The 69,844-nt window shown below is 49.3% G+C and overlaps 3 protein-coding genes and 1 long non-coding RNA gene across 6 annotated transcripts in view; 2 read left to right on the plus strand and 2 right to left on the minus strand.

Annotated features, from left to right (window-relative positions):
• Positions 1-1,447: 1,447 nt before the first annotated feature.
• Scara3 (scavenger receptor class A member 3) lies at positions 1,448-34,864 on the minus strand. Its single transcript, XM_085698661.2, has 6 exons — positions 34,601-34,864; positions 19,632-19,730; positions 18,269-18,388; positions 14,390-14,488; positions 12,153-13,196; positions 1,448-3,268 (listed from the first exon to the last, which is right to left on the minus strand). Exons 1-6 carry the CDS (start codon positions 34,605-34,607, stop codon positions 2,817-2,819), a joined length of 1,821 nt encoding a protein of 606 aa, XP_085554787.2. The 5' UTR covers positions 34,608-34,864; the 3' UTR covers positions 1,448-2,816.
• LOC148120241 (uncharacterized) lies at positions 23,140-29,234 on the plus strand. Its single transcript, XR_015739471.1, has 2 exons — positions 23,140-23,893; positions 25,982-29,234. It is a non-coding gene; the product is annotated as an uncharacterized LOC148120241 (long non-coding RNA).
• Positions 34,865-45,515: 10,651 nt separating the features above from the next.
• On the plus strand, positions 45,516-59,078 carry Clu (clusterin). Of its 3 annotated transcripts, none has more exons than XM_048421834.3 (9): positions 45,516-45,673; positions 48,497-48,627; positions 50,469-50,617; positions 52,010-52,180; positions 53,201-53,615; positions 54,434-54,538; positions 57,357-57,586; positions 58,388-58,563; positions 58,847-59,078. In XM_048421834.3, the coding sequence occupies exons 2-9, from the start codon at positions 48,534-48,536 to the stop codon at positions 58,854-58,856; spliced, it is 1,350 nt and encodes a 449-aa protein (XP_048277791.3). In that variant the 5' UTR covers positions 45,516-45,673; positions 48,497-48,533; the 3' UTR covers positions 58,857-59,078. The 3 variants fall into 3 exon arrangements, with proteins under 3 accessions (XP_048277791.3, XP_085554788.2, XP_048277792.3); XM_085698662.2 differs by having other exon boundaries at positions 45,655-45,673; positions 48,494-48,627; XM_048421835.3 differs by lacking the exon at positions 45,516-45,673 and adding an exon at positions 46,767-46,921.
• Positions 59,079-67,433: 8,355 nt separating this feature from the next.
• LOC125392153 (L-gulonolactone oxidase) overlaps positions 67,434-69,844 on the minus strand; it is a 19,484-nt gene continuing 17,073 nt past the window's right edge. Inside the window, exons 11-12 of the mRNA XM_048421928.3 lie at positions 68,666-68,756; positions 67,434-68,247 (exon numbers count right to left, since the gene is read on the minus strand). Of these exons, the coding sequence (XP_048277885.3) occupies positions 68,119-68,247; positions 68,666-68,756 (220 nt within the window). The 3' untranslated portion in view covers positions 67,434-68,118. The remainder of the gene's footprint in view (positions 68,248-68,665; positions 68,757-69,844) is intronic.

Raw genomic sequence — 69,844 nt, forward strand, 5'->3', positions numbered from 1 at the left:
GACTTCTAGCTTACCTATGCACCTATTCATAGGAGGACCCTGTTTGCATGTATGAGCTCAGTGACGTCTGCCTTCAGCCTGTGCCCTTGAATCAAGTGGCTTCTCAAATCACACTGCTAGGGGCTGGTTTATAATACCCTAGGCCTCAGATGGCTTTTTGCTTGGCTCTTGTGTTCTCAAATTGGTTGGGTTTTTTGTTTTTTTTTTTGTTTTTTTTTAATCCCTGTGTCTTTTCTGTCATTTTGACCTCCAAGTGCATCCTTTGGAATCGAACTCCGATCTAGCTTGGCTGGGATTTAGCTCCAAGACCAGCTGATACCCTCATTTCCACTTTTCTTCATCCCAGGGCCTGGCCTAATTCTTCCCCGACCAGGAGTGTGGCAACCAGCACTTAAAGACTTCTGGAGGTTGGCCTGTAGTCCAGCAGTGTGAGGCGACTCTAGCGGCTGTCTTTCCTGTTGTCCTTGTGCTACTAGCTGGGCGTCACCCTTCTGAACGTGCCCCGTCTTACCTCTGAGTCTTGCCTCCACTCTCCAGCTTCCTCCTCCTTTCCCCGCCTTGTTTCATGCAAGGCTATCGACGCATCCGCCTTCCTGAGGAAAAGTGACCAGGTTGGTTTAGGCCTTACTCACCCTCACGATCCTTAAGCAATGAACTTAGCAGCTCACACATGGCAGGTGCTGTGGGAAGGATGGGTCTCACGCCACACAGAGGAGCAAGGCTCCTATATGATGGTCTCATTCTGGTTCTTCCACGTTTTCACTTCTACTGGGTACCCGACTCCTACCTACCCCACAACAAACCAGTGCCCCGGCTTTGCACAGGATCACATTTGACTTAGCAAATGAACTTACTATCCCTTTAAAGCCCCCTGTGGAGCAAGGCCCAGTTTGATTTCCAGAGACCCCACCTGACCTCTGTTCTTGCAGGCCCCTTGGAGAAAGTCTGGCCTTGTCTTTTCCTCCTTTTTTGTTCTTCTTTGTTTTAGAGACAAGTGGGAGCAGGAGGCATTCCTCAGGATTCTGGGCCTGTTCTATTTTCTATTTTCCAGTCTCGCTGTAGCCAAATAACTACAGGGTCTAGCTGCAAGTTTTAGGGATTTTCTTCACTTAGAATCTAAGAATTACGGCTGAAGGGTAAGGCCCATGTGTGGCCAATCTCAGTCCTGTTCTGTCGGACCTTGTGTGACCAGAAGATGCTGGTCAGGGAAAGGAGACGGGTGCAGAGAGGGGACCCACTGTTTCCAGCTCAGCCTTGCCCTTGGTGGTAATTTCTTAGACTCTTGTTTGGGCTTCTCTGTCAACCACTAGAACACCCAGAGGATCTCAGTGCCCAGACTCTGCAACAGAACCTTGGCAGTGATTTCCCCCTCTGAAGGTCAGTATGAAATAGATCCCAGAAGGGATTACTTCCTTAACTTGAGTACAAATACTAGAAGACACATCCCTCCTGGAAACAGCTCTTTACTGGGTCAGTGATACTGTGTCGTGTGATATTATCATATGTAGACAGGACAATTATACAGCAGGGGGTAGGTGAGCCGTGCAAGCCAGTTGCACACTGATGTTGAGGATGAAGACGGCACAGAGGCTTTGGGCAGGAAGAAGACAGATCTCTGAGGCTGTGCAAGGGAGCAGACAGCTCTACCCTTTGCCCAGGACAGTCTAAGTCGGCTGGAGTCTGAAGGAGCAGGGCAGCTTTATGGAAAGTGACTGGAGACAATGCAGGCCTCTCCCAGCATCCCTTTCTGCCAGTGTATGCGAGAAGTTCATGAAAGACGAGAAGTAATGTCAAAGGCTCCTTGTGCGTGTTCACACTCTTCCCATGCCTGGTGCAGCTTGCTGCTCACGTGGGAAAGAGCTCCAGGCATCTTAGGTCATGGTAGGGTGAGGTCAATGTGCATCTCTGGATAGGACAGCCAAGAGTAGGAGGCAAGAGCCACCCTGTTATCAGGGGTGGACCCTGCGGCAGCTTCTTCCTCCCTGGCCACCACAGGGAAGCCCCGGGAGAACATGGCGTGGCAGCCTAGGTTGAGCAAGGGATGGCTTCACAGAGAGGCTTCATCCCTGCCTTGTCCTTCCACCTCCATCCCTGCAGTCTTCCTGGGAGCTGGACAGCAGGCAAGCAGAATGTTCTGGGACCTGCAGGCTCTCTCCCTGCCGATGAGACCCTGCTTGGGTTCTTTCCAGGTCACTCCTGAGGTGCAGAGGTAAGGCTGAAGAGAGGAATGTTCTGACCATGTGAATAAAAACCCTCTGAACTTGTCAGAGGCCCTAGCACGGGGCCTGAGAATGCCACTCAGCCAGAGTTTGCCTGCCCTGAGTGGAGCAGGGCAGCTCCCTGTGACTCTATTCCCATGGCTGTTGGGAGAGGCTCCCTGGAGTCTCATCTATAATGCTCCAAAGGTTTCCCTGGATATTTTCAAGACTAGAAAGAAGCTTCTGGCTAGTGTGGGTGTTAAGTCACTGCAGAGACTGAGTTACCATCGGAGAGGTCTAAGACATTCTTCCCCAGGTAGCCACTTCCCCAGGAGGCTGTTATGGGGGTGGGGTGTCTTCTTCCCTCTCCTTCTAACCAGCCATGGAAACCTAGTAGGTGCCCCCACCACTGGCCAGCAGAGAAATGGGGTTGGGCAGTGAACTGTTTCCCTATGGTACAGGCATTATCGGGAAGCTTAAGGCTATACAGTCAGTTCTAAGAGACACCCTCATATCAGGACCAAAGAACAATGATTGTCTGTAGATAGTAGGCCCTTCTGGCTGCTTTCTCTGACCCCTTCCCAACCTGCATTGCAGCATCAGGCCCAAAGACCTTCTTCAGTAGGGGCTCTGGTTCCCTGGAGGGCCTGGAGGCCCAGGTAATCCAGGGGGACCCTGGATGCCTGGTTCACCCTTAGGCCCTGTGGCCCCCCGTTGGCCTGGTGAGCCTGTCTTTCCTGAAATCCCTGGTTTTCCCTGAGGCCCTGAGGGTCCTGGAGACCCTGGAGGCCCATCTGGCCCTGGGGGCCCCACATCTCCTTTGGGGCCTGGCTGCCCCCTTGGCCCTCCAGTGCCGTAGCTACCCTTTGCGCCTTTGAATCCTTGAAAGCCTCGGGGGCCAGTTGGCCCTCTTTCTCCCACAGGTCCTGGCTCTCCAGGCTGCCCCTGAGGACCCTGTGGTCCTGGGGGCCCCAGGCTGCCAGAATCCCCTTTAGGTCCTCTGCTACCAAGAGGTCCTTTTGTCCCCGCATCTCCTTTGAGTCCTCTTGGTCCTGGAGGGCCGGGGACACCTAGGGTTTGGATAGAAGAAGAGACATGTCACTCATGAGAGTGGGCACAGGGACAGCTGAGGTTCAGACAGAAGTTTGGCCCAGGGCTGCCACTGCTGGGCTCTTAGGTGATTGCTTTACTGTTGCCGGAGTCGGGATTGGACCAGCAGGTTCTATGCATCATGTGTCACTGGGCCTGGTGGACTGCAACACTCCTAGTTCTGGTATCTAGGCTCTCCTGCAGTTTCACACACAGCCAGCAGGACTGAGAGCAGGGATGTGTGTGTTACATACGTATGCATGCACACACGCACGAATGCACATGCATGCGCATAGGAGGGAGGTGGGGGGCATGGTAATCCAGGATGCTCCCATCCTGCCCCAGGGCAGCCTGACCTTCTATGCCTCCTATGGATTTTGACTGCTGTTTTCACTCCCTGCCCTACCTATCCTGTGACCTCTTGGGCCTCTGGGATCAGGGGTGTGAAATCGGGGACTCAGAGGAAAAAGTAAGGAAAGTAGTAAGACAGAAGCGTCCCAGAGAAAGGGCAACCTCTCCACTCTGGCCACTCCCACCTCTGCTAGGAGCCCCCAAGGCTGCTGCTTCAAGTCTTTAATCTACACAGAGAATTCAGGGCAGCCAAAGCCAGCACTGAAGGTGTATCTCCTGGACTCCAATAAACCAACTTCAGAAAAACAAAAAGTTATTTCTTACATCTTAGCGCTGGTCCCGTTGGTAAAATGCTTACTGTTTTGAGGTTCTGAGTTCAATTCCCAGAACTTGTGAAAAAAGCTGGGTATGGTGGCCTGTGCCTAGCTCTGAGGGCTGAGGGTGGGGAAACAGGTGGAGCCTTTGAGTTTGTTGACTAGCCTAATTGTCAAACTCCAGGCTAATGAGAGGCCCTCAAAAAACAAACAAACAAAACAAAACAAAAACAAGGAAAATGTCTCCTAAGAAATAAAACCTGAGGTCCACATCTATACACACAAATGGATTCACAAGGACGTGTGTCCCCCCGTCTCTCTCTCTCTCTCTCTCTCTCTCTCTCTCTCTCTCTCTCTGTGTGTGTGTGTGTGTGTGTGTGTGTATATACAGTTAGAAGTGCTTCTTGAATGAAGACTAGAACTCAGTGGGATCTTTGAGGGAAAGGATGCTGTGTGTTGAGAGCTGAGAGCTCTCTAAGTTGCCAGAATCTTACCCCCTGGTCCTGGATCACCTTCATCCTGGCCGATGTGACCCGCTGCCCCTTGCTCCCCGCCCTCGCCTGTTCCCTGCATCTCCTTCTCAAAGTGTTTCTATGGGGAGCCAGGTCAGTGAATATCTATTATGACCTGAACTGGAAACCAGAGCCTGGACAGTCAGCCCCACTAGAGCCAATAAAAACCTTCAGTCAGCTCTTGCCACCGCCTGCCATGGGAGGCTGTTCCACCTCCGCTCACGTGGCATGCCAGCAGGGTGGTTGGGGGCTGAGGACAGCTGGCGGGTGATGGTAGCAGCCCGGCATTAGACAAACTCGGAGACAGGATCTGCCCTTTTATTCCCAGAGAGTCCCTCCTTGCACAGTTACCAGTGCAGCACAGACCCAAGCCGATGCCTACCTCCCCCCGCCTGGCAGGTCTGCCTGGGAACTGGCAAAATCACAGTGCCTGCCCTTATTCTGCTCTTGGCATCTGGGCCAGCTGAGATTTGGAGGAGCAGAGGGCCATTCAGCAGCGGAGAGGCCCTGTGAGGCTGTATGGCGGATGGAGCAATGCTAGGTAATTCTTCCCCATCCCAAAATTCAGAGTTCAACAGAGAGCAGTACTAAATACCATCCATCCATACAACTGAGCTAATTCAACAATACAGCTTAAGCTGGTCTTAATGTAACCTTGCACAACTGAATGTCAAGCGCCCTGTGACTCTACAGGGTCGTGTCCTGACCTCAGCCCTAGTGGGTGGGCATTTGTGCCATACCTCTGTCCCTGCTTCTTCTTGGAAGTTCCTTTGGATTCATCCTTCTCCTGTCATGGGAACAGGATGCCCCAGAGACTTCTCCTAGTCCCCTAGTTCTCCACCCTTTTTGACTTCGGGTGAAAGTGTCTGCACCCCACATCCAGACTGAGGATCTCATAATTAGTGTGCTATATGCCCTGCCCCCAGGCCATCTGATATACCTCACCTTCTCAGTGGGGCCCATATTGTCCAGTGCCACTGTCTCCTGGAAAGGGCCTCTCCTCCTTGACCCAGAGGAGCCCAGCAGCCACTGTGAGGGTATCTAGGCTCTCCCTGTCAGTAGCAAAGGAGTAAGAGCAGAGACAAAAGTCTGCCCACCCCTTGAGCTGATGCTCACTCCCTGGGTGTCTTTCTAGGGCAGATCCAAGTCGTCTTTCGCCAAGGGAGGATTGTGTGCCCATCATGCTTTGGGTGGACAACTGAGCAGCAGCCCCAGCCTTAGTCACACCTTCCATTCCTCTGTACCAAGCATGAATGGAAGGATAATCCAGAAAAGAAAGTACACCTCTTTCTCTATGCATGCTCTCGTGGCCACCACCGCTGCTTTATCCCGGGAACCCGGAGGAGTCTGCAGCAGCAGGGGGCGGGGAGAGCAAGCAATGGGCCTCTTTTCCAGGCTTCCTCCCACAGCTACAACTGCTGCCCTTCAGCACCCCCTAAAAGGGATTTTTGGGTCTCTTTCATCCAGTCTGGAGACACCTGAAGAGGGGGGCTCTAGAATCCTTCTGTGAAGAGCTCCGAGGGCTCCGTAAAGAGTAAGGAGAGTCAGGCATGGTGGTGTATAGCTGCCATCTGAGCAAAGACAGGAGGAGTGGTAGTTCGGGGCCATCCTGGGCAACACAGAGTCTGGCTAGCTAGATAATAAGACCTTGTCTCAAGAAAGAGCACTTGCTTAGCATGTACAAGGTTCTGGATCCCATCCTTGGAACTTCCATGAAAACAAAACAAAACAAAACAAAACACATGGATGGGAGCTTGGAAAGCACAATGGGAAGGAAGATGACTCAAGGCTGAACCCAAGGCTCCAATGACCTGTCAGTAGTGATGGAACTCTGCTGCGGGCGGAGCACAGGGCAAAGGAGAGGAGAGAGCAGAACTGCTCTGAGCAGCCAAGAAGCAAACACCGGCCTGGTGGCTGAGGTAAGGAGTCCCAGGGAGGTCCGTCATTATTCAGGAAGCCACAGGCTATAATTAGGCTCTTGGGCCCATTAGGAGCCAGCCACAACTGACTGCATGTCTGAGGTAAGCAGAGTGGGTGGTGGTTCTGTGGTCCATACTCAGGATTAGGGAAGATGAAAGAAATGGGAGGGGCCAGAAGAATCTAGTATCTCAAGAAATCACCCTGCCCATCCATAGTGGAGCGAGCCACTGGTAGGAGGGGCCCACTGTGGCTTGTATGGTCAGCTCACTAAGATGGAAGGAACTGAAAATGGAAGAGATGGGAAGATGCCCTGTACTGAACCCTGAGATCCAGGTTGGAATACCAGCTTTGGCACGGGCATGTTAGGTGGCTGGGTTCTCTCTCTCTCTCTCTCTCTCTCTCTCTCTCTCTCTCTCTTCTGTGACTCCATTGACCTCAGTCACAGATTTTCAGTCCTAGCTGTGGTCATCAAAAGAGCACCTGGAAAACGCTGATGGACTCATATGTCTGCTGAGGGTGGGCAGGCATGTACCAGCCTACACTGCCAGCCTAGAGTAGGAGAACTGTTAGAGACGACACAGAGCATCTTCCCGGGTGTTCTGGAGTGGTGCCAAGGACCGAGATCTGGGAGAGGCTCTCTCTGGTGCCAGCCTGACAGTCTCTGCTGCTTCTCCTGTCAGATCACTGTGGGGAGTGACCATTCTGTATTACAGAGACGCTGACAACCCAACGGAAGAGTGCAGCTAGGGCACCAAAGAAAACTCTCAGCAGCTTTACAAGGATGGGCAGGCAAAAATGGGCCTCACAGCTTCTGGTCCCTCTTCACTGTCACTTGCATACACAGCCCCTGTGTCCAAACAGAATTGTTTTTCCCTTCTTTAAATAAAGTTATTTTCCAGGTGGTGTTGGCACACACCTTTATTCCCACTACCTGGGAGGCAGAGGCAGGCAGATCTCTGTGAGTTTAAAGCCAGCCTGGTCTACAAAGTGAGTTCTAGTACAGCCAGAGTTGTTACACAGAGAAAACCTGTCTTGAAAAACCAGTATGTGTATCTATCTATCTATCTATCTATCTATCTATCTATCTATCTATCTATCTATCATCTATCATCTCTATCTATCTGTTTATTCATTGTGTATGTGTAGTGTTTCCATGCATGTGTTTGGAGGTCAAAGGACAACTTGCTGGAGTCAGTTTCTCCTTCCACCTCTCAGTGCCAAGCCATTGAACTCAAGTTACCAGATTTGGCAGCAGGCACCTTAACCTGACAAGGCTATCCTATCATCTCTGCTATTCCCTTTTAAGCATGCCAACCCCTGAATCCTCGTGGGCTGCAGCAGGATATAGCAGGTGGTACTTCCGGAGCAGGTGTTCGAGATCAATTCCTTGCCCATTTGGCATCTACCCTCCATTCATACTCTCAGTTATTCATTTATTGAGCAAGCACTTCCAGAGTGCCTTCTGGGCCCATGGACTGTTCGACAGTTGTGCATAGGAAAGGGAGCTTACGTCATCAATAATTGCACTTTGCAGGGATGCCTTATATTAAGACACCCTTTTAGGTTCTTGTTATTGGTGTCACTGAACCTCACAACGACCTCATATGGTACTGGCAGGACAGGTATGAACAATGTTGTTTGTTAGCGAGTTTTAACTGTCAACTTGACACAACCTAGAACTGTCTGTGAAGATAGCTTCAATAAGGAATCATCAAGATCATCAAGGGGCGCGTCTGGGGGCGTTGTTTTGTTGTTAATTTATGTACGGAGGCACAGAGACTTGTGGGCAGCCCTTATAAGAACACTATAAGAGAGGAGAAACCTAGCTGAGAGTGGACACACAATTAAGCGAGTAGGCCTGTATGGATTCATTTCTCTCTGCTCCTGACTCCCGATGGGAGGTGACTAGCTGCTTGAGTCTCTGCCTTGACTGCCCCTCAGAGATGGGCTATAATCTGAAATTGAAAGCTGAATCGACCTCTTCTCCCCTAAATTGCTTTCGGTGAAAGCAACAGAAATTAAAGTAAGACCACAGTGGGCGAGGAGACGGAATTGAAAGTGATGAAGGGCTTTACCTTCACTCAGCTAAAGAGCAAATCCAAAAGGATAGGCCTGTGGTCCCAGCAGAGACACTGTCTAGCACAGGCGTTGTCTAACACAGACATAAAAATTATCCTAGAGACGAGGGAGAGATAGGGGGTCTAGGAGATTGGCGTAACCAGCATGGGGGCACCACGGAGTTTCTGTTCCATAAATGGAGGCTTGGAATCAGAACTGGAAGCTGGTCCTACCCCTTCATTTACAGATGACAGAGCACAGTTGGAGAGATGAAGCAAATTTGCCTAAAGTCCCAGAGCAAATTATAACCCAGCCTCCTTTCCTTCAGGCGGTGCTCGGCAGCTCCTTCACTGCCCGTGGCACCGCCAGCGCCCTACCTGTGTTCTATCCGCTCCACACTGGCCAAACAGTGGTTTACTGCCAGCTCCAGCACCACTGCCTCAGGGTCAGGCCAGTCTGAGGGTGAGGGGTTAATTTCCTATAGGGTGGGGTGTGCAATTTACCTGGAAAAGGTCTTCCAGATAGGAGAAGTTGTGCGTGCGGTGGTTTAAAGATCAGGAGGCATGTTGGCCAACAGATACACTTAAGATTGCACCGTGGGGGCCACACACATATGCACCCTCTCAGTGAAATGATGAGGGAAGCTTTCAGGTCCCATGGAAACAGCGCTGGGCTTTGTTGTAAACATAAAATGAAACAATAATTAAACATGTTCTCTCCTACCCTGCCTGGCCAATCTGTATACAATCTATATCAAAGAGACAATGAACTCAGGGGCAGGAGAAGCATGAAGATGTCAACCTGAGGGTCCCATGTACTAAAACAGATGTCCCACTGTGCTTCAGATGTGGTTTTGTAATGACAGCTCTGCTATGATCAAGGCAGAAGCAAATAAACTCCTCTGGGTACCACTGGCTCTGTCTCCTCCATTCGCCATCCCTTGCCCTAAAGCAGGGCCTGGGTAGAAATGTCTGAGGTATTTGCACTCAGCACCTCTTTTCCTGAGTGGACAGTGGACACATCTTTGAAGAACTGAAGTAGGGCACCAGAAGTGTATGTGTGTGCACGCACGTGTGTGTGTGTGTGTGTTTATGGTTTGTGCGTTCATGCATGTGTGGGCATATGTGATGTGTGCCCAAATATGTTTTATTAGCATTGACTAATAAAGAAGGGGCCAATGCCAGGTGTCTTTCTCAATTGGTCTCCGGCATATATTTTGGAACCAGGGTGTTTTGCTGGACCTGGAGCTCATTGTTTTGGGTAGACTGGCCGTTCAGTGAGTCAGGGGTCATCTCATTTCCATCTTCCCAGCGCTGGAATGAGATATGCAATGCTCCTGGCTTTTATGTAAATACTAGAAATTGAATTCAGGTCCTCGTATCTGTGCGGCAAGCACTTTACCGACTAAACCATTTCTCCAGTTTCTAGGATTTTCAAACCCTCGTGACCTGCACACATTGCTTAGCCACACTCTTTTGTTTTAGGCTACTATTTTGCAAGGTAGAGTCACACCAGTGTCTACTTTTTCCAGCCCCAAAGTACCCCTTTTCTGTAGAGTATATGTCCAAGGGCTCCAATGGATGTGTGAAATCACAAATAGTAGTAGACCCCAGATATACCACCTGTCTCCCTGTATACACACACCTATGAGAAAGGTAGGCACATCTCTCTCAAGCTATGCAGTTTTCCTCTTAGTATTTTCAGACCATGGTTGACCATGAGTAGTTGAAAGGCAAAATTGCAATGTGTGTGTAGGGGACTATGGTCCAAGACTTATTCTGAAGCTCCACAAATCAGTATGTATAAATGGGTCACCACCGGGAAACTTGGAATTTCCTCTGTTCTTAGAGTGAATTCAGCATCACACAACTGGCAGAATATGTACCGTAAGAAGCATCCTCTATTGCCCTTCACTTGAGCACAGCACCCTAGAAAACATTTTTGGTGGAATATGGCGGGAAGGTTTTGGTTTCCATAGAAATCTTCGGTGTCTAACTTCATTGCAAAAATGAAGATAGCAACAAACAAATAAAACCATTCTCTATGACCCGATCAGCCCAGAGTGAAGAAAAGTGGTCTCTAGTGACAGGACAGACACACTATGATGCCAATTGAAGTTGACACAGGTTTAGGGCTAGATGGCCAAAGAGGAGCAGAGCATCAGTGATGTAGGCTCCAAGACCAAAGGTGTCCCTGGTAAAGAAATTGCAAAGGGCCCTGCCTTGGATACTGTAGAGGATGCAAAGGCTGAAGGGGATAGAATAGAGTGGACTCCAGACTTCCTTCCCATGCTTTAAGGACCTGGAAGGCATGCCTTTCATCAGGATTTGGGAACCATTAGAAGATCATGAGAAGTCACAGTTCACGATTTTGTTCAGTGACCCGACAGCAAGATGTTTGCACATTGTTGTTGCTTTGTGTTCTCCAGGGTTAGAAGATTCAAAAAGACAAATGCCTTCTGCAAAGACACAGAGGTGACTCAGCTGAACAAGAAGTTAGGCCACCTAAGGGCTCCTGTGACTCTGGGCCAAGCGGGAGGGAAGGAAGGAGGGAAATGCAGTGCTTGCTCACAAGACTGAGGTCAGTGTGACTGGCAGACCGAACAAAGCAGATTATCCTTCCCAGTGTGGGGTTAGCCGCATCCAAAAAGGCTAAGGCCAGAGTAAAGCATAAAGCTCACCTTCCTCTAAGTAAGAGATTTCTTCCTGCCTGGTTATCTTAAATTTGCCAGTCTTCATAATCACTCAAACCAATTCCTCATGATCTCTCTGTCTGTCCGTCTATCACTTAACTACCATCTATCTACCTACATTCTTCTACTGCTTTTTCTGGAGAATTCTGACGAATAAGGGAATTTAGGGACATGTAGGAGAAGAGGAATGCAGAGTGATGGGTCTCTGCAGGATGCATAGCAGGACAGGCAGACAAAAGCATCAGCAAGGGGGCAGGAAGGGGAAGAGTGAGCACAGGCGGTTTCAAAAAAACTAACTCTGCATACTTGCCTAAGCAGGCTAAAAGAAATCCATGAATTAATCAAATTTTCTTTGAAAGGCGAAGTTAGAAACTCTATCATCTTCACCAAGAGGTTTCAAAAAACCTCCCTCCCTCTCTCCCTCCTTCCCTCCCTCCCTCCTTCCCTCCCTCTCTCTTAACTATATCTCTGAGACTTAGTGTGTAGTCAGTCCAAGCTGGCCTTGAACCCATGATGATTCTCCCACCTCAGCCTCCCAAGTGTTGGGTTCTAGGTGTGCAGCAGCACCAAGCCTGGCTCTCAAAGCCAGAATTTTTAAACATTAAAAGCTGATTTGTTTTTACTTGTGTACATGTGTGTGCCACCATGTGTACACATGTGCCTGTGGAGTCCAGAAGAAGGCTTCAGATCCCCCGCACTTAGAGTGACAAGTATTTGTCACCTTCCTTAGGTGGGCCACTGGGAGCTGCACATCGTCCAGGTCCTCTGTAAGAGCAGCTTGTTTGCTTAACCACTGAGCCCCTCAAAGACATTTCTTAAAGTTGTCTGCGGCCTTGGGAATAGGGTCACAGCATGGCTTTGGTGATCTGTTTCCCTATCCAGTACCCTCTATCTACCATCTTCCATCTAGCATCTTCTATCTATGAACACACTATTGGAGATGCCCATAAAGCATTGTGCTCCTGTATATAGGAGAAACCTCGAGTCCCTGGGGAACCCGGACCGCCCCTCCCTTTACCTCGCAGGATGGTGATGTTCCGAAGGATTTCTCCATGCTGTGTGTCCACGGCCTTCATCTCCTCCATGATCATGGAGAGGTTTCGGACATTGAAGTCCAGCCGCGCACTGAGCAGACCGAAGCGCTCCCTGAGCAGATCTGTGGTGCCCAGCATGAGGGAGACGGACTTATTTAGGTAGTAGAGTTCCTCGGCATGGGTGTGGAAGCCCAGGGTGCAGGACAGCCGCACATCGTCCAGGTACTTGAGCATGCTGTGCACGTGGTTGTCGGTGGCATTGATGTTGGTGAAGATGGTGCCAATTTCGATCTCGTGAGAAGCCATGCGGGCTTCCAGAGACTCAAATCTCTCCACTGTGCGGTTCTGGGCATATCGGGTGTGGTACTGAAGATCATGCATGTTCTCCTCATGGTCATCCAAAAAGGAGGAGATGTTGTCCAGCTGCAGCTGAAGGCCCATGACCTGCAACACCAGGTCATGCATGCTCTCAGAATTCTGGCTGATGCGCTGCGAGGAGGCCCCCAGGGTGGCCTGAATGGTCTTAATCATTTCTCCAGTCTTGGCAGAGGTGCCGCGCAGACCTCCGAAGAGCCTGGTGTAGTTCTGCCAGTCCGTGACCATCTTCTGTAGGGTCAGGGTCTCTTCGTCTGTCTTCCGCTGGATCCCGTGGATCCACTCAGCGGTCTGGCCCACTGTGAAGTTGATCTGGTGGACAGCAGCCCTGACGTCATAGCACTCCTGGGTGAGGTCCTTCAGGGTGGTGTCCATGCCTGCTGTGGTGGCCTGCCAGCCCCTCACCTGTGCCAGGAAGAGTCCCAGGGACTGATTTACCTGGTGGATGGAGAAGGAACAACTGCCCATCTCCTGGGAGATTTGACTGCTTGTGGTGGAGAGCAGCTCATGGGCCTGGGAGGTCTGGTCCAGCTGGACCTCCTGAGCCAGCAGCATCTTCTGAAGCCCCTCCAGCTCCTCTTGGAGCTTCCTGATCTCCTGCCCCAGCTGCTCAGCCTCACGGCAAAAGGAGCAGTTGTTCAGGGCTTTTGGGTCTTGAGGAGAAAAGGGGACAACATTTTCAGTTAAATGGGACAAAAGTGCTTCATGTGTGTGCGTGTGTGCGCGTGTGCACGTGTGTGTGTACATGTTTATATGCATGCAGGCATACTTGCACATGTGTGAAAGTCAGAGGACCACCTTGGGTGTTGTTCCTCATGTGCCGTCTATCTTGATGTTTAAGACAGATCTTTGGGCTGGCCTGGAGCTTGTCTGTCAATCAGGCAAGGCTGACTGGCACGCAAATGCCAAGGGTCCACCTCTTTCTGTCACCGTAGCACTGGGATCACAAGTATGTGCTACCATAGCCACCTTTTCCACGTGGATTCTTGGGATTAAGCTCAGGTCGCAATGCTTGTGTGGGTGAATTGTCTCCCTACTCCCAAAAGTACTTCTTGAAACGCAGGCACAGGGAACTGGCAAGCGGTCTGCAAACCCTGTTTCCTTTCCTGCTATGAAAATCCCTCTCAGAAACCCCTAGGGAATTTAATCTTTCCTCTGCAATCTGAAAGGTGGGATTTTGGACAGTTTTTTGCCCTTAGGATCACTGCATTCTCAAGAACAGATGTTAGTGACTGTTCTGAGGTGACCAAGAACCTCCAAAATGCACTCCACTCAAAAATTCCTACACATATTTTAATATCTACTGTCTTGCTTGATATCTCATAATGTACTTGTAAGTAAGCTGGCCCTGGCGAGGTTTTTTTCCCTTGGGACTCCTGAGGAATAAGACAGAAAAGTAGCTTCCCAAATAGAACTCTATTACTAGGTGTCAGGGCAGCACTTTCTATTTGCAACATAGGTGACCTTTGAACCCACATCTGTTATGGCTCCTTTTGACTGGAGAACAGGATAGAGACCATTATGAACTGGGCTCTGGCTTAAGGCAGTAGACTGGGAAGGGGCTCATATATCAGGAGGCTTTGCAAGATCTTACAAATCATTTGAGATGCATGAGGGTGTTTTGAGAATGGACCATGCTTGCTTTCCTTGTCTGCCTATGGTCTGTGGCTAGATCAAGAGCCCATATAGACACTCTTCCCCAGTCCTTGTTCCATCCCAGCAGCCCAGACCTTCTTGGATGGACAGTGCTCATCCAGAAAGGGAAGCAGGGATCAGTGGCTGGTCTGAGAGATTAGGCAGCACCTGCCCATCTTTTGATAGCCCCGGGTAGACATTAGAATCTTACCCAGTCCTTGAAGATTTTCTTGCATCGACACAAGCTTCTTATTATAGATGGACTGGGCTAAGGAGATGTCTTCTGCGAGAGAGTCCACCTTCCTGAAAACTGAGGAAACAGAAGAGATGCCAGGCTAGGTCATGGTCCAGAAATAGCCATTGTTGGTGAGATCATTTTTATCAGTCTGCCACTGAAGCCTTGTATGCTTCTCCCAGGAAAAAAGCTTCCACATGACCAAACCAAAGTGCTTCTTACTGCCCGAGTTCAGCACACATTTGGTACAAGAGTGTTAATTCACCTACCAGCCCAGGTTTTAGAAGCAAGACCTCCTCCTCATAAGAAAGAAAAGAAAAGATTTACAAACATATAGTGATAAAATTATTCTTAGTTCCATCATCACTCAGAGAACAGTCACTGCCATCAGTAGCTTCAAGTGTCTACTTCTTCTAGTGATGTGTCCCTGGGTATACCCTCGACAGTCACACAGATACATGCTTTAGCAAATAAAATGTGAAACTGTGTGACTCTGACCATCTCGTCTACTTTCTCTTATCTGATTCTTACAGATACGGCATCACGGGCATTTTTCTTTTTCCTGCCATCTTTCCATTCGGAGGTTGTGTTTTTCTTTTCAAAAGCTTTAAAATGTCTTTTTTTCTTTTTAAAAATTTTGAGTGTGGGTGTTCATTATCAATAGCACCATAGCACCGTGTTACACACAGATATTTCCATACAAGAATACAGTGCACATCCAGCAGTGGCCTTCCATCCCAGCTTTCTTCTTCCTCCCCCTACACTTGGTCCCGTTTGTTCCCCTGGACACTTTTACCTCTCCTTTTGTGTCATACACACATGAGACTTTGTATCTGTCCATACAGTCTAGGAACCACAGTTAGAGGGAAAACATAGTATTTGTCTTCATACATGTCCCAGCAAATGTCATCTTTTCCTTCACGGTTGAAAAAAATTCCTCTGTAGCTGGGTGGTGATGGCATACACCTTTAATCCCAGCACTTGAGATTAAACTAAAGGCAGAGGCCTCTCAAGTTCCAGGCCAGCCTGGTCTCCAGAGCGTGTTCCAGGACAGCCAGGACTACACAGAGAAAGACTACCTTGGAAAATGGAGCCAAACAACCAAACAATCCCCAAAACAACAAAAGAGAAAAAATTCCATTGTGTACATAAACCGTTTTTTCTTTATCCATTCTCTGTGGTTGGACACATAGGTTGGTCTTTCGAGAACATTTCTCTACTGGGGTTCAAAAGTCACTTTAAAGTCATGACCTTTGGGGTCCTCACCATGCTCTATTCTGGAGCACATCAGGGCTAAAATATCCTCTCTGTCTGAGAACACTCCTCTTCTAAGCTTATAAACAAAGTCTGCTGTGTAGATATGACCAATGATCCATCTTATAAATAACCCTTGTCTATGATATCTGTGAGAACATGATTTTTCCCTTGGCATAAATGTGTACTATAACCCTTTTGTAACTTGAGGGGCATGCTTGTTGGGGTTTCTGTCCCGCCCAGTACCCCAACAAGCCAGCAAGTCCCAAGGAAAATCACACGCAAGACTCCATAAGGTTATAAACTGATTGGCCCATTAGGTCAGGCTTCTTGTTAACTCTTATAACTTATATTAACCCATTATTCTCATCTATGTTAGCCATAATGGCTCCGTACCTTTCTCAGCTGGGCAAGTTACATGCTGCCTCTTCGGTGGTCTGCACAGGAGTGGCTGAGGAACCTCCCTGCTTCCCAGAATTCTCCTGTTCTCATTGCTCCACCCCTACTTCCTGTCTGGCTTTCCTGCCTATACTGCCTGCCTGGCCAATCAGCGTTTTATTAAAATACATGATTGACAGAATACAGATAATTCTCCCGCACCACCCTTTGATTTGTACAGATTCTTAGTACAAAGTTTCCTCTAGAGCAGCCTATGTTACCTTATAGTTCAGCTCAGCCCAGGCCCTACAGAAGCTGCTGTGCCAAGAGGGATTGGAGCATGGCTCAGTAGACGTAGGGTACCTAGGCTAGTCCAGCAGAAGCCTGGATGGCCCCGGCAGTGGTGAGAGGGGACTGGTTGGACCGATAACTGACACAGCTTTTCTGATGGCCATGTCAGACCGAATGGAATTTATATCACCCAAAGTGACCTAGCTTCTAGACTCGGATTGACATAAAGTCTGTTGGGTGACTTTGGACAGATCAATGAACCTTTCCAGAATGAACAGAGTCCTCTACGAACTAAAAACATGGAGGTAGCGACTTCTAAAGTTCTTAGCGCTTCCAAATCTTTGTGCTTTCAAGTGATTTAGAATTTCTGGGCTTGCACTAGTGAACATTGTATACCTCAGAGCTGTCAAGAGATCACATTAATTAGTAACAATGCCATGTTTGAGCGATCCTAGGGACAATCTCACACACTGTTGGGCTGGGGTAGTGATTTACAATCGGTGATAGTTATTTCGTTTGAGCCTTCTCTCAATTAAGAGCCCATATGCAGATAAAGGGAAAGAAATAAAGAGACTCGATAATTGTTATTTTTGACTCTAACGCTTCCTAATGTCTACTGGGCCATCAGCCAGGGGTTCATTCCCTGTATTCTCCCGATTCCCCACACATTTCTCATTTTGTAATTGTATACTAATTTGTTGAGGCATTGCTCTTATTTTTTTCTGCCTTCTCATTTTGTTACGGTTTCAGTGTGAAATGTGCACTACAGGCTCAAGGTTTTGAACACTTGGACCCCGGCTGGGGATGCTGTCTCAGAGGGCACCTTTCAGAGGTGGAGCCTCACTGGAGGTAGTGGGTCATTGGGAGTGGGCCTTGGGATTTTTTTTAGCTGGACCCTACCTTCCTTCTGTTCTCTGCCTTCTGCCTGAAAAGGCAATGAGTTTGGCCATCTCCTCCTGCTGCAGTGCCTTACCCACCATGAGGAACTGCTCTCAAATGATAAGCCAGAATGAACCCTCGCTCCCTGAACCCGCTTTGTGTCATAGCAAAAAGAAATGCAACTAATGAAGCCAGGGCTGGTTCCTGACTACCCTCACCCAGGAACAGGACCAAGTGCCTTCCCAGGAGGACGGTCACTTTCAAGGTCAGTACCTTAGGTGAAGGTCACTCTGGCCTCCATTGCCTCTCACTACACCCCTCCATTGCTTCTCCCTATTCCCAGTCTTGTCACTAGTATCAAGCCGGTTGGAACAGATTTCAGTGTGATCAAACTGATTCTAGACAATTGGCCTTAAACTCTTAGAATCTCAAAAGCAGAATCTGCCTGGACCTGGCCTGCCATAACACCGCGGTCACACTGACCGCACTGTGTATGGGAAGCACCAGCACTCACGTCTCCTGGCCTCACCTGCAGGACTCTGATTTTGCAGGTCTTAGTGAGAGCCAGGAATTTATACTTTAATAAATACTGAGGGTAATCTTGATGCAAGTGGTACCCATACTATCTTATCTTGAACAACACACACAGAGACCATAAATGGTCATAGAAGTCACTTGATCCAGTGGTTACAACCCAGGGATGTACAACAGATTCACCCGGAGAGCTAAAGTTATGGATTCACTCTATCACCCTGGGAAGAGGAGGGGAAAGCAATATTCTGAAAACTCCGACATGATTCCAACACAGACCCGCCCAACTTGTCTGGTTATTTTCTTCTACTCAAAGTCCTACATCGAACCCTTACACAGAGATTAGAAGCAAGTCTAATCCCTCTTAGTGCATTAGCCACAATGAGGTCCAAGCCAGGAAGATGCTTGTCTGGGTTACAAGCGACAGAGGTGGAGCGCTTGTCTCCACAGGGGTAGTTTTTGTTGTAGAACCCTGATCAGCCACTCCTTGACACTTGCAGGGTCAAGGAACTCTGAACTCACCCAGAGAGGCCAGTACAGCCACAGCCACCAGAAGCAGAGCCAGGAAGAGGTACAGAATCCTCACCGACGTGTGCAAAGAGAGGTTCTTCTGACACCGGCTGCAGCGGGGTCCGGGCGAGCCTGCAGGGGACAAGCAGGTGACAGTGGCTTGGGTCAGTGCCGAAGCCTGGACTAAAATGCTCAGTGTCGTGTCCCTTTTCTGTCTGCCTTGTCACTTTTCAAGCCAGGCTCATAACGGGCATCTTCCACCTTTATCTCTGATTTGCTCCTATTTAGACTGAATTTCTAAAACTTTCTGGAATAGAGGAGACAGAGGCTACTCCATTCCCTCCTTACCAATCTTTCTTGTTTGTATCTTTATTCACCCTACGAAGTGGGAAGACGCCTTTCCCCCCTATGCTGGTCCTACCAATGATCCACAATCCCAGCAGCCTGCGCTCCCCCCACCACACACACACACAACCCCGCCACCCAGTGCAATGCTCTATTGTGTTCTCAACACAACCCAATCTGCCCATGACATTCCAGGTTACAGCACTGAAATTCTCCATGAGAATTCCTCAGTAAGGGCAAACCATGATGCTTTACAGAGAGCTTCAGTGTTAAGATTTAAAGTCCCACTTCTAGGAATTCCCTTGGACCCAGGCATGCCAGAAGTTGGTCACCAGTTTTCAAACTGGACAAAGGAGCTGTGGTTGTCTTGGAAACCAAACAGGGAGTTAAAGTCCACCAGTTGGGTTGCTGCACAGGAGGGAAGAGGAGGCAGGTGTTCCTAGGAACTCTGGGAGGTGACCAGTGCCCACGGAGAATGTGGGATGTCCCTAAGGTGAGTTCAGTTTTACTGCAAATGAGGACCGCTGTCCATGAGGAAAACCCTAGCATCTGGTCCACAGGGCACACAGGAAGAAATGAAGAATTCTGAGGGTAAGCCTGGGGCAACCCTGGGTAAGTACAATGTGCAGTCTAGGAAAAGACACAAGGTGTACTCTATACCAAATGCCACCGAGTGTGACGCAATCTATACAAAGTGCCACGGACGGTCCTAGTTCAACCAGCCGCTCAAATAGAGTGAGCAGCAAAGCAGAAGACAGACCTTGGGTACAGAGTGTATGGCTAGGGGAGATGGCAAGGGTTCCTGCAAGGGCTCAGGTCGAGCCCTGGAGATTATGACACTTAATCCAAATGCTGATTTCTTCACACAGTCTCAGGCCACACAGTTCTGCCCTCCACTCTCTAATGGGCAGTAGAAAAATGAGCACAAGAATTCTGAAGCCACGCATCTGGACACAGTGTTCACCAGTCTAGAGACAAAGGCAAGGAATTCTCAGCTCACAGAGCAGACAGTGGGTCCTTGAGTTCTTACCTTCTTGGGTGCATGGGAAAGATGGCATGTCCTCGTCCTCACCAGCCGGGTCCTCTTCAGTAACACACAGTACATCCCTGTCACTGCCAGCCGATCTCACTGCAATGGAACGAGTTGGGTCAGACTCTACCTTGACCCCAAGCCACTCCCTTCCCACTCCAGGTTGGGAATCTGGTACCAAGGCTCAATCCTGTGACCACCCAGTTCCTAGGTCCAATTCGCCTGAGCCCCAGGTGACCTGATGTAAGCTGAGAAACGGGGTGAAGGTAAGACGTAGACAGTCAAGTTACTGAGGTATCCCCCCATTTAGTATAGAGGCACCCATTTCCCACAGTTATAGGAGACACACAGCCCCCCCCCCCCCCCGGCTGAGTCTGTGCCTTGCTCAGACCCCTGCCAGTGGAACAAAGATTTATAAGAGTGTGTAGATTGGTTCAGCATATGGAACAGATGCAGAAATTCCCTGCTGCAGGCACAGTCTGAATCTGGCCCTGCATGGACTCCAAGACTGTGTCCAGCCGAGCTAGAAAGAAGGAGGCAGGAATCAAGAGGCAGGTAGTGCATTTTGCTTCCTGTATGTACTTCACTGGAGACACACCAAGGTGTCAAATGGAGCATGGAGGAGAAAGGGGAAAGGGTCAGGCGATTCCCAAATAAGACCTAAATGGTGTGTCTCACTAGTGAGAAAACTGTTCTCCTTCCCTTCCCTTTCCATCTCCTCCTCCCAGGAAAACAGGGATGAGGGAGGGGCCTTAATAAAGAGGTGGAGAGGGGCTGGAGAGATGGCTCAGAGGTTATGAGCACTGATTGCTCTTCCAGAGGTCCTGAGTTCAATTCCCGGCAACCACATGGTGGCTCACAACCATCTGTAATGGGGTCTGGTGCCCTCTTCATGTCCAGCAAGCATACAGACAGACAGAACACTGTATACATAATAAATAATAAATCTTTAAAAAAAAATAAAGAGGTGGAGAAAGTCGTGGGTCCCACGTGGTCTTTGCCCTGGGAAATAGGGATAAAAGCCAAGGATGAAACCTAAATTACTTAGAAGAGGCATCTTTGATCCTCCCCTTTAAATAGCTTTATTTATTTAAATATTTAAATGTAGATTATTTTATTCGTTTAGTCTGTAGGTGTTATTTATTTAATTTTTTTCTTTTTTTTGTGTGTGTTTTTGAGACAGGGTTTTGCTGTAGTTTTAGAGTCTGTCCTGGAACTAGCTCTTGTAGATCAGCCTAGCCTTGAACTCACAGAGATCCGCCTGCCTTGCCTCCTGAGTGCTGGGATTAAAGGCATGTGCCACCACCACCCATTATTTAAATATTTAAATGTAGATTATTTTATTCATTTAGTCTACAGGTTGTGTATGTATGTGCACAGTATGCCGTAACTAGCATGTCTATTGGTTTGTTTCAGTGAAGAGTTAGAGTTCCCTAAGATGAGATTTTAACATAGGATTAGATCTGGCCATCAATAGAGAGACGCTCTGGAAGAACAGAACGTACCCAAGTGTGACTGTGGGCTTCCCCTGAAAAAGTTCTGCTTACCTGTCTTAGCAATAGCCATATATGCCATGAAAAATATTTTATTTGTAATTGTGTGTATAGGTGTGTGCGTGTGTGGGTGGGGTATGCTCATTTAAGTGCCATGCCTGCTGAGGCCAGAAGGAGGCAGAGGAATTCCCCTGGAGCTCGAGTTGTAGCCAGTTGTGAGCCACCTGACAAGAGTGTTGAGAATTAACTCCATTCTTCCAGACCAGGAGCAAGTGCGCTTCACTGCTGAGCCATCTCTGCAGCCCCAAAGTCCTATGTACCTTTTCCATGGCATCTGAAGCTATAGCTCAAATGACTGAGAAAAAAGTTTCTCCCTTTTTTATACATAAAAGGGCTTTATACAATGCTTGTAAGTGAATTTACTGGATCGGACTATATAGATATTGTAATGATAAGGTAATTAACAAGTTTCTACCAATGAAAGATATAAAAATTGTATTTCTAACTACATGTCATGTACTAATCTGCTGGCACCCCCCAATGAGTCTCATGATAAAAACCAATGTATTTATAAGTATAACTCTAATCATCTCCATAGTTTGTAGTAGGTTGAGCAGCGGGCTGTGTCCCGCCGCCTGGCTAGCTTAACCCTGAAATAATCATACAAAAACTGTATTCATTTAAACACTGCCTGGCCCATTAGCTCTAGCCTCTTATTGGCTAACTCTAACATCTTGATCTAACCCATTTCTAATAATCTGTGTAACACCATGAGGTCGTGGCTTATCAGGAAAGATTCTAACCTATGTCCATCTCGGGCCAGAGCTTCATGGCATCTGCCATATTGCCCTTCTTCCCAGCATTCTGTTCTGTCTACTCCACCCACCTAAGGGCTGCCCTATCAAAAGGCCAAGGCAGTTTCTTTATTCAACCAATGAAAGCAATACAAATACAGAAGGACCTCCTACACCAATAGTTTATCTTGTACACTGAAAAATTGTGGATGAAAGGCTTGTGGTGGAGGGACATTGTACCTCAGGGGTAGAGCCAGTGCTTAACAATACATGAGACCCTGGTTCAACCCCTACTGCACACACACACACACACATACACATACATGCACACATGCGTGTGAAGGTACAGTTCTGGGGTCTAAGCTTTGCTGTGGGAGCAGTGATCCAGCTGCCCCTTGTAGGGCTCACAGTCACATGTTCCCATCAACTCTGTATTGTTTGCCCTCTGGCTGAAGCTCCTAGTTTAAATGCCACCCCCCCATTTCGCTTTCCCCCATCCTCCTCCTCTTGTTTCTCTTCCAAGAATTCATCTTCTTTGAGGCTTGTTTTGCTGAATCCTTGGAGGCTTCTGTTTCCTTTCAGCGTCCAGCTATGCATCTGCTAACACATTTGTCGATCACCTCTTACCTAAACACAAAAGCGCCAAAGTATGCCGGAAGCAACCACGCCCAGTTTGTTTTCCTCATGTTTCATTTTTGAAATGTGGCGAAGCGTTGGGTCTGGCCTCAAGGCAATCATCAGAACAATCCTATAAATTTTACAGCCTAAAGTATCAGTTTTATGGTCAAAGAGACTGAGAGCCAAAGACATTAGGAATGTTACTAACGGCACACACAATACAAGCGGAGAAGCCAAGAGCTGGATTCCGAAATCTTCCCTCTCTGGCTGACAGACTAAAGTTCTTCAGAGTTCTGAGTATTGCTCATCTACAAAATCGAAGGGTAGAAAGGAGAAGGGACAGGCATTTCACTGGGCAGGCAGACCTTGAGGGCTGTAACAAGGACTAATAACCCTCTTGGGTTTTGGCCCCCTGTGACCTCACATCCCAAATGCTGCCCTGTGACCTCTGTAATCAACTGGGAAACTGAGATGCAGAGTAGATTTGTCGCTTAAGGTTTGCTGTCAATTTATCAGAATCTGTAATCACCTGGCAATGGGCCTCAGGGGCATGTCTAGAGTATGATTATCATGATTATAATACTTGAAGACCTGTCTGTGGCAGCGGGCACCATTACCTAGCTGGGATCCTGGTATACTGTGGCAAAGGGGAGCTGAGCAGTGATCACTCATTACCCTCTGCTTCCTGACTGGGGATGGGAGTGACCAAGTGATTCAGGCTCACACCGACTTCCTCACCATCCTGGGCTGCACCTCTGACTGTGATCCAAAAGAAACACTTCCTCTCTTAAGTTGCTTTCATCAGACTAGCTTGTCATAGCATCAGGAAAAGAAACCGAGACAGTGGGCAAGAGCACGTGGGAAGTAGAGGCAACCTTGAATGGGCTCACCTGCAAAGGAACCAAGCAGGGTCCTATCACTGCCACAAGCCCCCTCTGCTGAGCTCCCAGGTCTGTCACAGCTCAGCTGATACTGGAGTAAGTCCCTTGCTGCATGTGCTCCAGGGTCATGAACTCCCCCTCTGTGGAACTCAGCGGCCAGCTCTCACGCCCAGGGATTGAGTTCTAAGGGCCAGCAGGCTGGTTCGGAGAAGCGTGCATCAACTTTGGTTTTGAAACCTCGCAACTATTTTTCATGATGCTTCTGGATAGTGGTTCCACAGCTCTATCTGGAGACTCACCCGAGGCTCTCCGGATCCAGGACTCAAGAGTCCCACCTCCAGAGGAATTCTGAGTTGAGGGAGGCTGAAGATGGAAAAAACACCCCTACTCCACTGCCCTATTTGATCCCTACAAGTACCCTGAGAAGGATATGATATAAGAAATTAGAGAAATTTGTCTCTGGATTTGATAGATGGGTGAGTAAGTAAGTGTGTGTGTGTGTGTGTGTGTGTGTGTGTGTGTGTGCCTGCTAGTAAGCACTTTAAAGAAGAATGGCGGGGGGGGGGAGGAAAATAGGAACAAGAAATACGGTGTATGGGGTGCAACACATCCTTTTACATGCACCCCGGGAAACCAACCTTTTCAGCCTTGCTTTGCAGCTTAGGTTGTGATCCCTGCATCAACCTGCCAACAGTTTACAAGGATTGCTTTGCTTAGGCTTACAGGGTATTGATCTCTTTCCCAAAAGCTTCCGGCTAGGTGGACTAGAATTCTTGGGGCCATTCTGTTCCCTGTCTAACTAAAGCCTCAGCAGCTAGCTAGGGCAGCTCAGTCCACAAGCGCTTTAGAACACTGCACTCTGGGGGCTGTCCAGATCTTCCCATTGAGTCCCTCGGACAGACTCCCCTTCCTTCCTGTCCATGCCCCTCATTTCTCCCCCACTCCTTAGTGGTGCTTCTTGGCCCATGCTCATAACAGGGCCTCCTCCCTGTTCTGGCTCCAGAGGCAATTTCATCACTCTGCTGTTTATAGCCTTTGCAAGGAATCTGGGATGATTTAAATGAAGCCTGGCTGACACCAGCCTTCAGCAAACACCCCTCCCAGAACAGCTCGGTCACACCCTTGCCTAGTGAGAGCCCCTTAATCTGCCTGCTGTTAGCCAATGGACATTCATAAGGACCACCGCTTTCCTGGTCCACAGAGGGAAGGTGACAGCTCTCCCTAGACCAGTGGTGGCTCTCTTCCTGGTGGTGACATCTCAGCTCTATAACTCATAGCCCTCCCCAGTCCCCAAAGAGGGTTTCTCCTCTTCCCATCCCCTGACTTCCTGCTGTCCAGCATAGAATCCTGCCCTTGGGGACTCTGATTGGCTTGTATCTGGAACCCTTCGGCAGCTTGCCACTTCGGCCTCTCTCACTTTAATGAGAACATAATCCAAAGCACTTGTGGGGCTCCCGCAAGCCAAGCCTTGTGTAAGAACAAACTCGGAGTGTTTATGTCTCATTGAGCTTTCTCTTGTTGGAGACCGGATGAACACAGACTTGAGAGCAAGGAAATCCCGGAGGAAGAGAAGATTGCTGGGGAGATGAATGGAAACGAGGTGGGAACCAGGGCACGCCCCTAGGGCCTGGCCAAATGAGGTCTCCTGAGGCAGGAGAACAGTTTTCCTTCATCTTCCCATTTTCCCATCTCAGCCTTCTGGGCCGAGCTGCTTTGGTGTTGGATACACTAGCTATCAGAAGGGACCGTACATGTCAGAATCCCTGGTGTCCCATTACAAAGACCCAAGGACAGTAACAGCTCCCCCAAGTCTGGGAAACTGGGGTCAGACTCCAACACACACACACAGCATCTACAGGATGGTACATGAGAGCTGGGGTAGGACCCCTCCACCCAGGCCTGCCATCTGGTTACCCATCAGTCCCCCCAGCACTGTGTCACCTCCTCCAGGTCAGCCCGGGGCTGGTGCTGCAAGAGGGCGTCAGTCAAGGTAGCGTGCTGACTCTTGCTGAAGGCCTGAATGTTCTCTGCTGGTGCAATCAAGAGTTTGTTTTAATTCAAAAACAAATGAAGATTAACCATTAGAAATATGGTTTCAATCTGTTTTATTCTTGGGATTCTCTACGGCCAAGGGAGTGTTGACGCGTGGGGTTTTGCAAGAGCTTAACAGGGCAGAGACAAAAATGATCACTCGGAGGCTTCAGGTTTGAACTGCTGGGAATGGACGGTGGGGAGGGGGTGCGGGGGAGGCAGCAGAGTTTAGGCGGGCCTTCCTCCCTTCCGCAGAGCTAGCCGGAGACTGAATAAAACATTCTTTTCCTGGAACTAGTAGGATTCCTGTTTAGGTGAGGAGTGGTCGGGAGGGGTGCGGGCGTGAACATATGTGACATTTAGGACTTTGGATTTGCCCAAAGTTATGGTGACCTCTCTGTAAAATGTGAAGGTTGCTGGGTGTCTGAAACAGCAAGGAGAGCCTTGTTCTGATATGACGGAGCAGGCTACCCTTCTAGGAAGGAGTCCCTCCATTACAAGTACGTGCGTGCTTTCTCTTTTCCTTTTTGCAGCTCTCGACGTCAGGAACAGGATAGGCTTGGAAGGGGACACTGGATCAGAGAAGCCATGCCTAGACCTAAAAACTTCCGTGAAGCCTCTCTGAGAGACACCTAGATCAGCATAGTGCCCTGGGAATCACGAAAGAGCAAATATCTAAGGCTCTGAGAACCAGTCACTGCCTCCTTGTCCCAAGGCCGCAAGGGTTCTGAGCTGTGACAATGACAGAGTGCTTTTCCCGAGAGAAGACATGGCCGGGTGCTGCTCTTCGTGTAGCCTACGTCGCGGGCAATGTGCTTGGAAAAAAAGGGCAAACATCAAAGCGTCTTTAAAGGCCCGTGCTGCAAGCCAGCTTCATAAGGTAGCAGCAAACACGGCAGGTTTGAAAGGGCTTCTGTTCCACCGGTACCTGGGGGCGTAATCTCCAACTGAAAAGCCAGAAGGACGGCCAGAGAGGAGGAATTCCTTGCTTTTAAGCTTTCGCTTGCCAGAGGCAGGTAGAACATTGGATTGATGCATGCACGTCTTGGCACCTGGTTGCTGCAGCTGCTGACTTTCTTGGGGTCAAACCCGGTTCGACCTTTCCTGCTATGGGTAGAAAGCAGCCTGGATGTACTTGCACTAACCACCTGCTAACTCTGCCACCGTCCCTGACACCAGCTTTCTTCTGGTTGACCAAGCAATGTGTGGTTGATTCATCCCTCCATTTTTTTTTTCTTCTTTTTCTTTTTCTGGGGCCGAATTCTCCTGCACAAGTCAGAAGGGGGAAATTTGAGGAATCGAATAAAAGGTCTTTCTTTGGGCACTCCAAGGGACATATTTTGATGATTATCTTCAGCCGAGTTCAGAGTGGATTTTCCAAACAGCCAACTGGGACAGGAAAAATAGAGATGTGGGAAACCTTCTCAGGAGCCAATGCTATATTTAAAGTTTCAGGACGGCTATAGTTTAAGGTTGGGGAACGCTATAATTAAGGTCCCGGGGTTGTTTTCATCAGAAACCGCCTGCTATTGCCCCTCTCCACGGCTTTGTGGGTTCTTCTGAAGCCTGGTGGGAATCTTCTGTCCCTCTCAGCTCCGGGGGAGCCAGGCCTCCCGTCCAGATCCGCATGCTCAGCTGGGCGAGTAGCACCCACAGCTTCCACGCCCCGCAGGCCCCGCAGTGTCTTCATACCCAACTCCTTTCCACTTCAGTCTCCGCCCTTATTTAGTTGCCAGCGTCTATGTCCCTTCTATTCCTGTCACCTCCTTCTAGGCCTTCCCTCTGTGGCCTCTCACTGTGTGCTTGGTGACTGCAGAAATCTGTGAGTTCATTCTTGATTTAGCCTAAGCCTTCCTTTCTCTAAACAATGTACTCCTCTTATCCATTGTTACCCCGCTGGGGGCATTTTGGGTCACAAGCTTTTCATTGAAATCTTAACCCTAACCTAGCCTAAGCCATCTCTAACCCTCTGATAACCCAAGGTCCACCCCACGTCTAAGCAGTTCTTTAATTGATGCTATCACAGGCCCCTCCTCCACTCCCTGGAGCCCCAAGAATTTAATGGGATGGGAGAGATGGGAGCTAGCAGCCTGCCTGATTCTTGTTGCCTGTCTGCTCTGGGAAATGCCACCGTTTCTCACTTCTCAAGTTCCCAGCTACTAGGGATGTTGTGAACACAGCAAGAAGGAGGGGATAGCGTGAGGTGTGCACACCGCCGATGTAGAGTAAGGGCAGCAGTCACTTTGGGTCCTGTTGTTTTCCCAGCACAACCCCAATCACAGCTGTCATCTATTACCACGTCCCCACCCCCCATCACCCTCAGGACCAACTTCCAACTTCCAAGAAGTCCGTTTTACAAAGTGTGTCTGCGGAGCATGGTTCCAAAACATCCTTTGTGTGTGTGGGGGGTGGGGGGGGGGGAGGGTGGAAAGAAAGTTCTCGGCAAATATTTCAAAAAGTCTTGAGGGAAAAAAGGACATGTTTAATTCTATGTTTCTCAGACGGACTTGACCTCAGAACTTTCTGTCAATCTGGAAAAACACTCATTGATTTTGATCCTGTGGAATGAGGATTCAGAGGTGCGCCATGTTGGAGAACGCTGTTCTGGAGAATACCATCCCCCTCCTGCCGTGCCTGTGAACTGTGAACGGAGCATACTGAGGTTGGAGCTCCTTAGCTGAAATCTGTGATTCTCAAGCTCCCTGCGCACGCTGCGGGTTACCCTGCTCGCTCTCTGGAACACGGTTGCCGCTCCTCCTGCACCAATGGGCTTCAGCTTCTGTCTTCACCCGCCCCCATGCCTTCCTGGTCTCTACTAGGCTAAGCCTCTCACCTACCTGAACCCTACCAAAAGGCTTTGGCAGGATCAGAGTGCTGGAAACTCTCTCCTGGGCAGGTAGGCAGTGCTCAGACTCTTTTCTCTGCCTTGTGGAAGACTTCCCTACTCCAGGCAGCAAGTTCTGAAAAGATCAGCTACGCTGAGTTCTAACTTCTTTGTCTTTCGCTGGCTCCCTCAATACACTGGCATCTCCCTCAAGCACAAGGAAACAGGTGTGGGAGGGGTCCCATGTGTATTTAGAAGAAATCAGTGTTTGGTTAACCCCATGAAGTGAGTTTTCTGCTCTGACTCAGTGTCCCTTCTAGGTACTTTCTTAAGAGGATAACTATGCAGCCAGCAAGAGTGCCTATAGAGTTCACCGCTGCATGCTATAATATGACTGAGTGGAAGTTTGGATAGCATCAATGCCTGTAAATAAGAGGTTGATTGAACTATTGTAGAATTATACTATGGAACATTACAAACTATAACAAATTTTAGATTTATGTTCATTACCTGGGGAAAACATATGCATCCTTTAAACAAATTCTTTAAAAAATATTTTAATGCTAGAGATTGAGCCCAGGACTTTGCATATACCAAGCACAAGTTCTGTCCGGAGCCTGCATCCCCTCTACCTTTTGTTAATTTAGAAAACTACCACACAGGGCTGGTGAGGTAGTTCAGTGGGTAAAAGTAGTCACAGCCAAACCTGATGACCTGCGTTCAATCTTTGGAACCCATGTGATGGAAAGAGAGAGCTGACTGCCAGAGGTTGTCCTCTGCCTTCTGCCTGTGAGTTATGGGGTACATACCACAGCACACATTACCAACCCCATCAAAAAAAATTTTAACATGTAAAAATAACTAAACTATGTAAGACAGAGTAATAGAGATAGTATCTTATTACCTTTGTGGAGGAAAAGGTGTGTGTATATAAAGCACATATAAAGTTTTATTGAACTATGTCCATCTGTGTCTTGCCATCTGCCAGCTCTGGGGTGTGGGATTTCCTAAGGGCTGTATTTCTCTCCCTTCCAGAAGTTTCTGAATTTATGAAACAACAATCTAGGAAAGCAAATGTCCAAGTCTCACGGACGCCTCTCCATACCTGTGACAGGGTCTCCTGCTCTTCCTCCATCACCTTGTTTCTGTTCTTTTCCCTTTTCTTCTGTCCCTTCGCCTTCCATTGAGTGCTGGCCACCCCTTCTGTCCCAGCTTTGTTTCTCACCCCAAGAGCCTCATTCCTTTCTGCTGAAGCTCTCACATGGAAGTCCCTACACCTTTGCCATATTCTTGCCCATGCAGCCCAGCTTCCTCCCAGCCTGCTAACTCTCCCTCAACTCTGTGGATCACTTCTTCCCTCCCTCCCTCTCTCCTTCCCTCCCTCCTTCCCTCCCTCCTTCCCTCCCTCCCTCCCACTTTCCATGCCTTGTTCTTCACCTGTGTCCGAAACCTCTGGGCTCCATGGCCAGTTTGCTACCTTCCTCTTGTTTTTCTAAAAGTAGAGGTTTCCCAGCACAGGATAAAGTTGTCAGAGAGCCTAGTTTAGGTGTCAAATATGCATTTTTCTGACAAGCCCTTTGGGTTTTCCGAGGACAATAGGCGACACCAGGGCACAAGGCTGCCCTGGTCCACAGCCTTCAGCTTCTCTTTGCAAGCCCTCAACCCTAGGCAAATCTGTCTACTCGCCAGCATGCTTCCTGAAGTACCCAAGACTCAACACACACTGGCACCACTTCTAGCCTCTCAAAGTTGCCCCACCCTTGACTCCTAACTGGAGCCCTTTCTGAACATTTATTCATTTGCCCTTTGGGACTCCTGTGGAGTCCGCTGTCCATGCTACCCTCTTTGTTTTTCTGCACCGCTTGTCCTGAGCATCCAGGGCTGCCCTTGGATGTGCATGCCTTGTCTGCCACAGTTGGCAAAGCTGCTTCCCTTTCAGATTCTGTGCCTCATCCCCTGACGCAGGTCTCCCATATACGTTAGCTGTCTGGAAGGGGTAGGGTGACACCCCAGAATAAGCAGCTGTCCCGCTTGGGTTCAGATGGGAGTGAAGTTACTTTCCTTTAACTCTGAAGAAAGGTGTGTGGCTTCTAATAAAGTTGTTGACATCCCTAGAAACCCAGGCCAGGATCTTGGGGAACTATGTATGGGACAATCATTCTATGTCCAATTGGGAAAATGCCCAGTGAGACCCCAGGAGTTCATATCCAAGGCTATGGAACATCCAAAAAGAAAAAAAAAAGCTAGAAAAATACACACTCTCTCCTTGACACCTCTTTTGTAACAATGGCCACTTTCAGCCTCTTTCATAATTACAGGGTACAAACCTTGTGTCCCAGCAAAGGGAAAGCTCCTTGGGAGAAAGGGTGGTATCTAAGCACTTTGTAGCTTTCTTGGCCTCCAGTCTCAAGACAAAGGATCCTGGCATCTAACATCTGGTTAATACATATTTACACGCATTTTTATCACCTGAGCTCAGTTCTGAGAATAGCATGGTGTGATTCTTGATTTAAAAGAGCTCAGCCCAGTGTGTATGTAGGGTTAACACATTATAAAATAAACAGGTATTGTGAGCTCTCTCGAGTGCCAGAGAATGGGCAGACAGACTGCTTATGAATCCTCATATTCTGATACCTCTCTGTGGCATCATCCATCCTTGGTGAGGGGACTGGGCCTAGGGTGCGCTGTGCTGTGATAAAGCTGGTCTGTGAAAGACTGGGCTGACCTCAGCACACAGCACACACACACACAACACACACACACACACACACACACAGAGAGAGAGAGAGAGAGAGAGAGAGAGAGAGAGAGAGAGAGAAGCATAGCATAATTGAATGCAGGTGGAGTGTATGCAAGAGTTCAATGCCCATCATACCACCCCGGATGCCAATTCTAACACCCAGACCAGCTGTGCATCCATAGAAACTGCCAAGCTGTCCACCAGCACCTGTCACAAAGCAGCATGCTTTTCTCTCTCACACACAAATTCGCTCTGAGATATGAGTCTTTTGGTTTTAAAGTTACCCCAGATGGAATAGCAGGGCAACAGCTTTTTCATGAGAACTTTTGATATCTTGGAATTGATCTCTACCATCCAAATCCCTGTGACCTATGTGGCTCCTGGACCAGTGGGCGGCTCTTTTCACCTTAGTGCCATTAGCTCCTTGGTTTAGATGCTAGTCTCCTTTCTGAGCATGGAGGGTATGGCCTGCTGCCTCCTAAGTAAGCAAGCTGAGGGGTGGCCTTGTCCACAGTGTGGATAATTTTTTAGCCTTTTGGCCAAAGTCAAATGTCAGTCACGGAGCTTTCTTTTTGTCTTATTAGTTTATTTTTATTTTACACATATAGACAAAGTAGCCCACATGGAGCTCTGTGAACCAATGTGTGTACACGACACATGTAGAGGCCAGAAGAGGGCATCTAATCTCCTGCATCAGGAGTGACAGGCAGCTGTGAGCCACCATGTGGGTGCTGGGAACCAGACCCGGGTACTCCGGAAGAGCAACTGGCATTCTTAACTGCTGAATCTTCTCTCTAGCCCCATGGGGCTGTGTTTTTACCACCTTCTTTCCTCCCTGCCTGCCTTTACTCTGTGTTTCAGGGTCCTCTCTAAGTTTTGGGGAATGGCTTGCTCCTCTAGCGCCGGGGAGTGGTGGAGCCCGGCTCCGTGCTTCCCACGCAGGCAGGCAGCTGGGTCACATATCTATCAGGGACAGAGACACACAGCAAACATGTTTCCCACCGCCCTCCACCACTTCACTTCTGTTCATCAAGAGGTCCTGGGACCCAGGGTTTCCCAGGCCTCAAGAACACTCAGGAGGAGAAAGGGGCCCAGAGACCACAGTGACAGAACCAGGACTGGAAAAACACAGCTGAGCTGCAAACTGCGCGTCTTTGATGTCTGAGCCTTTACAGCCAACCTGGCTGCTTCTGGAAGGCTCTGGGAGGGCTTTTTGTCAAGCCGCTGTCACAGGTGGCTGTGGGAAACTCTGAGGTGGGCTTGTCACCAAGAGGCTTGTGGCAGCTGTTTGCTCCTAGGCTTATGTGTGAGAGAGGCCAGGTGCCAGCCTTCGTAAAAAGACATGGCTACCTGGGAGGCCTGGCTGGCCACCATCAGGAGGGAGCCCCTCCCCCACTCACCATCAGCAGAAACATCCTGGCTGCCAGAGCAGGGCCCTGACCCTGGGGTGCTCAACGGGTCTGTTTTCTGGTTTAAATACTATCCTCACCAATGCTCCCTCCCTCCCTCCCTCCACAAAACATCACATCACTGTGTTTGCTTTGAGCAGAGGACATTATGGTCCTTTGCCAGCCGATGTAATTGGAAGATTGGTGGGGCCTTGGAGGAGCCAGAAAAGTCAGCCTCCCTTGGGGAAGGGCCTCTTTGCAAAGTCCCCCTCGCCCCCTCCGAAGGGCACCACGCTTTTCACTGCAGTGGAAAAGGCCAAACATTTGCTGTTTCCTTCAACCCTGCCCGGTCCATCATAGGTAGAGGTGACGGCTCTTCCTGACTACTGGGCAAGAGGCATGCTGGGAGTCAATCATTTCCTCTCCTGACAGCTCTGTACCCCTTGAGATCCTGGGGTATCACAGGAAATCACCGGAGGTTTCTAAAGAGCTACCCTGAAACTTGTGAAGGGGAGTATCTTGGAATCTGGGGAGACACCAGAACTGGAGCAGGAGGAGTGAGCAATCGTCTCTGGTCCTTCTTGGGGACCTCCTAAGAAATATTCATCCACACTTGCTCTTTTGTTCCCAGCACGAGTTTTGAGCCCTATTGTTGCCTTTTTATATTTTGTCTGCAGTTGTGTGTGTGTGTGGGGGGGCATGTCAAAAGCACACTGTGAAGTACAGCATCCGAGCACCATCGGCAAGGTCCAGGGCAGCCTGTGGTCTGCAGACTATAGCAAGATGTATTCTCAGAACTTTCAGAAAATGGCCTGCCCCAGGACGAGAATTGGGAGGAGAGAGCGCCAAGGAGGCAGCAGCTAGAAACAGGGACCCATGGCAAAGCTCTTCTTGGTCTGCCAAGGGGACTCCCCAGGGCTTGATTTACCCAGATTGGTCTAAGACTCCATGAGGCCATCAGAGAGCAAAGCATTGGCAGAAGGTGCTCCGGGTAAGGGGGAGGGGTATGAAAGCAGGAAGGACTGACCTCTGGGCTGGAGGTCAGAGTCCTGGGCTCTAGACCCTTTGGCTAACAGTGAGTTGTACGCTGCTCTTCCACACTAGCTATGAAATTCCTGGGGCACAGCACAAAATGAAAGTTGGGGACGGGGAGAAGCTTGGTTAAAAACATTATGAATTTCCAGATACCATCAGTGGCAACTTGAACAAAGTGTGGGCGTCATGGGGATGCTGAACATGCCGCACATCCAGGTTCAGCCCTACTCTCTGAGTCTCCGTTTCCTCTGCTCTACAATGCAGAGGTTGAATGAGTCATAGAGTTGTCTTCGCTTGAAGACCCAACCCTTGAATACCAAAGGAACCAACCACAGCGGCTCCAGTTGAAGCAGGCTTGGCAGATGGGGGCTGGACCTCTTGGTACCACGGGGCCTTTTCAGCCTCACCTGAGAGTGTAGTTTTAGAGCCCTGAACACCATCCCCAAGGTCCTCTCAGGAAAGGAAAAAGTGGTGAAGTTCTCACTGTCGGAACACAAGCATCCCCTGGACTGACAGAGGAAGGTTACCAGCAGGTGCAGGAAAGAGCACCCCAAACCTCAGGACTCCTCCAAAGTTTTCTTCTCCCCCACTCCCCAGGGCCAGGAAGGGAGCTCTCCAGGACCCAGGAGCAGCAGCTTGGAATCAAGAAAGGCTCCTTCTTCCATTCCAACTCTGCATGGCCCTCAGGGCTTGCTCATGGTCCCCAGGTCAGAGGTCATGGAGGGTCAGACAGAGTTCAGATGTCAGAAAGGGCAGGACTCAGTTGGGACTCTAACTGGCATGATTGTCTCGAGGGGAAGAGTGCAGCTTATGCCTTGGTGGGGCCTGCAGGAGCCCCTGGGATGGGACCTCAGCTGTGGTCTACACCGAGCATCTTTCTGTGCTCCCTGGGAACCAGATCAGACTCTTCTCTGTACTTTAAATTTGTTTCGAGGCAATGGCGGTGAGCCGGCACTGCAAGTGCCATGTGTGTTCATTTCTACCCTCTTCTCTTCCCCTGGACTTAGGACTGCCCTCCTCTCAAAAAGCAGCCCCCCCCCCCCTCATCGCATCTGGAATGTTTTCCCCAGCTCTGGGGACTCTCAACCCTCCTGTAGCTCAGGCGTCAGGGTGCCCCTTGCCCGCTCCTGGGGAGAAGGATGGTTAATCCAGGGAGTCTGCTTACCTTTCATGGTCCCTTCTGCACGGGCCTCTGCAGGGCCCAGTGGTGCTCAAAACGCCTTGGATGGAGCGGGAAGCCGGGGTCTTCCCCAGGCAATGACCGCCGGCCCTAGGCGCGGCCAGCGGGATTGGGAACCGCGTGGGGACACATGCGGCGCTGTGTAGCTTCACAGGCGGTGTGGCCGGAGAAGGATCCCCGGAGTCGCAGGCTGGGGCCGCCGCGCTGCCCGCCGGAGCCGGGCGAGCTGTGCCGCCCCGCGCCCGCCGTCTTGGCCTCGCGCGCATCCCTCCCTCCTCCTCCCGCCCTCCCTCGTCGTCACAGCTTGGGCCCCAGCCCAGATCAACTTCCTTGATATTTTCAAAACTGCCGCGGCCGGGTCCCTTTGTGCCCCTGGGCCCCTGGTACGCTGCGATGGGCGCGAAGGAGGGTTCGCCACCCCGGGGCATAGTACTGTTACTATTGTAGTGGGCGGGGCCCGGGACCCTGGATTTCAGCCTTGCAGAGTTCCCTCGCCCATCTGTAAAGAAAAGGGACCTGGAGGAGCAAGAATTCTTGGGGACCAGCCCTCTGCCAACTGTTGATTTTGCGCAGGTCTGTGTTCTTCACATCTACACTTCTTGCTTCAAGCCTCTACTTCCAGATAGCCTCTCAGTCCTGGTAAACTATATAGTTGACACCTCTTGGTTGCTATGGCTCTCTGCCACTGTCAAGCTGAGTAAAGCTGAACTCTGCATGGCCCTGAGCACTCCCCAGATCTGGCTACAGGTGGCGGGCCACTGATGTAAAGGATACTAGAGGAAAAGCTATTTCAGACACCGAGTGACTCTTGTCATAAAGCCCTCTGGGTGTGTCATTTTGCATTAAATGAGCATATGTTAACCACGCATTTACAAGTCACCTACCAACTTCTAGATCTTGCTCTAAGTTCTAGGGAAAGGTGGAGAACACATCACCTCTCAGTAAGGAATGAAGAGCCAGCAATTCAGCAACAGCGCAGAGATGTGGCGGATATGACCGAAAGAGCAGGGGGCTCCAGAGTGAGGACAACCTAACCTGATCTCTTCTCATGGCTGAAGAACAGAGACTAGAGAAGGCAACATTGAGATTAACATATAAAGGAAGCCAATTGGTGAATGAGAGCCTTTCACTCTGCCCCCCTCCCGCCACCCCCCCACCCCACCTAGGGGTCCCTGACACAGACTTCAGAGAAATGGTGTTATATAAATGACCTCCCGGCCCAGCAATTTGGAGGCATTTCCCATATGGGCTTACTAGTCCACTCTCATTCTTGGGGTGGAGGAAAGTTTTTCCTTCCTTCCTTCCTTCTTTCCTTCCTTCCTTCCTTCCTTCCTTCCTTCCTTCCTTCCCGCCTGCCTGTCTTCCTTCCTTCCTTTCTTCCTTCCTTTCTCTCCTTTTTAAAGCTCCGTTTCTATTTGTAACATGTATCCTGGTTCAGTTCTTTACTGCCCTGAGACTCACACCCACCCCTGTAACAGTCTGACAGCCGTAGCTCTGATGTCCCCTCCAGCCCCTACACATCTTCCTCATTTAAGGCTGGAGGAAAGCACCGAGGGTCAGGGGTAGAGAGAGACACTGCCGCTCACCCGGCAGCCTAGAGAAGGCACAGCTCAGTCACCTGCACTCTGCTTGGCCTTGCCCTGGGACGTCGACAGTTTGCAAAGGGTGTCCTCTGACTAGACCAGCAGAAACTCGGGCTCCCTGGAAGCGGGGAGGCCAGGACGCTAAGTCCGCCCTGCGAGTCTGGGTTTCTGAGAATCACTACCTCAGGGGACTTCTTCGGAAATGCCAAGTAGGCAGGCATCTCCATCAAAAGAAACTTCATCTCAGGGGTGGCCTCTGTCGTGAACTTGTTTGGCCCTCTGTATTATTTGCTTTCCTTGTGGCTGGGATGAAATCGTGACAGAATGGATGAAGGAAAAAAGGGTTTATTTGGGCTCCTGGGTTGAGCATGCGGTCTAACCCGGAAGGAGAAGCTGATGGCTTCTCCAGATGTGGTCACAGGAAGGTGAGGCAGCTGGTCACACTGGGTCCACAATCAAGAAGCAGGGAGAGCTGGATGCTGGTGTTTAGTTCACTTTCTCTCTCTTTTCTTCCCTTTTTATTCAGTTTTTTTCCCCCAGTAGGATCTCTCTGAGTAGCCCTGGCTGTCCTGGAACTCGCTCTGTAGGCCAGGCTGGCCTCGAACTCAGAGATTCCCCTGCCTCTGCTTGCTGAATGCTGGGGTTAAAGGCGTGCGCCACCACTGTCCTGCTTTCTTCCCTTCTTAGTCCCTCCAGGATTCCAGGCCCTGGGATGGTGCCACTCATACTCAGGGTGGGTCTTCTCACCTCAGTGAAACCCCTCTGGAGACACCTTCATTGACACCGACAGATGTTCGTTTCCTGGATGATTCTAGGTCCTGTCAAGTTGTCAAAATCAACCATCTCTGCGGTCCTGTGAATGAAACACCACCATTATTTCCGTTATTCAGATAAAGAGACTAGGCATGGAAGGTAGAGTGGTCTACTGAGCTTGGCGGTTAGTGGGAATGGTGGGATTTGAACCTGGGCAGGTTAAAAACTTGGTAAAGTATCATGAGCAGTGCTTAGAAATTTGTAGACAGAATGAGTTTTAAAAGAAGACCTCCATTTTGTGTAGCTGGTGGGGAAAGGGCCTCACCCTTGTGTGAAGGAATAGGACACCACTCCCAGGGCCTTTCTGGGTCTGAGGGTATGCTCATTCTGGTCATTATTCTGATCATGCAAGAACATCAACCATCGGGCCTGAGAACTGTCACTTCTGGTTGCAGATGGAGCCTGGGTGAGCCCAGAAGAGCAAGGGTCAGCCCTGAGGATACAGAAGGTCTTCAGAGGCCCCACAGGACTCTGGGGAGAAGAACTCAGGTTATGGAGTGATGAGGAGCTAGCACACAGCAGGGGTGAAGATCTGCCCGGTTTAGGGTGAGAGGAGACCTAGTAGAGCAGAACCTTGCCACAATGCAGGAGAAGAGCACACAGGGTCAAATAGAATCCACACCAGCCTTTGGGTGACCACTTTCCTCTGCAAGTTCAGGCACTTTCTACCCACAAACAGAGGGGTGGGCCTGGGTCAGTTGGAACATCTCTCACTGAAGGGCAAGGCTACAAGGCCTTGGGAGAGGACGAACGCTTGGAGGTCAGAGCAGAGGCCTAGGTGGCAGTATTTAGAGAAGGGTGGGGAGACCGTTCGTCACCATTTTCACCTTCAGTTGTGGCAGGCAGTGGATGACTGCACACACACAGGTCATACCTGGGCTGAAAGTCAAAGGAAAAGGCTAAAAGCAGAGGTCCTTTCCAGGAAGAAGTATGACCACTGATGACTGACGTGCCAGGGATTGGCAAAGACGGAGAGCCCAGTGTTCCTGAGAAGTGTTGCCAAAGCCCTGCTTTCAAGTCCTGCAGGGCATTCCATGGCCAGCACCAGTTCTCCTTGACTTGAGGCAAAAGTCCTTCCTCACTCTTCCTGCCAGCCTCAGTGTTCCTCCTCCGGCTCTGGTTCACCACCTCCCCACTGCCCGCTGCTCTCTCACACCCCTCCTACCAAGGGATGAGGCCTCTGGCAGCATCTCCACTTTTCCTGCTACCTGGCACAAAAGTCTCAGTGCTTAGAAGTCTCCCCCCTCCTCCTGATTACCAAACAGAGCAGTCTTTCTCCACCCACAGCCTCTTCAGCCTTGGGCAGTGAGCACTATCAATGGATGTTACTCGGAATTCTGCAGAGATTTGGAACCAATAGGACACATATTTAGCTCTCCCCCTTTTATGGGAATAGGTCCCCAGATGCTCAGTGGACACCTGAAACCATAGATAGCACAAACCATAAATACACTGCGTTTGTTCCTATACATAGACCTATGGTAAAGTTTAACTCATAAGTTAGACATAGTAAAAGGACTAATAATAAGTACGATAAAAAGGACCAATCATTAAAAACACTGTGTTTAAAGTTATGTGAGAGTTGTCAGTTTCTCTCAAGATACCTGATCGTGCTGTGTGTGAATTAACTGGTGTGTAAGAATCATACCACAGATATATGAGACAAAGGCCTAAGAGTGTAAAAATGTCATAATTATCACTAGTCTATCAACTAAAAGTAAATAATAACAATAGTAATCTAAGTTTCTTGCAAACATATTCTGAACCTAAACAGGAAAAGATAATATAAAAATGTGAATATCTCCAAAATAAAGTATAAATTGAAAGCAATTATCCCTTTTTAAACGAGGAAACATCATTTTTAAATTCATGCAAATGATTTCAAATATGCAAGAACTGAAAAAAGTTTTAAAGGAAAGCTCTACATAATTAAAGCAATGTATTCCACACACATAAAGAAACCAATTAGATGAACAGACTAGAAAGTTTGATATAGATCTAAGCTTGTTTGAGAAACTTCGCATATGGAGAAATGGCATATTAACTTGGCATGGATAGGGTCATGTGATGGTTCATTCCAGTTGTCAACATGATGAGATCTAGAATCACTAGGGAGACAGGCATCTGGGTATGCTTGCAGGGAATTTTCTTAATTAGGTCACTTGAAGTAGGAAGACCTCCCCACTGTGGGTGGCATCATCCCCTAGGCTGGACTGAGCATTGGCCTTCACAGCTCTCTGCTTCATGACTGTGGAGGCAATGTGACCAGTTGCTTTAAACTCCTGTGGCTGTGATCTCCCAGCCATAGTAGATCGCGCCCTCCAACTGTGAGCCAAAAAAAGCCTTTCCCCCTTAAGCTGCTTCCATCAGAGTATTTTACCATAGCATACGGAAAAGCGACAAAGACAATTTCTCTGATAATAATGCTACATATTAGGTTACTAATCTAGAATAAAATGGAGCTAGATCACCACTTTACCCTCCCCACACTCTGACATACAGAGTTATTTGCACACATTCCATTTTATTTAGATATAAAGATAACACAATAGAAGCTAAATGAAAACAAAGAGGATAGTGGTCTATCTTTGAGTTGAAGGAAGAACTCAAACAAGACAGGAAAACCAAAGACTAAAGAAAAAGATAAACAAATTTTATTTCACAATCAAAGGAAAAATACAAAGAAATGACAGCTTGATAGAAAGGGGGGTGGAGATACAGTTCTGGGGTTAAGAGCCCTTGCTGTTCTTCCAGAGGATCCACGTTTGGATCCTAGCATTCATGTCACTCCAACTCCAGGGCATCTGACACCCTCGTCCACCTCTTTGGGTCCACAACACATACACAAATACATACAGACATGTCAATAAACATAGAAATAAATTTAAAAGAAAGGGAAGCTGGAACACACAAGGGATTACTTTCCTTTTTTCTTTGTTTACTTAAAAACTATTATAATTGATTGAAAAACACAAATAATTTGTTAACACAAACACACAGTATGGATAGCCAAGACACAGAAAAAGGAAGAGAAAAGGAAGTTTTACTTCAAAACAAAGAGTTGAAATCCATAAATATGCAAAGAGATTGTGACAGATAATGCCTGCCTCTCTGTCTCTGTATCTCTCTCTCTCTCTCTCTTTTTTCCTGAGGCAGGGTCTCATTTAAAATCCCAAACTGGTCTGAACTTGCTATGTATCCCAGGCTGGTCTCCCTCAAATTCATGATATTCAAGAGCAGGTATCACTACTCTTGGTGGAAGACATTATCTTTCAACTTATCAAACAGGCACAACCAAAGGACAACATTTATCATGGTGATCATGTGAGAAGGGGCATTCTTAGAGAAGTTAAAATCCCAGAAATCCTTGAGGGGAAGTTAACAGACCATGTATCTGAGCATTAAGAATGAGCCCTCTCCAGTAGGTGAAGTGCTTGCTGTCCAAGCAAAAGGAACAGAATTTGCATGCCCAGAAACAACATCTGGACATGTCCATGCCCATCTGAGATCTCAGTGCTCCTACATGCTGTGGGACGATGGTCTGTGCCCCATCACTTGTATTTTAAATAAATACTGATTGGCCAATAGCCAGGCAGGAATTGTAGGCGGGGCAACCAGGCAGGAAGTAGAAGTGGGGCAAGGAGAACAGGAGAATCCTGGAAACAGGAAAGAGTCAGTTGGCAGTTGTCATCCAGTCACAGATGAAGCAAGATGTGACTGTCTTGCCAAAAAAGGTACCAAACCACATGGCTAACACAGACAGGAATTATGGGCTAATATAAGTTATGAGTTAATAAGAAGTCTGAGCTAAAAGGCCAATCAGTTTATAATTAATGTAGGCCTCTGTGTGTTTATTTGGGACTAAACAGATGTGGGACCTGGTTTGGACAGAAGCCTCTGTCAACACCTACAGAGAGATGGGAAGGTGGCTAGTCTGGTACACAGCAGGGAACAAGAGATTCTGTCTCAAACAGGTTGTTCTCTGACCTCCACTCATGTGCCATGCAACATATAGAGCAACCCATATACACATACATGAACATGCACACACTTCACACATAGAGATTTAAGAAAAAACAATACGTTGTCTGCTTCATCTGTCAATGTCTTAACCTTGTTGGGAGCAGCAAAGGCATCAATAAATTCAGAGGCATGTGGAAGGTCATGATTTATGACATGGCTTAGACAGGCAAGTCAGATTAAGAGAATGATGGAATAAAACATATTTAGTTTTACTATGGGATGCTGTAAAGCTGCCCAGAAATATGGGTTAGGTTGTCCTATGTATTGACTTAAAGTCCTGTCTATAATATTTCATTAGGTAGAAGAGAGCAAGTTGCATATGATTTAATTAGTGTTTTTAAAACTGTGTGTGTATGTGTACCACATGTGTGCAGTACCCGAGGAGGCCATAAGAGGGAGTCAGATCACCTGGACCTGGAGCTAGAGGCTGTTGTGAGGGCTGGAAACTGAACTTAGATCCTTGGCAAGCACAGCAAGAGTTTGCTGTTAACTGCTGAGCCATCGCCTCAGTGTCTTTAATATTAATTTTTTATAGGAAGAGAAAAAAAGACAGCAATCTATTTTTAGATATGTATTTGCAAACATACACTACGTGTAAATGTGTGCATAAAAAATAAACCTCTACTACTTTAGAAACATGAAGTTCAAAGAAGAGTTGATAATAAGACAGATAAAGAAAGGGAGACTGTTTACTGACTGTGTATTCATCTTTTCCTTTAAATCTTTGAGGGGATGTGGAGCCAGCAGTATCTGTATCTTTGTGTCCTCCAAGCTTGCCCCATAAGTCAGTTTACATCAGTGCAAGAAGCACAATATTATGCATTTTATATATTATACAAAAGTGAGCAGAGACAGGGCCGGGAAATCACGAAGAGAAAGTGTTTCCTGTGTTTAGTCTACAGCCACACATAAAGGCAATGGAGCGTGTTCGGGGCAGGGATGGAGAGGGTGAGGCATTGAAGGAAACCTCGGGCAGGTCAGATGCGTTTTGGGTTTTCAGGTGTTTGACGAGTTGGCTTGTGGAAGAAAGGACACGACCGCATATTGTCTCAGAAATAAGCTGTAAGAGGCCCCTGTGTGGAGGAAACTGCAGGGGCTTCAGCCAGAGCAAGCAGAGACCTGCTAGGGGTCCTCTGAGTCCGCTTCCCCATGCTGCTATAAAGGGAATATTACCACACACTATCAAATGCAGCAAAGCATAAGTCAACAGTTTACAAATTGTGTTTCTAAACTGTGGCTACTTTTACTTGGATGCCTGCATATATAACATGTATTAATATATTAATATAAAATTTTATATGTACTAATATGGTAACACAAATAGATTTCTGATTTTATTACCCATAATGTCACCTTCACCTGTTATTTATTGACTTAATGCACTGTAAAACTATTACTGCCCAGAGAGTGATTCTGGGTGTGGGTCACGGGACTCTGCTCTTGTCCATTTCTACCTTGTTTTGTTGATAACTGAAGTCGTCCCGATGCATGCCGAGTTCACTGAGCTGGCTAATGGCAGGGCTGTGGGTGTGTAGGAAGGGCACCGAGTAAAAAAAATCACACACAAGACATTTGGGTAGCCGGAGATGCTGAGCAAAGCTGAAAAAGAAAGATCACCACAATGCTCTTTACTCGGGCCAGCAATCTTCCGCCACAACCACAGAGAAAAGAAACAAATGCCTCGGTCATAGCCCACAATGCGAGAATAGTGGGGAACAGCAACCCCAGCTGACAGCCAGTGAACTCTGTGAATCAGCCCGTGACTCAGCATCTAGCTCAAGGCCAATGAGGAGTATTTAGAACAAGGAAGTGTGTGGTCCTCTTCTGCTCTGCATGGTCATGTCTGTTACTCCTGGCACTGGCAGGCCCAGAGCTGGGTTTCAAGAGTGACAAATTCAGAAGGTCAAAGCCTGGAAGGGTCTGCAAATGATGACAATCACAGGGCCTCCAGCTCCAGGCCTCTGAGGGAAGCAGACTGAGTTGCTTTCAACCATCAGATGGCCTTTGGGAAACATAAGTAGGATTTCTTTGTGTGGTCCTGAGGCCAGAACTGAGTTTAGAGTCAGCCCTACAGGGGTCAATAGGCTTCAGCCAAGACGCCCTAAGTATCAATGACTTTCCTAAAGAACAAATTGCTTGTAAGGGAGGAAGCCTGTTCTGAGATCAGAGGCATCCAAACAGAAGCATGGGGAGTGGGATGGGGGAGAGGCACCTGGTAGGGATGCTGAGTAGGAAGAGGAACTTGTGCGAGGGTCGAACCAGTTGTCTTCTGCAATTTTCCTAGGATTCTAAAAATCCAGGTCTGGGGAGATGAAGGCCCCTGGTCCTGTGTCAAAAGTAGCCCATACTCATAACCTCAGAGCTGGGGAGGTAGAGGCAGGAGGGTCCTAAGGCTCCCTGGGCAGCTGTTGGCCTAGCCTACCTGGCGAGTTCCACGCCAGCGACAGATCCTGTCTAAAGCACAAACAACAGCTGGATGGCACCTGAGAAGGGACACCCGGGGCTGTCCCAAGGTCTCACGTATGCACATGTCTGCATCTGCACACACGAGTATGTCCATAAACACACGGACACACCCACAAATCAAGTGGAGCATTCCAGATTTGTGCCAGTTTTCTCAAAGTTGAATGTCCAAACCATGTGTACTTGGGAACTGGAGAAAAACAACCACTTGCAATCTGGGCCGGGGAAACCTTATCATCGCCCTCTCCCTGGGTCCCCTACATCAGCTGACTAAGGCAGATCTCCTGTCTGTCCTCCAAAGAACACTCCTTACAGGCATAGCTATTGTAGTCTGTGCCCGCCACATCCAACAGAGAATGGGTTGCAGAGCAAAAAAGTTACAAGGTCACCAGTGTCCGTGGAAAATGTAGCTATTTCTGATAATTCTTAGTTTTTTTTTTCTTTATAAGGAACACAAAGGAAGTTTCTGGTGGAGAAAAATTCCCCCGAGTTTCTGTTGACTCTTAGTTATCTTTGCAGGCTTGGCATTGGATCAGGTTAGGCTAAAGGAAGCCTTAGAGAGGACCCATTTCAGGTTCATCCTTCCCAGACGGAAGAAAAGAGGGCCCGAGGGCAACGTGGTTCATCCAAAGACACCAGGTGCCTCCAGGCACAATTGGGACCGTAGCCAGCCCCAGCCCCCACTTCTGCTGAAGCCTAGACAGTTCCTGTAGGCTGCCTTCTGGGAAAGGTCCAGAGAAGCACAGCCTCTGGCCTTGGGCAAATGGAAATCTGGCCTCCTGGCTGTTCATTTATAGACATGAAAGGGACACGTAGGCCCTGACCCCACACCTCTCCTTTAAGACCTTTCTCTTTTACTCGGTTTAGAAGACCCTCCTCCTAAACTGCGTGCCTGCTCTGGTTCCTCACTGACTTGAGAGGAATACCAGACCCTTGCCCCATCTGTTGACACACACATGTTCCAGGGTCCAGAGTGGGAAGCTTGGCTCCTCTTCCAAGAAGTAGTAACATGGTAGAGGTTTCTAGACTGTTCCTCCTTCCCAGAGATCCCTATGACAGACGTTCTTGCTCTCAGCAGAAAACAGCTGGGGAACCTCTGGGCACCTCTGGATGCAAATCCAGCTACTGAGTCAGCAGGGCCCAGTAGAGAATGTCCATGGTAGCACTTATTTCTTATGAGTGCATATATTAATTATACAAAATAATGCGTTTACTAATGACATGTATAGTGTAATGAATGCAGTTTGACCTTCTCTCATTTACTCTTTCTTGTTCTCTTCCCCTTCTTATAGTCTCTTGTCTTTTCTTCCTCTGTCTTGTGAGTTTCATTAGGGCTGCTGATAAGAGCATGGAGAAGGAAGCTATTCATAGAAACACGGGCACCTTACCAGTGGCTGGACCACCGAAGAAAGAGGGATAGTGTCTTGAAAACAGGTATGGGGTTCCTAGGCCCAGGGCCAGAGAAGCCCACCCTGTTTGTCTGGGTCCCATGGACGTAGGAACAATGCTGAAGTTCTAGGGATCCCAGAGACGGGGAGGGCTTCTGGGTCCCTGGTGTATGATTTGCTCATTCTTAACCCGTTTCTGTTTCCTTCATCTGTCTGCCAAGGGACCGGCAGCCCATTGGGAGGGCTTCAGGAGCCAAGTACCCCAAGTGCGTACTCTTCTCTAGCACAATGCCTATGACATCTTCAGTGTTTCTGATATTCTCCCATTTAAATGGGAGAAAAGAAAGGAAGAGCGGTTAATGGGTTAATGTGGAAGATGGACGGACTGCAGTAGGGTGGGTGTCAGGTGGTGGAATCCTGCGCCTGTTTGGGGATGTGACTCCTCTTCCCCTAAAGCTCTTCTGTTAGGGCCTGGCTGTGAGGCCTTCTGCAGCACGCAGGGAAGAGGGCAGTCACCAATCTAGGGCCCTTCTGGCACTGTCAGGGTCATTTGTGATACCCATGCGCCCCCCGGTGCCCCCCGCAGAGTGCTGCACCTCCCACCCCCACCGCCAGATTTCCAGAAAGCTCCTGGTGCATTCCCCAGCATTCTCTGGGCGTGAGTCATGCAGGTTTGCAGCCAGCCCCGAAGGGGGTGTACTTGAGCCGAGCACTATAAATAGGACGCTTCCCTGGTTCTCACCACCAGCGTCACCAGGAGGAGCGCACTGGAGTGACGCCGCAGACCGGTGAGACGTCCCCACCTTTCTCTTCCCAGGGCTGAAGCCACATCGGGAGGGATGGGGGGATAGGGGCCAGGTGGAGAGATGGCGCAGCCGTGGGGAAGTGGGAGGAGGCCAGAGTCCCATCACCAGACTGCCGAGCCTGGTCGAACTGTACGGGGGCTGCTCACCGGCTCAGACTCGGGAGTCCCTGTGTTCATAAGCCCGGATCACAATTTCAAGGTTCATTAACCCGGATCACAATATCAAGGCTGTTCAACAGGCCGCATGCAAAGATCTTCCTTTTGCAAAAACGGGGAAACTGAGGGTTGAAGCCTGCGTTGCGTTGCGCTGCGCTACGGGCGGCGCAGGGACGCAAGTGGCTGCGCGCTGCGTGCAGGTGCGGATCTTGGTGGTAGCTGATGCCTTACATGCATGAGTCACCGTGTTAGCACCTCCCTTCCAGCTCCCGGGACAGCACATAATAAATAAGATGTGTATTTAAGGACACACTTCAGCCACCCAGGACTGCTTAATACAGGACTGAATGCATCCAGTACTTAAGAGAAACGCTCCACCAGGACCGGAGACGTCTGATCCCACCGGATCATTTTATAGATGGTAATCTGAGGCCTGGAGAGGATTAGAGGTTCAGCCTCCAACCTTATACTAATGATAACAGACGCCTGCTGGCTTTCCAGAATTTCTGGACCCAATTTTAAAAGCTGCTGCTGCTGCTGCTGCTACCGCCGTTTTAAAGGAAAGAGTTAGTAATTCGAGAGTCTATGCAGGTTCTGTAACAGGAAGCACATGAGAGTACAGTCTAGTTGCCCAACCTTGTAAGAATAATAGACGTTAGCCAGTGGAGTATTAGGCAGCCACAAATGTGTGACTTTAAAGAGCATTTGAAAGCAGGACCTATAGAGGGATGGTTTATAAAAATGCATTGACAAAAACAGAGAAAACACGCCTCGAGGGAAGAGGCGGTGCTGTCCTCTTAGATAAGGAGATCCTTGGCCCTGGTGGGGCTCATCCGCTCTGGGCAGCTGGCAGTCAGGCAGTAGGCCAGCCTCCAAATGATGAGAGGAAGTGAGTCAGTGTAGAGGGAGGGCGCCGGTCTGTGTGGCATTGTCCTTGGACCAACGGCACCGCAGTACCTGGAAGCTTGCGAGACAAGCAGATTCTGACCCAGAGTCAGCACTGCCGCCAGGCCTCAGGGGAGTCTGTTGTTAGGAGATTCACAGAGCAGAGGATCCATCAGTTGCCGTCTTTGAGGTCTGTATCAGTTCCATTTTATGGAGAAAGAAACCGAGGCAGGGAGATTTAAGACTTAGGATGACAAAGAAAGAATACTGAAAGGAGGTTCTAGAGGACTGGGCTCTTATCCTGGGGTGGCAGCTGGCTTACAGTGTGTCTTGGAACCTCACTAATCTCTAGGCCTTGGCCCTCTTGTAGAAGTCCTGAGGGTAAGTAGAAGAGTGACCCCCCCCTTTCTTATCTGGGAGCTTGGTGGCTCTCCAGGCCCTGGGTCTCCTTTGGCAGATCCTGCCTCACCTCCCATTCATTGGTCTTCCTTGGCTACCCTGCCCTGCTTCTGGGCACAGTACTATCCTCTGGTCAGAACCCATTTGAATGGCATTTCCAAAAGTCACACTTGAGGTTTCTCTCACCTACAGGCATTTCTGTGGTCTCATCTTTGATGTGACAAAGGGTCTGTCCCTGCCTGGGGCATTTCAGGCCTTGGGCGAGCATCTGGGAGGCCTATGGGATCAGGACCTTCCAAGTGGGTCTGAAACCAGGCTGGTCCAGCTGTCTATCCACCACCACCACTGGGAAAGTGCCCGTCTCTTCTCCCTTGCAGCTCCTCTGCCCATGTCCACAATTATGCCTCAGGAGAGGCCTTCCCTATTAATGATTTACCCAGTGTGCCTGCTGATGGGACTGCCCAGCTGAGAGCCTGTTTCAGAGTGAGCCATTTCAATAAGAAAGACGGCTCCCCCTTCTCTGTTCCTGTGGCAATGGGAAGTTGGTGAGCCCAGATAAGCCATTCGGGGCAGGGTTGGAGATGCAAAACATGTGTGTGCGTGCGTGTGTGTGTGCATGCGTGTGTGTGTGTGCACGCACATGCATGTGCGTTTGTGTTTGTGTCTTTTTGTGCAACCAATCCCGCTTCTGGGAAAGGATCCATTGTGTAATACTGGGGCTTCAGCCTGTGTCCCCTGGCTCAGGGCAGCCAGCCCAGTGGTGGCAGGGGCACCTTGGCAGAGCAGGCTGGTTCAGGCTTAGAGGGAACAAGCGTGTGAAAGGGATTTGCTGGAACCAATGTGCCTGTCCTCCTGAAGGGACTTTCGCAGCCGGGCGGGGGGGGGGAGGGGGGAGGAGGAAGGCTCATTGCTAATTCCTGGCTTTGTCTTCCCCTTCCCTAGCTCTGCTTTCTCAGCTTCCTAACCAGTTCTTCCCTCCTCAGTTTGCTTCTTGCCCCCCCCCCCCCCCCCGGAATCCATGTTCATCCTGGTAGGCACCTCATGCAGGGAAAGTCAAATGGATTGAATTTGCGGTGCTGACTGAAGGGGGTGAATGCTACCTCTGACTCTGGAAAAGCCCACTTAGACAGCCCTGGGGGCTCTGAGGGGAGAGCAGGGCTGGGCTGGGGATAAGGGTGCTGTCCCATTGAAGCGGGTAGGAAAAGGATGTGTTTTATCCCGGGTTGCTCAGAGATAAACTGCAGTAAAAGTAACAGGGCCCCAGGTCCAGCCCTACTCCACTTCCTTTCTCTGGGAGCTGAAGCGGGTTGCAGGAAACCCATGAGCTGCCTGCTTCCTACCATGTTGTTCTGTTCTTTCCAAGCAGACTTGCTAGGACTCCTGACCCAGAGGAGGCCCCCGCCATGAAGATTCTCCTGCTGTGCGTGGGGTTGCTGCTGACCTGGGATGATGGCGTGGTCCTGGGAGAGCAGGAGATCTCCGATAATGAACTCCAAGGCAAGTAGACTGGGGGGGGGGTGGCGGGGCCTGGGGCAGGGCCACCTCTCCAAGCTCAGTCCCCAAGTGCTGAGCGCTGCTGTCATCCTGCATCCTGGGTCTGTATCTTTAGCTGTGCTCTGATCTCTTGCAGCCTCTCAGCTCCTGCTTAGTGTTCCTGTGGTCAGGGGCCTTCCAGACAGTGGCCTCTGTGTCCCAAGCCACTCATTCCTTCCTTCCTGGCCCCCTCACCTGGCTTCCTTACTTTTCTCTCAAAGCTGTGCCCGGACTGTGTGAAACTCTGCCGGTCTCTACTTTGTGTGATATCCAGAGTTCCTTCCCATGCGTCCCTAAACGGTTCCTCTGGGAACCTGGTTCTATCAGTGTTCTTAACCGGGTGAGAACAGCACAATTCAACATGAAACAATCTTCTGAGATCGCCCCTTCTTCCCCACCTCCCACCCCCTCTTCTCTATTTCCCACCCCCTTCTCCCCATCTTCCAAGGTTCCCCCAGAAACCTGCCTTTCCTCCTTCCTTCTTTCACAACCTCTTGCTCATTAGCTAGCCAGTTCTATGGGGATTTTCATTAAAAAAACAAAACAAAACAAAACAAAACAAACAAACAAACAAACAAACAAAAACCAGATATTTAGATCAGACCTGGGTGTGAGCTTTCTCTATATCCTCTAATCCAGTGGTTCTCTAACTTCCTGGTGCTGGAACCCATTAGTACAATTCCTGTGTTATGTTGTGGTGACCCCCAACCATAAAATTATTTTCACTACTACTTCATAACTGTAATTTTGCTACTGTTACAAATCATACTGCAAATATCTGATATATGACCCTGTGAAACAGTCATTCGCCCCCCCACACACACACCAAAGGAGTTGTGGCTCAAGGTTGAGAACCACTGTTCTAATTGTAAACCTCAGGCTTGCGCGCATCGCTCTGCTCCTTCACTCCAGCTCTTCTGAGATATGATTGACACCTCAAAACGATGTTTTACAGAATACAGCCTGATGCTCTGATATTGATATGCATGGTGAAATGACTATTATTAGGTACCCATCATCTCTCCTCACTGTTGGGGTTCAGACACTCTTAGCGCACTACAAAGGGTGGAACACAGCATTATTAACCACGAGCACCGCTCAGACCGGTGATTTCTGGGCTCACTCATGCTGCATGATTGAGACTCCGTGCCCTTGGCTCAACACCGCCCCCGCCCCACTTCCCCTTCTCATTGCATGCGTTTGACAGTGGCATCAGGAGTAGTGGGTAGGACCCATCTGAGGTGTAGGAAATGGTGCTTGACACAGGATAAGTATCCAGTAGGTGGTGTCGCTGTGTCACGATGTGTCATTGCCTGCGTCACCCGGGGCTGTGCCTTGGTTACAGTCTCCATGGTGAATGCAGCCCTTCATTTATCTTCCTGTCTCCATCACCTGTCACTGTGCATTGGAAAAAGAAGGACAAAGGCTGGGTTAACCTGAACTCCAGAAAGAACTATATCCCAAAACAACAGACTTTTATTATATTTTAATGCTTAAGAGGTTAACTATCACATTTTTTCTGTTTTCCTTGAAATATCCTCTGTGATCGTTGGCTCCCCAGGGTGGCTGTGGTTTGTGTTTCTGAGTTGTGGGGTGACATCTACCATGAGTCCTTATGAGACATAGAGGCAGGACACAGACCATAGCAGCTGCCACTGACTTTGGGCTTGGGGTGGTGGTGATGGTATTTTAGCGACCCCTCCCACACCATCAGAGCAGGGCTTCCTCACAGTCCCACTGACTCCCGGGGTATTCCTCCAGTCATTTCTTCCTCTCAACTCCTACTACCTTCCTGCCTTTCGCAGAAATGTCCACTCAAGGGAGTAAGTACATTAATAAGGAAATTCAAAATGCCGTCCAGGGAGTAAAGGAGATAAAGACCCTCATAGAAAAAACCAATGCGGAGCGCAAGTCACTGCTGAGCAGTTTAGAGGAAGCCAAGAAGAAGAAGGAGGTAGGGACAAGCCTTGACCTGGCCCTGGCTCTCCCTGCTGGAGGGGAGGAAGGGGTGGTGGTGGGCAGATGTCTCGTGGGGTTGCCATGGTGTCCTAGCGCAGTCCTTGCAGGGTTTTGCTGAAGCTGGGCTAGACCGAGGAAACAGGGAAGGCACATTTGCTTCTGAAAGCTGAGGTCTTGGATCTGGTTTCCTTGCATGCCTGGCCCAGGGCCTGAAGCCCAGATTCATTTCAATAGATTTGTCTAATCCTTGTTGAGGGTAGGGAACAGGCGCAGGCCTGGGTTGGGGAGGGGGTGAATCACGGCAGCGTCTGGCTACTGCCCACTACTCTTTTCTTCTGTATTCAAAATTACTTTTAACGTGAGAGTGCTTATTGTAATATTTTAAAATTACTGCAAAGTCCTCTGAATTTATCCTTAGACATACGTCCATTCCCACTTAGCCACAGGGGGAAGCCTGAAGCCGTGGATAGAACCAGGCCCTCTAGATATGTCTTTGTGTACCTGTCCATCATAGTCCTAACTGATAAATTACAGCCAGTAAGATATGAAGAACAACCACGAAATAGAACAATTATAATCTTACACTGCAGAGAAAGTCATGCAAATGTATTGCTCTCACTCTCAAAATATCTTCATCCCTCGCGGTCCTTGATACTATTTTTAGAGTGTGGTTGACCACGGGTAGATAAGACCACGGATGATAACTGGGTACTGCAGTGTTACCATTAGTTTGACTTGTCTTCTCCACTTGAGCATCTTGGTTGGCTCTGGTGCACACACACGCATAAGGTAGAATTTGTGCACACCTCCATCATTCACACACACACTTATTTTTCATATCTGTATGTAGGTGTGCACATCTGCTGTGAACTAGCATCTCTTCAGGCACAGGATTTAAAACATTTATTTTGGCAATCCCTGGAGCCAGTAACTGGGCCAGGGGCATGGTAGTGAGTTTGATGGTTGATGCGACTTCTGTTGCCATGGCTTCGGTTTGCATGCCAGGGGCCGCCGCTATAACAGAGAGATGAGACAGGCGCCTTTGGGGAGCTGAGAGGAGGAAGTGAGGTGTAAGGAAGAGGTGGGGCCTGGGGAAGAGTCTGTCAGAGCAGTGAATCAGAGAGGTCGGGGAAAGCCTTGGGAGCAACTGGGTCTTGAAGGATAAGAGGCTGCTGAGAGCCTGGTGGGGGCAGCAACAGGTGTACCAGAGAGAAGATGGGGGCAGCAACAGGTGGGCCAGAGAGAAGAGGAGGGCTGCAGGACCAGAGTGAAGATGGGGGCTACAGGACCAGAGTGAAGATGGGGGCTGCAGTAGCACATTGAACATAGCCCAGGGAGACCTGCCGGGTCTCTGTGTGCCTCACCTGGCCTTGTTCTCTTCCTGAAGGATGCTCTAGATGAGACCAGGGATTCTGAAATGAAGCTGAAGGCCTTCCCGGAAGTGTGCAACGAGACCATGATGGCCCTCTGGGAAGAGTGTAAGCCCTGCCTGAAGCAGACCTGCATGAAGTTCTATGCCCGTGTCTGCAGAAGCGGCTCTGGTCTCGTCGGCCGCCAGGTGAGAAGAAGATGTGGGCATGGCCTGGGTTCTGAGTGGGGTATGTGGGTGATTCCTGAAACAGACCTCATTCCGTGTGCTGGATACAGGTGATTAGCATTGCTTGACGACTTGCCTCGCTAGTGTCGTGGTTGATTGGTGATGTCTGACATGAGTGTAGATGTAAAAAAAAAAAAAAAAAAAAACCATCACAGGTGTGCTTGCCAGGTACCGTCTCCCAGGAGACCTTTAATGAACTGGGTAAAATGGCCTTATAGTATGGCAGAATGTAACGTGAAAAGGCCAGCTTGTTTGTGTTTTCTGTCCCCACCTGGTACCCCACAGCCAGCAGGCCCCAGAGAAAATCAACCACACAGATCTCTATAAGTTATAAAGCTGATTGGCCCATTAGGTCAGGCTTCTTACTGGCTAACTCTCACATCTAGATTAACCCATTTTTCTGATCTATGTTAGCCATGTGGCTCAGTACCTTTTTCAGTAGGGCAGCTTACATCCTGCTGCTTCAGTGGTTTGGGCAGGAGTGGGAGGAATCAACTTCCTCCTCCCCAGAATTCTCCTGCTCTCCTTGCATCATTTCCACTTCCTGTCTGGTTTTCCCACCTATACCTCCTGCCTGGCCAATCAGCGTTTATTTAAAACATGATTGACAGAATACAGACAATTCTCCCGCAGCAGAATCCTGTGCTCAACTAGGAAGAAGGAATTAAGAATATTTAGTATATTTGCGTTAATTCTATCCCTACCTGTGAGCTTCACAAGGTTGGGACCTTGTAAAATGCATTGTTTCCTGAAGTTTGACCCGCTAAGCGGAAGGGGCTGTCCCCTAGGGTCCAAGATGACAGGGGGCTCTCTTGAAGTGACGAGACGGGTGAGCCTCTGGGTGTCGCAGTGAGAGGGAGATGCAGTGACAGTAGTTGACAGGATATCAGGAAGCAGAAGAGTGGGGACCTGGGTCACCTGCTGCGTGATCAGAACGCAGGCTGGAGGCCCACCTCCTTACTGGGCTTCTCTGGGTCCCAGCTGGAGGAGTTTCTGAACCAGAGTTCACCCTTCTACTTCTGGATGAACGGCGACCGCATTGACTCCCTCATGGAGAGTGACCGACAGCAGAGCCAAGTCCTAGACGCCATGCAGGACCGCTTTACCCGGGCATCTGGCATCATGGACACGCTTTTCCAGGACCGGTTCTTCACCCACCAGCCCCAGGACAGCCACTACCTCTCACCCTTTGGCTTCCCCTCACACAGGAGACCTCATTTCTTATACCCCAAGTCCCGCTTAGTCCGTAGCCTCCTGCCTGTCTCCCACTTTGGGCCCCTGAGCTTCCACGACATGTTCCAGCCTTTCTTCGATATGATCCACGAGGCTCAACAAGCCATGGATATTCAGTTCCACAGCCCAGCCTTCCAGTTCCCGGACATGGATTTCTTAAGAGGTCAGAAAATGCTTGCTTGCTTTCCCAGCAGGAATGGGAACCTTCCAGATGTTAAAGCTCTTCCAGGACTTGGCATACGCCGTGTTTACGTTCCTAGAAGTCCCCTAGGCTGGCATTCTCTTCATTTACAGGGCAAAGGAGCTAGGACGGGGGTAAAGGAATGTAGACGACACAGTGGTGTCTAGTTCAATTTAGCACTGCAGAGGTGGGAGCCTGTGTTCTTTGTAGTCAACTCAGGGTGTGACCTGGGCTGTGCCTCCTGCGAGACCACAGCTTTTTCTTAGGAGCTCTTGAGGTGTGGTGTGGGAAACCTGCCCTTCCATGCAATGAATTGTATCACAGCCTTGATCACCCTTAAAGAAGAGGCTCGTGGCTGTGACCTTAGCATGCAATGTCTGGAAGGATGACATGTAACATGGACACAAGAAGCCAGTGTCTGAGGAACAATATTCTTCATCAGGGCTCTGTGTCCTGACACCATTATGTGGTTTGCACTGTGGGGCTTGATGGCCGGTTAGGGAGAACCACCAGCCAAGGAGGATGCAGAACAGAGTGGGCTGTGATGCCAGAAGGCACACAGCTGAGGGAACGTGGCAGGAGAGATGGAGACGGTGGGAACACAAGCTGTACCTGCTGAGGAGCCGCAGGGATATCCTCAGGGAGCCACAGGGAAGTCCACATTGCTTAGGCAAACAATCACCCACATCTTCCCCGACCACAGGGCTGAGCAGAGGTGCGGAGGAGTGTTATGTTGGGTGGGCTCCCTTCCAAAGTGCTGCGAGCCTCACCTGCCTCTTTCTCCCCTCATGTATGTCCAGAAGGTGAAGATGACCGTGCAGTGTGCAAGGAGATCCGCCACAACTCCACAGGATGCCTGAAGATGAAGGGCCAGTGTGAGAAATGCCAGGAGATCTTGTCCGTGGGTGAGTGGGTGACCGGTCTCTGATTTGGCGCTGTGGTCATCTGACTTTGGGTCACTAGTGACTGACTCACTGGTACTTTCCTTCCTCAGAGACTAGCTCTCTGTCTGTGAGCTGTGGTCCCGGAGAGAGTCCTCACCCTGGCGCACAACCCGCTGTCCTCATGTTGAGAGTTAGGTTCGTTATTTGGAAGCTGGCGTAGAACCCAGTGCTTCATGCCTGATAGCAAGTGCTCTACCGCTGAGCCACGCCCACTGTACTTCGAATCAAGTTCAGATGCAGATTGTTGTAACATAGATGAGGTACATCTGAGGCACTCACCGCCTTGGTGGCCCATGGTAAACCTTCAATCCACGGTGGGTGTTGCTGTGGAATTTGACTATAGCTACCAGCAATCCACAGCCCATTCTCCTGGTTGCTTTGTCTGCAATGCCAAGCCTAGTAGACCTTGTTTTTTTTCTTCACTTCTTATTGTGAAATCTTAGATGACATGCAGTTTTGTTTAACGAGCACTGTTGTAAACATTTCGCAGATGCTTGTTCACCCTTGAGAGTGACCTTGTGAGCTCTTTGTGTCTTGCAGAATGGCTAAGTGGCTTGCCTAAGATTAGGAGACACAAGACATCTCCCTTAGGCTGTGCTTGTGAACCTAACCCTGGGGTTTCTCCTTGGGGACCCTGAGCTATGTGACAGTGGTCCTTGGAATCCTGGCCATGTTCTTTTTGGGCAGATTAGCCTCTCAGAAGAGGAAATATGTTTCTTCAATAGTTCCCCAGGCAACCTGGGTATGGCAACCTGGGTATGGCGGTACTCCCCCCCCCCCCACACACCAATAATTCCATCAGTTAGGAGGCTGAGGTAGGACAATGGTGAGTTCAAGGCTAGTCTTGGCTACATAGTGAGATTCTGTCTCAAACAAAACAAAATGTAACATAAGCAAAACCAAAACTGTTTCTCTCAGTTTTGTCCGATCTGGCTGTCAATCAAATGCCCCTGCTCTGAGCCCACTCTTTACAGTGGTTCCCTGTCTTTGCAGCACACCCTGCTCAGATCACAAAGGGTTAATCTTCCTTATCAACCCCGTCATTATCCGCATTACTCTATACCTGTGGTTGGCCAGGCCAGGCCTTCAGAGTCCGGTTAAATATTCCTAGCCTCCCTCCTGCGATGTCAGGAGCCCATGCAAACAAACAGAGTTTTTCAAAGGATATGGTGTGAAATTGTAGACAGATATCTGGCCCACCCCTGCAGACTTTCCCCAGTAAACTGTCAGGATAGTTGAATGACCAAGAGCCTGACCACAAAGAAGCCAGTCACCTCATAGACTGGCTCTCTGACATCAGACTTAGCGATCCTAGACCACACTCTGTCACCCCTTAGCTTATTCATGGTGCTTACAATTATATGGGTAGGCTCTACCGGGACCTGTAGCCTGGGACGTCTCGATTCAGCCCTGTGGGGAGGACCTTTGCAATGCTGAGCATTTAACAGCATCTTTGGCTTCCACCTCCCAGATGCCAGCAGCCACCCTCCCTCCGCTGTGACAATCAGAATTATCTTCAGAACTTCTAGAATGCCCCCTGATCGGTAGCAGGGCGCCAGGTTGAGAGCCGCCATTCGACACTGTCTAGTCCCTTGAGGACTTTTCCTTGTTTGGGATATTTAGTAGTAAGAACATTCGGGTTATTCCTTGAAACTTTCTTCTCGACCTGGCTTCCTGTCTCTAATCCTGTTTCTTGCCCCACACAACTTGTTCTCTTATTTCACTATTAATGATGGCAGCTGCACACACGGCCCAGGAAGCTCTCTTCTCTCTTGTCTGACTTCATTTTCATAGGGCCACTCCTAGATGTTTTAAAAATAATGGAGGGGTGGGGGAAAAACTGGTTTTCAGATGACATGGGCACTTTCTAGGTCCTAGAAGCCTGACATCCGCAGGGCACTCAAGGACCAGAAAGGAAGATTGAAATTTTTGTCTTCTCTGCAGGAGTCCCCTGGCCAGCTGTGGGTGGACAAGGGCAGGCAAGGACCGACCCCCAGGCACCAAACATCTGTGTTTTGTAGCCTATGGGTCTGGTTCTTGTAAAGCTCGGGAACCAGAATTTCCAAATCTCTCAAAAAATGCTCAAAAATAAGCTGTAAGCTGGGCGAATGTTCTCGAACCATAGTCTCAGAGGAGGAAGAGCCTAGGTTGAGGAGCTGAAGATGTGGGTTCAATCCTAGTTCCACGAATTGTTTCTCCTATAGATTTGGGCCAGTTTCTTACTCCTGGAAGCCTGTTTTGTTACCGGTAAAACCAGAATTTGGATGCTTAGGCCACACCAAGCGTACTTTGAGAGAAAAAGACACTTGGAGCACCTGATGTGTGTTTGGCACACAGTAGGTGCACTCTATGAAGTGTCCAGTGCACAGCAGGTTCCTCTTGTTTGGAAATGACTCCTGGGAGGCCCTAAGGCAGCGAGGGTAGCTCCAGGTCTGAAAATATGGAGCTGTGGACATTGGTGCTGCCCAGAGCATGGTCAGCAGCTCAGGGACAGATCACCAAGACGGGTCATGTCTGCCACCCAGAGAGGACTGGGTTATGCTGCTCTAGCACAGCTTAGCACAGCTGCCACTGCTTCCCAAAGCATGAAGGGAACAGGGCCGTGATGCCCATTTTGGGGGAGCGGTTTTGTGGGAGTCATAAGACCTGGTTTGTGGCCCCTCTACTCAACAGTAGCTCTGCCTGCTTCAGGTTCCAGCTGCAGCAGCCAGTTCCCAGTGACATTTTCATGGCCCTTTGACTTTCGCTTCATGCTTCTGTTCATTTTTCCTCTGGACAGACTGTTCGGCCAACAACCCCGCGCAGGCTCACCTGCGCCAGGAGCTGAACGACTCCCTCCAGCTGGCCGAGAGGTTGACCCAGCGGTACAACGAGCTGCTTCATTCGCTCCAGACCAAGATGCTCAACACCTCGTCCCTGCTGGAGCAGCTGAATGAGCAGTTCAACTGGGTGTCCCAGCTGGCGAACCTCACCCAGGGCGAAGACGAGTACTACCTCCGCGTCTCCACCGTGAGTTGGGTTCCAGTCACGTGCCCAGGCTAGGGCCCACGTGTGGTCTAGAGATGACATGTGCCTCTTAGAGGTGGAATGGGACAGAGGTACCATGCAAGAGTACCTCTGATTTTCCCTGGCAAGGACTCGGGAAATCCTATGCACACTTTAACACTGAAATGCCTTCACTCTCTGAGGACAAAATATCCAAGTCCGATTTCCTCATTCCAAAATGAGGTTCCGTGACTTACTAAAAATGGGGAACTTTGGACAACTTCCCCAGGTCACTGACCCGTCAGCCTGACTGCAGAGTGGCTTCCTTACTCTGGGCTGCGTTAAGTAGCACATGAATTGGCTCATTGTCAGCCAGTAAGAATAGTTTCCTTTAGGGCTAGGAGACCCCGTCTCCCCCTTTTGACCACAGACTGGCTAACATTTGTACAGGCAAATGTTGGGGCCAGGCGTGCTGTCAGCCAGCATTGAGGAAACCGAGCTAGAAGGGTGGAGAAACTGAGGACAGGCTGGACTACCTGGTGAGACCCCGTCTCAAAGCGAAAATAAGAAAAAACACAAGATAACAAGAAAACATTTGAAAATCCAGTTTCTGGAGTGCCTGCTCAGTTGGTTGTTTCCAAATGGCATCTGCCCTTTCAGATTGGGATATTTTTGCTCTGAATTGCCTTGACATCTTGACTAGGGACAGATAGCAGAAGACCCGTATTTGGTTGAAGGGGCAAAGAGAAGATCCATATCCTTCGGCAAAGAAGGGCACACGCTAGGCATCGTGTAGAGATGTCTCACTTGCCTTTTCCTGCCTAGGTGACAACCCACTCCTCGGACTCAGACGTCCCCTCCCGTGTCACTGAGGTGGTGGTGAAGCTCTTTGATTCTGACCCAATCACAGTGGTGTTGCCAGAAGAAGTCTCTAGGGATAGCCCTATGTTTATGGACACAGTGGCGGAGAAAGCGCTGCAGGAATACCGCAAGAAAAGCCGGTAAGTAGGTAGCCTTTCTGTGACCCCCAGGGGCTGATAAACAAGTGTCTCTGAGACCCTGGGAGGCTGGAAAGTCCTCAGGAGTCCAGACAAGGAGCAGAATGTACATCCTGGGCACAGCGCCTGTCCCTGTGGCTGGAGCCCATGGGTAAGCTAGGAAAACCCTGGGGATTTTCCTTTCTTTGCTCTGGGAAATGTTTTGCCTTGGAGGTAAGACTGTGGGTGCTGGTAGCTGTTTCTTAGGGGGGAGATTAATTCCCTCCTCCACTCCTTTTCCTTCCAGAGCGGAATGAGGCAGAAGCATTGTTTTCCCACATGTGGGGGCCTCTAGGAGTGAAGCCCCCCAACTCCCTGAGGTTGCCACAGACCCCTCGCGAGCTCCGCACGTCTCCACACGAGTCGGCCTCAATCCCAGCAACCTTCGTCTGGATTCTGCACTCTAATGCCTACACTTGCTGCTCCTGGGAAGAACTCCCCCACGCAACTAATCCAATAAAGCCGCCTTGTGATCTGTTGCCCAGCCTGTTTCCGTACTTGATTTTCCTGCCGGCTGCGCGCCTTGGTTGGGTATGGGGAAGGAACAAAGAAACAGATGGGTCAGTTGGTAAAGTGCTTGCACAAACATGAGTTTGGTAAAGTCTGGCGTGGCCGTGGTGACACACACTTGTAACCTCAGCGTGGTTAAGAGGGCCTGGAACTTGCTGGTGGGCCAGTTTCCCCTGATCAGTGAGTGGCAGGTCCCAGTGAAAGATCTTGTCTCAAACACATGGGTAGGAAAAGAGACCGGAGGAGCAACTCCCACAAGACAGCGGAGAGTAAAGAATACTCATCATGGCATTTGGAGATGGGGGACTTCCGGCTTTGAACGGGAGAGGCACGTTCCAGTAAGCCACTGAGGCAAATTCCTGAAGCTGGAAACTTTGTTCCCATTCCAGCACTGTCCCTGTGTCCTGACAGGGCCGGGGCAGTCTCCCAGAGAATGCACTGAAAATCAAGGCAAAAAGAGCTGCCCATAGGACACACAGGTGCTTTAAGGTGTGGCTGTGGAGTCCAGACAAAGAGGCAGTTTTCTTTTTATTTGTAAGAACTTGGAACCCTGGGACACCTTCAGGACCATGGTGGTCTCTGATCACTGCCTCTCCGTACAGTCTTTGCGTCTTTACTGGGTGTTTGTTTCTCTGCTACTGTGGTTTTAAGTTCATTCCTACATAGTTTGGGCAGTTTTAGGTCAGTTGCAGTACCAGGTGGTGCCAGCAGGTGATGCTGATAAGCTATGGTCTGCATCTCCAGCGTGCACACCCAGTCTGTTAATTACCTACCGGTTTCTCAGGCCATTGGGAGTAACGGTGTAGAAGCGACAGGGGCCATTGGTTTGCAGTCCTGAAGTTAGAAAATAGCAGGTTCAGAGACCCAGGGGGCTTCGCTGTGGTCTTACGGATGCCAAGGCTTCTTCTAGCTCAGGGTCCTATGCAGACCTAGCCTGGCTAGGGGTTTTCTGGAAGAACTCGGTCAATCCAGGATGCACAAAGATGAAAGAAGAGAAGGTGCAGAAAGGGGTTGGATCATCAGAGTCCAGCACTGACCCTGCTGGCGAGACAGCAAATGGCACACCGTGCCGAGCAATCTCACGAGGTTCACAATGACCGTTTGCGTCCGAGCTTTTCCCACTCTAATCCAGTTTCACCTCTGACCCCAGTATCCCAGCTGTATCCCTCACTGACTGACATGACTTCATGATGGCTGGGCAGCGTGAGTGCCTGTACTCCTCTTCCTGCCCCAGCTCCGTGACTTACGGTCCGCCTCCGGTCCAGCTGTAAGTGGACGAGGGTTCGTCAGGCTTGGGATGGGGTTGTCACAGGTTGGGATACCATGATCAGCCTGCCCTCGCTTGTACCAGCACCCAGGGGAGTAACAACCATGTCTTGATTGGCACCAGAGCCACTCTGGGGCCTCATCTTTGCCTCAGTCTCTCTAGGTATCCTAAGGCCCATCACAGGATGGGGGTGACTGGAGGGCCACGTTTCCAATCTTTGCCCATGATGACCTTGGCAAATGTGACATCTTTGCCAATGATGTTGTATGTGTAAGGCCGCAGTGACTCGCTGACACCATTACAGGAAAGGGCGGGTTTTATCACATCAGCAGATAAAAGGACCTAAAGACAGGGGCTAGTTCTTTGAAATTGACCCGTGAGGACCTTGACAGCCGTGAACACAACATGATACTGGCTGTGTGAAGACATCCTGTGTCTAGAAACACATGTCAAGAACGTGAAACCAACAAACATAGGTGACTCCCTTTTGGAATTTTCTGGAAATGTCTGGGCTTCTCTTGACCTCTGAAAGGTCCTGTCTCATGGAGCCGACATCAAGACAAGGCTGATATCAGCAGCTCAGATGTTTATTTTGCTTCACATTGCCTGGTGCTGTTGCCCCTCTTTGTAGATTCCCACTCCAAAGTCTCCTCCTCCTGTGTGGTTAGGTTCTTTAGAAGGATTTTTCTGGCTTCCCCTCTACTATTCTTGTGATAGAATCCTTCTTGGAAAAGACCTCAGGCAGGGGCCTGCCTTACGGAGACCAGGAAACCTCACTTCTAAATCTGAAGCCAGCCACAGTTTACAGAGCTCGGCGTCCGTTCCTTTCTGAGACATTCAAGGTCAGCCTTTTGTTTGGGCCATGGCAGGCACACAAGTTAGGTTTAGATTTTCCCCTGGGGACAGTCACTGGGACAGTTTGAGACTCAGTCCAGAGACCTCCAGAGGCTACCATGGAATGACCAGAGAGGTCCCTTCGTGAGCTGTGTGTTCCCTCGGTTGGTGGGCTTTGACGGCCTTCCCCAGCCAGTGCTACCAGTCTGCTTTCCTGACAGGTCACCGTGTCTTATCCAAGATTCCAAGGTGAAAGAGTTGATCCATTCCCCAGTATTAGTTACTTTCTATTGCTGTGATAAAAATACCTCAAGAGCAGCAACTCAGAGAGAAAGAGTTGCCAGTTCCAGACACAGCCCAGTGAAGCTTTATCTCCGAACAGTTCCACAACCGTCCCCAAACATCCCCACCGGCTGGAGACCAAGTGCTCAGACATGGGAGCCTGTGGGGGCATTGGACATTTGGGCCACCATGTCAGTGGCCTGGCTGACTTGTCTAAGTTTGTCCTATCCTGAGCCAGAGACCCCAGGGAATCCTTTAAGTGTCCCATGTATTCGGGGGTTTGGCAAGAACCTCAGAATAATGAGCTGGTGGCTGCATCCCATGGGAGCCCCAGAGCTCACCAGGGCCCCTCTTTTTCTCGGCTGCATACCGGAGGAGGATGGAGACAGGTGGACATCTGAAAAGAAGTGTGGTTGGTCACCTCTCCCCAGATTCAGCCAGCAGAACTGACGCTGTGCTGTGATCCTAATTCCTGTCCCCACCCTGGGAAGGCACTGGTTCTCATCATCCAACTTGATTTTAATTTCTTGCATGCTCTAGTGATTACTGCCCACTTGTTAGAGTCCAGGCTCAGCAGGCAGGAACGGGCCCACACCTCAGTACCCTTGATTTCCCACATCCAGAGAGGAGGTTAGTCTTTGCCCCCAGGGACATGGATGAGCTGCTTCCTGATTGGGGTTCAGCTGATGGGGAGGCAGCTGCAGACAGGACTCAGCCAATGGACCAGAAGAAACAGAAAAAAGATGGAAGGAGGGAGGAAAGGGGGATCTAGATCAGCAATGCCCTTGGGAGCCCAGCATCCCTCAGTGTCAATGGATGATGCCATGACCATCTTCTGAATGGACAGCCTGCAGGAGTCAGAAGACACCAGCTCAAAGAAGGAAGAAATTACATTGAGCAGAGGGCAAAGCCCCTAAGGATACGCAGGTGTTCTGGCAACTAGAACGTGTCTTTCCAGAACACTGGGTTGACTGAGCAAGCTGGGAATTGAAGAATTAAGGAACTTGGAGGTTTCAGATCTAAGTCACTGGACTGAGTCCTTTCCTCACTGCCTCTGTGTCTGGAATAGACTGCTCAACCCATAGAGCTTAAGGGTTGAATGTAAACTCTCTAAAATACACACTGTAAAGGGCGCTCCTGTCTCCAGCACCTGGGGATGCTCACCCCAGCCTGCTACTTGGGCGCAGCCTTCTGGTGAAGAAATTATTTTTAGGATGAGTCAGCATGGAGCAAAGTTGGAGTCGAGTCAGTAAAGGAAAGTTCTGGACCTGTTAAGATGATAATGCAGGCTTTAAGTGTGGGCATGGAGACACACACACACATAGACATACTTAAGGGCAGGACATTTGAGGAACTGAGGACTTCTCAAGGGATTGAAGTCATTGGGATATTGGATAGCCGCTTTTATGAGCAAACTTAATGGAAGGGTGATTATTTATGAATTAAAGTGGGGTGGGTGGGGGATTCTATGTGTGGATTTTCCCAGAATGGGGTTCACTTCTTTTGGTCCGTTATGGGGTTTTCCAGATGTGTTATGACATCAGATGAATAATGGGGGAGACACTCTTGCCAGGCCAGCGAGGGTAAGCTGCCATTATAGCGGAGCCAAGAACGGTCAGTGAGTGTGTTGCTCAGTCATGCTGACCCAGCTGGGTTTGGGTTATCTTAGTCATTGATCGAGCGATACAGGATGTTTCACTATCAGACAGTTTTGTTTTTTTAAAAAAATTTTTTGTTTAAGTAACAAGCAGTTGGCCTTTTCATCCATGCCTATGCAGCCTGTCCAATTCCCTGTCGCTTTAGCTGGAGTTTAAAGACATTGTCTTTTGCAGCTTGCTCTGAGATACTGACGTTTCTTCCCTTCCCTGAGCTGCCTCTTCTGTGGAAGGGCAGGGTAGGGGTGATTTCGGCCTGCTTATCTTCAATGCCTCAGAGCTTAGTTTGATATTTTTTCTAAAAACATTTTTACTTGTATGTATACATGTGTGGGATTGCACACATGAGTGCAGTTACTCACAGCGTCCAGAAGAGGGAGCTAGAGATGTTGGTGGTCTTAAGTCTCTTGACCATGTGCTGGGGATTAAACTTGAGTCCGTTATAAGAGCAGCACATGCTCTTAAATTTTTGAGTCATCTCTCTAACCCCATACATTTACTCTCATTGGTCACTCCAATCCTTTCTAGAGGCCTCGAGAGAAAAACCGTCAGTGGACACATCAATAGCAATGTTGGGCTTGGGTGCCTGTGATCTCAGTCGTCAAGGCAACTCTGAGGGCTGAAAACTCTGGCTGGAGTTAGGGTGGACTCTTCAGCCCCCAAGTTTCCCCTAATAGGCCTGTTTAACCTTTTGGCTGGTCAGCATGGCACTATCATCTACGAAGCTCACACATGAGAAATAGGCAATCAAGTTAAAAAAAAACAAAACAAAAAAACCTCAAAGCTTGGACTATCGGAGGGGCCCCTGGCAGTAAGTAGGACCAGGATTTATCCCTCGTGAATGAGCTAGCTTGTTGGAGCCCATTCCCTGTGGTGGGATGTTGGGAGCCACCTGGAGGCACAGGTGGTCCTGCAGTTTGGAGGCATACCTGGCTTAGCCACGTGGGGCTGAGCACCCTTGCCTGCACCCTTGCTTGCACATGCTCAGACCAGCAGAATGGCATTTACCAATCAGGACAGCGTTCAAGCCTCTCCACCGTTTAAAAGCAGCTGCCTCTGGCTCTACTTCCTCTCTCTAAGCTTTCTCTAGTCCCTGCTCTATCTTCCCTTCCCCCAACTTTCCTCAATCAAAGGGCTCCGAATAAAGACGTGACCAGGGAAGGAATTCTCGTTTTTAGTAGCGTTCATTCCTGCTGGTCAGGATGCGCGCCGCAACTGGTGCTCGAAACCCCGGGACGCCGAGGGACCCTGACAACTACGCCGGGGGACCCTGAGAAGGAAGCGCCTAGCAACAGGTGCTGAAAGCCCAGGAGAAAAAGCCGAGATCAGACACCAGGACACAGAGAGCCGTGAATTTCAGAACTCTGAACACGTGGAGCGGTGAGTGACGTCAGTTAAATCCTCCAGAAAGGAGGAGGAAAAGGAATGGAAAAAGTATAGGCCTAAAAAGAAAAGAAAATAGAAAGAATCAAAGTTAAGGTATCTGAAAGAAGGTACAAAAAGCAACGGGGAAGAAAAATCCCTTAAGTTCAGTGCAGGTGGAGCTGAGAAAAAGCGAGGTTTACGGTTGGGAGATCCGCGGCTTCCTCCGTCCGTACTCGCTGTTAGGGACTCGGGGCAACAGTCTCGTAGGGAGGCGAGTTTGATCGTGTTTGAAGACTGCCTTTCCTGTTCTTAAAGAGCCACAGAGCTTTTGAGGTGATTTTCGCCTAATTTTGATAAGAGAGCTCAGTCTCTGGCTCTCACATACAGAAAACTTTAATTTTGATTGAGGAAGTAGCCGGTAGTGGTGGCGCACGCCGGTAGGATTTGCTGAAGTCCGCAGAAGCGTGCAAAAAGCCAGGTCGCTGTGGCGACATGGGCGGGCTAAAGCCCCTGTGACATCAGAGGCTATGTGTCCCGGCCTTCTGGCGGGGCTGTGGTTTTTGGAGGACTTTTTCAGCACCTGAGCGGACTTGCCCTGACTGAGGTGGAAGCTGCGTGGTAAACAGCAGCACCGCTAAAGACCTAAAGACGGAGAGGGGTCAAACTCTGAACCGCGTTTCCATAGCAACATGGGCGGGCTCATTCAGGGTGCACAGATCGCCCGCAGAAACACGCACGGCCCGGGGCGGGGCCATGCGGAGCGCGCCATAATGGGCCTCAGAGGCGGAGCTGTGGCAGCCGCTGCCGTCGGCTGCTGCTGCCGCCGCTCACAGCCGCTGCCGCCAAGAATTCAGTCAGATAAAAACATTTGTCGCCAAAAATTCAGTCAGATAAAAACATTTATCCCCCCAAAAATTCACATCGTCCCTTTGTCAGCAGGAAGTAGTCAGATTGATGGTCTACGCCCATTTTCCCTCAAAGAACTGGTCCTAATTATCATAATAAAGGCGCATCAACCTGGTTACCATTACCTATTGCCTCTGGCAACGGGTGGAATAAAACAATGCTACCTAGAGGTTTTTTCATCTGAATAGGGGAGCCTGGAGAGATGGCTCAGAGGTTAAGAGCACTGCCTGCTCTTCCAAAGGTCATGAGTTCTATTCCCAGTGACAACTGTTTTGGTTTTAGACAATAGAGGGGGACTACCAGTGACAGCTTCCCCCAGAGAAAGGATTTCTCTTGCATTCTTTACATTTAATTTTTAATTCAAAATATTGCTGGAAAAACTGCAACAGACAGACATGCTCTGTTTGAAAGCAATTCCGTTTAATTCTAAGGCCTGCTTTGATGGCACAGACAAACAAGATTTGCTCTTTGAAACGGAGACATGCAAATCTCTAAGTTCAAAACCAGCCTACTTCCAGTACTGATGGTACTGAATTTTTACACTGAGAGTTTTAGTACTCTTAAATGTTAATTTGGGAGGAGAGTTTTGTTTATGGTTTTCTAGGAATGCTGACAGACATCTGGATGCCAGCAAGACTGACAAGAGAAATAAAGAAGAAGATGACCCAGTGGATGCTGAGTGTCCTGCTGTGGAAGATTCATGCGGAAACAGCAGAGATGACCTTCTGGGCGGTGTCAAGAGCAGCTGTTTCACACCATCGACTTGAGCAACACCCTGTGCAACCTCTTATCTCTTAACAATTTTCTGACTGACTCTACTTTGCCTTTTCCTTCCTTAGGAATGGGTGGGAGCAGAGATATTCTTGGCATGCTGTGTCTAGGTGGAAGTGCTGTATGTCTTTGATCAGTGTGCTACCTGCTAGCCCAATGTGAGAAGGGATAAGGTCTTTGTGGCACAGGCCTTGGCAGCCTTGGAATGTGTATCCTCACCCCAAGTTTGGCTCTCAGCTTCAAAAGAGCTCATAGGCAATTAGCCATGCATAGCCTTTGCACCCTCTAGGGACCAGATAGTCCCACAAAGCACGGAGGAAGGTATGCATTGGCGGAGGGTGTGTCTTGTTTTTCTTTTCTTTAATCGGTCCACACATCATGAGGTGGGGACCAGATTGGAAAATAGTTTTGCCTTATTGCTCTTAAAGACAATAATAGGGGGAGCTGTTGGGAGCCACCTGGAGGCACAGGTGGTCCTGCAGTTTGGAGGCATACCTGGCTTAGCCACGTGGGGCTGAGCACCCTTGCCTGCACCCTTGCTTGCACATGCTCAGACCAGCAGAATGGCATTTACCAATCAGGACAGCGTTCAAGTCTCTCCACCATTTAAAAGCAGCTGCCTCTGGCTCTACTTCCTCTCTCTAAGCTTTCTCTTGTCCCTGCTCTATCTTCCCTTCCCCCAACTTTCCTCAATCAAATGCTCCGAATAAAGACGTGACCAGGGAAGGAATTCTCATTTTTAGTGGCATTCATTCCTGCTGGTCAGGATGCGCGCCGCAGTGGGATGCCATGCTCAGCCTTAATGCAGGGAGGAGGGGCCAGGCTTTGTTGACACCCTTTACCTGTTGTGAGGAGTAGATGGAGGGTGGGCTGGAATGGAGGTAGGGGGGTGTGGGGAGGGAGGAGGAGTGGGGAGGAGAACTGTGGTTGAAATGTAAAATGGAATTTAAAAATAAATAAATAAATAATTTAAAAACTACAGTATTTTAAGTAAGTTTCTACATTAAACTATGTGTTATTGCTGATACTAAGCGTGTCAGGCCACGGCCTCCATTTGCACTTTCCTATGACAGGGATGCTGACCGACTTTTTATGCGTTCGATGGCCTGTGTGCATTTGCTGTGGAGAAACGTCTACCCGAGTTCTTTGCCCCTTTGCTGATCTGGCGATTCCTTTGGTAAGTACATTTTGCACTTTAGTTCTTTACGAGATAAAGAATTAATAAAAATTTCTCAAGGCAGAACAATATTTTCAGAGTCTTAATTTTTACAAAGCAGCTGGAGAATCTTGGCTCTCCAAGGAACACTCTAGAAAGGTCACAGAGCAAACTGAAATCACTCTTGTAAATAGGAAGGTAAGAACAGTACCCAGGGAAAACCAGGGACATGGTGAGACCCCCTACTTTTAAGACCTGTCTCTGAGGCGATGGGAGAGAAACACAGAAGAGACGTGTTCCATTCTGAACATTGAAAGAGGCACTGTAAGGGCCAGGCCACAGCAGACCAGCGGGACCTGTCTGGAAGATGGCTTGCCCAGGACCAGACAGTCTCTGGGCATCCAGAAGAACTTTTCAAGATAAAAGAAGGCAGAACATGCTCCATGCCAGCCCTGTGCTAAAACTCTTGCCAAGGGATTCCTTCTGAAGAGGGCCGGGGAACTTCAGGCCTCAGGAAACAGCCCGGATGATTGCAATGTGTGTGGGATTCACGGGAATGCAAACAGGAACTTGAGTGAGAGGCTGCCTCTTGCCTGAAGGTGCTTTGAAGATGGTGGAGAAAGGAGCAGAGAGGCCCCACCCAGAGCCCAGCCCTTCTGTGTGGTCAGAAGAGGAGGTCGGCCCCTACTGTGCTTGTGGGACCCTGTTCCATCCCCCCCGAAAGGCTGCAGGACCGACCGTGAGGGGTGAGGGTGGCGTCTGCTACTCCTGTTTTAGTAGAACACCTTCTCCAGGTACGAATTCAAGAACATTCCAGTGGGGTCCAGCTTCTCGCGGATGTTACAGAACTTTCGAAAGGCGGGGTACATTTTCTCAAAGTCCTTCCTGGTGCAATTGTGGGCCTGTGGAAGCAACCAGATGCAGTAGACTTCGTCTTCACAGAGCTGGCAGGCTACGCTCACAGGCCAGGACCCAACGTCTCTGAACACTGCTCCCATCCACTTTCTACACACAGTACAGACTTCCAGACAGAAAGAAAAGGGTCTGGAAAGTAAAGGTGAAGGAACCCTTATCCCATAATACTATGGACGTCCTGGCTCCGGTCCTACTGCCACATAGGCCTTCATTTTTCTAGCTGTTAAATGGACACACAGATACCTGCCTTATCCTACTCACAAGCACCATAGGAAAATCCGATAAAGTGAAGGAAGTTTCTATGAAGATCCCCAAGGGCCCTTTTACTAGCTCCTAGTAATGGAGAGGAGGGCGCCCTCTGGTGGAAGCCAAGCGCATAGCAGCAGCCCTGTGGCGATAAGTTACCTTTGCCCAGTGGGGCCTGCCTCCAAACTTCTTCATGATGGTCTCATAAGCCTGCCAGTAGTCCAGCCGAGGCACATCCTTGCCATAGGGCCTAGGGCAGAGAAAAAGGTGGTTAGCCGGCCTTCCCTGTCTCATGATGTGCCCCTCCTGCCTCGGGTACATTCCCAGCGGCCTGCTCTAATCTGGCAGGTGACTGGAGATCCGACTGGCTCTCCCTGCAGGACAGCACAGCCAGGACAAGCATCTGAGGGCTTCTGCTCATGGCGCATCCCCAAGGGATCCCCAAGAGTTTGTCTCCTTTGTGTATTCATCACTTGGTACCTGGACATGACTGTGAGTTTAATCTTGGCCGGAGACCCTACGGTAATGAAGCTGAAAAATTTCTCATGTCCTGCCTGGCCTTTGCTTTACACAGGTTAGCTACCATAGTATGAAACAGAGACAGTGTAATGCACAGGCAAAGAGTCTAACAACAGCAGGGGCGTGCAGAAGGGCATGCCAGCTAGGTTTGCACGGGGTGACATTCATTGTGACAAAATTGCTAACGGTGTTGCACACATATAGTATTCACACCTACAATACTTACACACAATACTTAAACACACATAGTAGTCACACAGCTAGTATTCACACATGATTTACATACATAATTCACATGATCTTTGTGCAGCACCCATACACACTAGTCATATACAATACCCATACACATCACACATACACACACACGCACGCACACACAGCTAGTGCTTTGGAAACCCTGGATGACCTCATTCATGTCTGGAAAGCATGGCCATGTCACCTACTGAATGTCTCCTGCCTAGTCGGTCCTCCTGCCCAGCTACTCAGCCCCAAAGTGACTGGTCCCCAAAGCTGACTTCTGTGCTAGCATTGAACACGCACATTCAGATGCATCCCCTGGCAACTCTCACTTCTGCGTTTGAACTCAAGGAGCGAGGAAAGGAGACATGCAGACAGGATGAACATCCCAGGAGCATCACCACAGCCACCACCACAGCCATATCCTCTCTGAACTAGACTACTGTTCCTTCAGTGTGTCATTCAGAAGTTCTTGAGGCTCCCTAAGAACTGTGACATCAGCTGTCCCTGGCTTTGTAATGATTTGGGGCCTTCTACATGGGGAAGGAATACCCTAGAAAGATCAGGTGGTCACTCTTTGGC

Source organism: Myodes glareolus, chromosome 12 (assembly GCF_982192425.1).
Source record: "Myodes glareolus chromosome 12, mMyoGla1.1, whole genome shotgun sequence".
Taxonomy (NCBI): domain Eukaryota; kingdom Metazoa; phylum Chordata; class Mammalia; order Rodentia; family Cricetidae; genus Myodes; species Myodes glareolus.

Coding starts and splice junctions, on each gene's coding strand:
- Scara3 (XM_085698661.2), bottom strand. Junction 18,389..19,631: donor TTTCCCATGCACCCAAGAAG/GTAAGAACTCAA, acceptor TGTCCCCTGCAG/GCTCGCCCGGACCCCGCTGC. Junction 14,489..18,268: donor GGCTGTACTGGCCTCTCTGG/GTGAGTTCAGAG, acceptor CTGTTTCCTCAG/TTTTCAGGAAGGTGGACTCT.
- Clu (XM_048421834.3), top strand. CDS start 48,534: ATGAAGATTCTCCTGCTGTGCGTGGGGTTGCTGCTGACCTGGGATGAT. Junction 48,628..50,468: donor CTCCGATAATGAACTCCAAG/GCAAGTAGACTG, acceptor TGCCTTTCGCAG/AAATGTCCACTCAAGGGAGT. Junction 52,181..53,200: donor CTGGTCTCGTCGGCCGCCAG/GTGAGAAGAAGA, acceptor TCTGGGTCCCAG/CTGGAGGAGTTTCTGAACCA.